Here is a 72,089-nt window from a genome sequence, read left to right on the forward strand (position 1 = left end):
CACTTAAAGACCTTTGTCTTAAAGACATCCAAAATGTTATCTGCTGTGTCACGTTTCTCCAAACCAAACATGGCTAGTGTTGCATGTTTCCGAGCAGCTTTAAAAACAATGTCTGCGTCAACACCTGTGTTTAGCTTTGCTTTAGCCCCTGAAAAAGAGACCCAGTGTGCAGTGATGCACATGTAATCAGTGCCTGCGCCACTGGTCCACATGTCTGTTGTCAGATGTATAGTGTGAACAGCACTCTTCTGCAAAGCTGCCCCAATCACCTTCAGAACATCTTCATGTAGTGCTGGAACCGCAACTCGGGCAAAATAGAACCGGCTAGGAACCTTCCATTTAGGGCAGAGCGCTGCCACTAATTCTAGAAAACCAACCCCTTCTACAAAAGAAAAAGGGAGAAGGTCCAGAGCTAGCATTTTAGCCAGCTTAGTGTTATACAGACGCGTCAGTGGGTGGTTGCGTTCATATTGCGCTTCTGTGAACAACATCTTTTTAATGTTGCCCTGGACCAAAGATTTACTGGATGATGATGATATCTTCGACCCAGTTACGCTCGCTGATGAACTTTTTCGCAATGGTGTATCACTCTCTCCCACACTCTTAGTGTGGCTCACATGGGGTGTGCTGCTGACAGGGGTACTGGGTGTAAGTGAAATGTTTGACACGTCTTCTCCCTCCTCGTCATCATCAGATGAAACATCATTACGTGCAATTCGGCCTTCATTGATCGCCTGTAGGTGCGCAAACCATTGGACAGCGTGCTTTCTTTCAAGATGACCTCTCTGGCCTCCGGTACCATAGTTGGAACCAAACTTACCACGACTAACTGCCAACTTACAAATGCTACAAATGGCGAGGTTTTCCTTTTTTGTGGAAACACTAAAGAAGTCCCAAACTGCGGACTTGAAATGTCTTTGGGGGCCGGAGGAGGCGGCGATACTGGTGGTGGTGGTCCTGCTGCTAATGCCAGATGAAGTGGAGGATGTGGATTGCCGAACTTCAGTACGTTTTGCACTTTCACCACCACGAATTGAGGTCGAGGTGGATAGAGGTCCCTTCTGGCGACTAAGAAATATGGAAGCGGTAGGTGTTGGTGTACTAGTTAACTCCAATGATTGTGGTGTTTCTTCCATTGCCTCCTCGTCGACATCATCATCACGCTCAGCAGCTTCTCGGGATAGGGTCAAAATTCTCTTTGCTGCATGCCCGGTGGGGCTGCAGTGACCTTTGTGATGACTGGCTCGTCGTCATCGTGAGAGGCTTCATCACCAGCAGTATCTGTCACTTCTTGTTGAGCCTCATCACAATCCATAGCTATGAGTTTTTCGACGACCTTCCTTTTACGCTTAGGTACCTTTGTCAGATCATGGTGTGCCTCACTGTCAGACCGCAGTTGTGGATGCCAAGACGGATCACTTGCATCAGAAGGAGGTGGGCTTGAAGAAGATGTAGACACCCCCCTTGATCTTTTCCTTGCTAGGGATGTGGAAGACAATGAATGATCATCAGTGGCTTCCAATACCTCGGCTTCATTGTCGATTTCCTGATGTGCCCCTACTTCGGGAGGAACAACTATTGTGGGCACTTGTGAACCTCCATGCACCTTTGCTTGCGCATCTCCTTTTGCTGCTTCTCCTTCCACATGTACTTGGGCTTGTACTTGCACATGTGGTTGTTGTTGCGGCTGTGGTTGTTCAACACTTGTCAGATGAGTTACAACAACCTGTGTTGATTCAGGGACATTGCTGCTACTTTCTTGCGATGAGCCAACATCACTGGTCGATGGTGATTGGAGAAGTACACTGACTGCCTCTGAAGCACTCAAGGGCTTTGACTTAAGTTGGCGTGGTGGTGGAGGCACTGAACCCAATGGAGCAGGGTTGCTGCTCCCAGCTTGGTCCCCAGCAGATCCTGCTGCTGCAGGCGTACTTTTTTTGCTCCCAAAAAACGTGGCGGGTGGCACACCAGCCTTCTTGGTAACTTGCTTCTTCTGCTCCTTACTACCAACTTTCTTGCTAGAGGAGCTACGGAGAAATTTTTTTGGGGCCATCTTCTTCAGAGCAGGTCAGGCAGCAGGCCGCAGTTGCACGAATTGTAGAGTTGTCTGAGGCCAGACGTGACGTCGCGTGACGTTATGCTGCACACACACACCGCTGCAGGACTTCTTCCTGGCACTGGTGGTTCTCTTGAGTCTTGTGCACCTAAAAACAATGGAAGACGGAGGAACATCAGTTCAGTTATACAGCACAAAAAAATCGAAAAACACTGCAAAATCAGCACAATCCCATTCCATCCATGCCCTCCATGATGTTTAAGTTCAAAACAGCCCACAGAAAGACTAGGCCCATGCTAGACTCAAATACCCCTGGTGAAAAGGCCACAGGTACAGGCCCAAAAAACGAAAATCACTGAAAAATCAGCACAATCCCAATCCATCCATGCCCTCCATGATGTTTAAGTTCAAGACAGCCCACAGAAAGACTAGGCCCATGCTAGACTCAAATACCCCTGGTGAAAAGGCCACAAGTACAGGCCCAAAAAACGAAAATCACTGAAAATCCAGCACAATCCCAATCCATCCATGCCCTCCATGATGTTTACATTCAAGACAACCCACAGAAAGACTAGGCCCATGCAAGACTCACTACCCCTGGGCATAAAATAAATAAAGGTTGAAAAGTAGGCAAAATGGTTGCAGGCCTAACAACAAAGCCTGCATTCAAAATGGCCACTTGCCTGCCAGCACATGGCCAGTGCCTGTAGCTGCACTCAAAATGGCCACCAGCCACATGGCCTGTCCCTCCCCATGAACACCCCCAAAAATCGAAAAACACTGCAAAATCAGCACAATCCCATTCCATCCATGCCCTCCATGATGTTTAAGTTCAAGACAGCCCACAGAAAGACTAGGCCCATGCTAGACTCAAATACCCCTGGTGAAAAGGTCACAAGTACAGGCCCAAAAAACGAAAATCACTGAAAAAACAGCACAATCCCAATCCATCCATGCCCTCCATGATGTTTACATTCAATGCCCTCCATGATGTTTAAGTTCAAGACAGCCCACAAAAAGACTAGGCCCATGTTAGACTCAAATACCCCCGGTGAAAAGGCCACAAGTACAGGCCCAAAAAACGAAAATCACTGAAAAATCAGCACAATCCATCCATGCCCTCCATGATGTTTACATTCAAGACAACCCACAGAAAGACTAGTCCCATGCAAGACTCACTACCCCTGGGCATAAAATAAATAAAGGTTGAAAAGTAGGCAAAATGGTTGCAGGCCTAACAACAAAGCCTGCATTCAAAATGGCCACTTGCCTGCCAGCACATGGCCAGTGCCTGTAGCTGCACTCAAAATGGCCACCAGCCACATGGCCTGTCCCTCTCCATGAACACCCCCAAAAATCGAAAAACACTGCAAAATCAGCACAATCCCATTCCATCCATGCCCTCCATGATGTTTAAGTTCAAGACAGCCCACAGAAAGACTAGGCCCATGCTAGACTCAAATACCCCTGGTGAAAAGGCCACAAGTACAGGCCCAAAAAACGAAAATCACTGAAAAATCAGCACAATCCCAATCCATCCATGCCCTCCATGATGTTTAAGTTCAAGACAGCCCACAGAAAGACTAGGCCCATGCTAGACTCAAATACCCCTGGTGAAAAGGCCACAATACAGGCCCAAAAAACGAAAATCACTGAAAAATCAGCACAATCCCAATCCATCCATGCCCTCCATGATGTTTACATTCAAGACAACCCACAGAAAGACTAGGCCCATGCAAGACTCACTACCCCTGGGCATAAAATAAATAAAGGTTGAAAAGTAGGCAAAATGGTTGCAGGCCTAATAACAAAGCCTGCATTCAAAATGGCCACTTGCCTGCCAGCACATGGCCAGTGCCTGTAGCTGCACTCAAAATGGCCACCAGCCACATGGCCTGTCCCTCCCCATGAACACCCCCAAAAATCGAAAAACACTGCAAAATCAGCACAATCCCATTCCATCCATGCCCTCCATGATGTTTAAGTTCAAACTAGCCCACAGAAAGACTAGGCCCATGCTAGACTCAAATACCCCTGGTGAAAAGGCCACAAGTACAGCCCCAAAAAACGAAAATCACTGAAAAATCAGCACAATCCCAATCCATCCATGGCCTCCATGATGTTTAATTTCAAGACAACCCACAGAAAGACTCAGTCCACCCACCACTGAGTACCCCTGGGCAAAAGGCCCCAAAACAGCCCAAAAATCGAAAATTCCAAAATTTTAGTTGCAGCAACTGTAATGCCCCAAACAAACTTACTTGTAAAATTTCTAATCCAACAGTGATCCAAAGAAAGTCAAAAAGGCCTCAAATCTAAATATCCAGCAGCATCCACAAAAAGTAATCCTTCCAGCTCCAGATCCAAATGAAAAGTGACCAGGAGATGGACAACGCACTGAGAGGAGCCTGCTGAACAGGAACAGGAAGTTGAAGACTGTGGGGCACTTCCTTCCTCCCACCCCCCTCCCCCCCTCCCCAAAATGGACTCCTCGCTAAAAAAGTGCAGGCAAATGTCAACCTAAGGAGTTATTCAGATAAAAATCATCATTTCAAGAAGGTTTATGCTGCTTGCTGGTGGATTTCTTGTGCAGAATTGCAAATTTTCTATTTTCGCTTGTGCGAGATTCTTGCTGCTCGCCGCATCTCAAATCTCGCAATTGCGAAGTACCGCGAGACGTGATCTCGCCGTACTCGCGTTGACAAACTATCGCTCGCAAGCCGCGATGACGTAATCGCGCTTGCCAATTCCCGCGGGATCACACAGCAAGATCCAAAATGGCGCAGCACTCGCAAACTATCGAGAAAAACAACCCGGCAAACGATGATAAACGCCGCGCGCCGCAAAAATTGTATCACCAACGCCGCGCGCCGCAAAAAAAATCCGCTGCGTGCGAATTTGCGGATTTTGCGGGAAATTCGCAAATCTCGCGGATTGCGGATTTCCCGAAAATCTGCAAAATCTGCGAGCGTAACGGATTTTCCGCCCATGCTTAACCATCATGCCCACAATTGTGCTTTGGTACCCTCTCATAGACTCTATAGCACTGTCAAATAGACTGTGCATCAGCCTCATTCGTTGCCATTTGAGGTAGATGCACAGCTCAAAATAACGTTTTCCCTCATAAGCCTTCCAACACCATCTACCTTAGAAATCCCAATACATAATGACTGTTAACCATTATCCTGCAATTAGTGAACAACTTTCTACATAATCCAGCGTACATTTCCCCACCTGGCCAGATAATGTCTCCATACTCTAGCACTATCATAATTTGTACTAATACAAAGAATTCACAAAAGGACATGCCATTCCTCCTCAACCTTTGGGCCCCTAGCCATCGTTCTGAACCCTATCAAACATTCCAGTACAGTCTGAAGCTCAATTTTGAGTAATTTGAAAAACTCTTAACTCCTGAGGTCATCAGGTTGTCCTGTTACCTGACCCATTCATACATCCATCCATCTACCCATCCATTACAGTCGTCAATGCATTTAAACCAAATCATCATATATCTACATACTCTACCTACCACTAGGATATCATGTATATGTTGCATTTTTGCAATTCACATTATTCTTGTTGAAAACACTTTCTTCAGCAGGTCCTTCAAAATACTGCACTTGTCAGTTGGCAGCGTGGACACCATCAGATGGAATCCAACTAAATTCCCAAGAAACTGCATAATAGACCAAACTACCACTGTACAACTAGGCACATTGGTCTCTCACAGTTGGTTGGTAGACAAGGGAGTCCCCCAGTGATCCATTCTAAGTCCCATGCTTTTCAACCTTCATGTGGCACCCCTGGCCAAGGTGATCAGATTCTATGGGTTCGATGTAGGGTCCTACGCTGATGACACCCAGCTATTAGTCACTCTTAGTCCCAATTCAACAGATACCAGACTCAGATTTAAAAATTACATGACTCACACGAACATCTGGATACAAACCAACCATCATCAGCTTAATGCCAGTAAGACCGAGGTCATCCTATTCGGAAATTGTGAATTAAATCTGGTCCAACGACTGGTGGCTTCAGAGCCTTGGCCCCTATCCATCTCCCAAACCCATGGTATGTAACTTTGGAGTTAAGATCAACAACAAGCTGTCCATGAAATACCATGTAAACCATATAATGAGCACTTGCTATGGACTAATGAGAAGCCTATGTAAGATGTTTCAATAGATTCAGGTAGATTCAAGAAAACCGCTTTTTCAGGGTCTAATTATAAGTCGGCTTGACTATGGAAATGCCTTGATGGCCTCCATCAATGAAGAGCTTTTCAACAGACTCAAAGTCTTGCAGAACACTGCTGCTAGACTGGTGGTAAATCTTCCACCATGGTCCCCGTCTGCACCCAGTCTGAAAGCTCTTCACGGGCTCCCCATCAGGAAACAAATTGGTTTCAAGATCATCTATTTGGTACATAAGACCATGTATAGAAATGGGCGAGCTACCTTATCAACAATCTCAACTGGTACTTACCTAATAGGACTCTCAGGTCAGGAACTAAACATCTTCTTACTCCTCTCAGGATTCGCACCACCAGGAATGGCGGTAGATCCTTTTCCCATCTAATTCTGTTTTTTTGGAATGAACTTCGATTGCAGCTTCGTATGGTCACTGATCACAAAAGGTTTTGAAGGAGGCTAAGAACTTGGCTCTTATTACCGCTCTCCTCCTCCTGTCAGTCGTTTATCTTTCCCTTCACCGTTTTTCCACTAGCGCTTTGAGACCCTTCCTGGTGATATGTCTACCTAATAAAATCTTATGACTAATGTTTAATCTGGCACAAAATGTCAACTATGAACATTACATATTCAACAAAGCGCAACAACAGGTAGGTGAAAACATGGATTTTTTTGGGGGAGAATGGAAGCCCTTAACAAACATTGCAAGTTTTGAGATTTCAATGACGATTAGGCCATGAGCCTTAGAATGATTGCTGGCTGTCTATCAGATTCATTTATGAGGCAAATACTGTGGAAAACTCTAGCCTAGGCAAGATGCTCCTGGCTGTGAGTGAAGGAAAGTGTGGAACACGGGCAGCAGCAAGGGAGGTAGGCGCCAGCCACATTGATACAGCTCTAGCCGGGAGGAGCTAGCATAACCCCAGCCAAAAGAGGCTCATGTAAAGATCAACCAAAGTGACAAAGTCATGCTATTGATGAGGATCGTCATTCCAGCACGAACGCAAGTGCCTTGCAATAGGAAAGAGGAAAGACATGCAATGGCTGTGGTAAGGAAAATAGTTTCAAAGTGGTGAGTAGAGTGTTGGAAAAGATGGTGGAGCATGATAAAAAAAAGACAAATGAACTAAGGACACCCAGAAAAAGTCACACCGGAGCCCCAATGCAAAAAGAGGCAAGATATCAAAAATGAGTGGAGGAAGAAGCATGGAAAATAAAAATCTCCAAAGCTGAGAGGAAATGTCCCAATGTTCAACTACAGTTATCAAACCCTTTTCAAACATTGAACATTTTGGGAATTCAATGATGAGAAGGCCATGTGCCTTAGGATGATTGATGGCTGTCTATCAGATTCATTTAGGAGGCGAATGCTGTTGAAAACTCTAGCCTAAACAAGATGCTCCTGGCTGTGAGTGAAGGAAAGAGTGAAACACCAGGCAGCAGCAAGGGAGGTAGAAGGATGGCAAATGAAATTTTCCAAAGCTGAGAGGAAATGTCCTAATGTTTAACTACAGTTAAATGGTCATCCAGTGCCTTTCCTCATTGCCAGTGGTGCCTCTATCAACATAATGCATTTGGACAATTTCAAAGAAGCCCACTCTCCTTCCATACTTACGTCATCGGCCGCAAGAGTGTACACATGGACGGCTTCCACGCCAATGCCCAGCCTGGGTTTTTTAGAGGCAACGGTGCAACACAAGGCAAAGTTATTACAAACAATAATTCATGTGCTGGCAGGAAGTGCATCCAGTGCATCTCTTCTCAGATTTGCAATGGCTGCTAAAATGGGACTGATATTAGTAAACTATCATATATACACAGAACCTGAGATAGCTTACATGTTTCCATACTTATTTCATGGTTTGAGTAAGTTAAGGGGTATTAAAGTGCAGCTCCACATCAATTAAAACATTCACCCAGTAGCTCAAAGATATAGGAAGGTTTTTTTTTCATCTGCAGAGCTCTGTTGACCACGAAATATCGAACTTACAGATTCTTGACATAAGTGAATATTCTATGGGGCCCACTCTTTGGGTCTCCCTGATAGTAGTAGTGCCAAATAATGACCCCAAAGGAGAAATCTGCATTTGTGTTGACGTGTTCCAACAAAATAAAGCAATAGAACAAGAAACTACAACTAAAACAAAAGTAAATGGTTCTAAAGTATTCTTGAAGCTTGACATTCTCAATGCATATAGGTCTCTCCATGTACAAATGGCTAAGTACTGGCATCTCTTTGGCTGCTGCAATTTTCCAAGATGTCGTTAGATGAGTCATTCAGTCCACACCCAATTTCATTAACTACAGTGATGACATAGTGCTATTTGGGAGCACCAAACGAGAACATGACAAAGCGCTCCTAAATGTACGCCAATTACCCACAGAGGACGTTCAACTTTGAATGGCAACAAATGTGAACTGCATAAGTCCAAGCTCAAGTTATTTGGCCAGATCTCCACGGAGGAGGGAATAGTACCAGATCCAGTCAAAGGGAAAGTGATGGCAGAAACCAGTCCTCCTCAATATGTGAGCATGCTGCGATCTTTTCTAGGCATGGCCAGCTACTCTGCTCAATATGTACGCAACTCCACCACTATTAGTGCCACCCTGCAAGACTTAAAAACGCAAAATAAAGACTTTATATGGTCAGCGGCCTGTGAAGAAAGTTTTTACAAGATTAAAACAGCCATTGAAATGCAACTCTTTTGGCGTACTTTAATCCTAAATTGGAGACAGATGTCACTGTAGATGCAAGCCTGGTATAGCTAGGGGCTATTCACACACACCATAGGGGTTTCCAAATGCTCAAAGACATTTTGAGCTGCATGCAAGTCATAGTTTAGCTGAAATGGAACTGCATATTTACAGCCTGAAAAGGAAAGTTTGGCAGTTGTGTGGGCCTGTGAGCACTTTCGTGTGTTTCAGTATGGAAAGCAACTTACAATCATAAAGGACCCTTAAGTACTTTTAACCAGCTTCGGCAACCCAAAGCCAAGATACTTCCCAGGATTGAATGATAGGTACTGAGATTGCTAGAGTATGACTATGAGATTATCCACAAGAGCACAATCCAGCTGACTACTTCAGTGGCGGCTACTATGAAATAAAAGTGGTGAAGCAGTGTGGTGGGCAGCACAGTGGGCAATTCGGGGGCAGTCTTTGGGAGAAAAATGAAAAAATATTTAAAAAACGTACCTGCTTTTTGCAGCATCAGAAATATTCTTCTCCACTGGGCTTCCGGCAGTCCATGCACAGGCTCCCAGACTCCCCTGGTAATACACAGCATGAGAGAAGCACCAGGATTGATCTGAGTGCCCTTTTGTGGTTTGAGTCTTTTTATTGAAGGTTTTTTTTTGTATATACAAAAAACACACATGCAGGTTTAGCCACTGTGTCCTTTAACACTGCTAAATCCATGACCCAAAAAGGACAAGCTAAGTCCGTCAGTGCTAGAATGGGTCTGTGCCAATGTACAGGAACCTTGGGGCATATTACCAAGCAATAGCGATAATTATCGCTATTGCTTGGTTAGCGTGAAAAAATTATCGCCGAGCTGCTGAGATTTTTATCGCAGATAAACCAGGTTTATCGCAAATGCGATAAAAATCGTCCGCAATGCATGAATATCGCTGAAAAGTCAGCGATATTCATGCATTAGCGAGCTAATGCTCTTAGCCATGTTATCCACCTCCCATTGGATGACATGGCTAAGAACTGCTCAGGGCAGGTGTTAGCTTTTCGAGATATTCACGTTTAGCGCGAATATCTCCAAAAGTTGGTAATAGGAGATAGCGATGTTAGCGACTGTTTCCAGTCGCTAACATCTTGGCATGCCCACTTTGCATGTCAATAGTGATAAATATCACTGACATGCAAAGTGGGGCCCAAGATGGTCGCTATCTCCTACTAGCTCTCGCTAACTGGTGTTAGCGACAGCTAGGTAATAGGGAGAAAATGTTATCTACGCTTTCGTGGCTTTTAAAGCCAAATAAGCGGAGATAAACCCCCTTGATAATATGCCCCCTTGTATATACTATGAATAGCAAGAAGAAACAGAACAGTACAAAAACCACCTAAACCCTTTTGACACTCAATCAGGCCCTTGGTGCCTGTGCTTCACCTGGCTGTGCAGCACAGCACGGGTGGAGAGATCTAAGTGTGCATGTCAGTTGGCAGTCCTAAGATTGCCGGCCAAACCAACATGTACATTTACTTCAGTGCCCACCACTTCTTCTCCCTGCTGCAGCTGCCATCCATTTGGATGGCCTGGCCCCACCCCGTTTTACACTGAGGAAGGAAAAATAAAACAATAAACTGTTTTGTTATAATTTTATACTTCATGTTTTCACTGCTGAAAAAGCAGTGGGTTGAGCTTCTCCACTTTAATGTAGGAACCACTGCTGGACTACTTATCACTAGCACCACTACAGCTGACGAGATGAAAATCATTAATGGTTGAAGAATACCTCATCTTCATCCTATGCTCCAGCGCTCCCCCTGCCCTGACGGGAGACTAAGCTGCCACGCCACCCGCCTGGATGAGGTCATGGCTAGAGTCAAATGGCTGCTTGACACTTACTAGGTGATCCACAAACCACACAAAGAAAAGGGAGAAGATAGCCTACAAAAGTTCTACAACATTTGTAATGATTTTGTAGTGACTCAAGAAGGAATCCTGTAGAGAGGGCACAGGATTCTGCTTTCCAGAAGCCTCAGACTAAAGGATATTGAGTTGGCTCATGAAGGACGTGATGAAGTGAACTTTTAAAATTTATTGAGTTTTTGTTCGCAGACTTGAACTCCCATATTCATTAAAAATATTAATGAGTGTTGCACGTTTTTGTATTAATTCAACCTAGAATAATGTGCACCTTCATAAACACGCGGGATTAATAATATGTGCTCTTGTTGCATTTGTCAGTACATTTTGATAATATATGAACTTTGTCTTTCCGTTTTGTCAACATTAACTGCGTCTGATCAAAATAATAGCATCTGCTTATTTTTAAATGTGCTCTCGTTTATGTGGTGTCTTTTATTTGACAGGGTTTTGTTCATTTCTTGTGCTTAAAGCTAGGGAGCATAGACTAGTGGGTTAATATTAGTAAAAGGGGTGGGTAACAGAATAATTATCATTACTCGAATTAATTGATGTCTTGTGTTTCCTTGCATACTAGAGTCTCGGTAAAAGAGACCTGTGGCCTATTCTAAAATGGATGTCCGAAGTCCTGTCAAAACGGGCCTTGCACAGCAAAGAATGAAAGAAAAGCGTTTGGTTCATAATCTTTAAAAAACATACACGTGGAAACGGAACTGTGCAGGATGTGCCTAGCATTGTATAACTTTATTTGCCAAGGAAAGGACATAGCGGCGGAAAAGCTTGAGCTGAGGAGGCAATGAACTGTTATTTAATAAAATGTTGCAAGCTCTTCGGAAGAGCTAGTGTCACACGTAGACAAAGGACAATGCCGCTTTTAAAGAATATGATTTTGAATGAGAAGGCGATGACTTCATGGACTGACACTTGACGACCAATCATTTTGCGAGATGGTCTGTTATTTGTATTCTTTTAGCTAGTCGTAGATAGAGAAAAGGTATAAAACTTGGTCCCTTGGGAGGAGCTTTGTTGGCTCGTTCCTGTTCTCGTGAGATGCTGTCTGACTTTTGACTCACGTAAGATAACTTTGAATTTAAAATTTTCCCCCTTAGGTTTATTTAGTTAAGTCAGGGAAATAGGGTTTAGGGAATGAGACTCAATTTGCTTAAACATTTCTCGTGCTGATTTGATTTGAACTGACAGTCTAATGCGCCTTACTAAATAAAATGATGCTTATTTAATGCAAATAAAATAATTAAATCTTTGAATAATGCTCTTTAATTAATAATAAAGTTAATAAAATAGATTTTGAAATGACAAGCTGGTCTTAGTTGTTTCATATTAGTTACCATCAGTTAATCCATTGCCTAGGTCTTGACTTGATTAAATGTTCATTTAAGTGGTTTGATTAATTTGGTCATATGATTCAGTTGGTCAATTCATGTCTCTGTCATTTATGGGCCTACTGATGAATTTGTGAAAAATGGTGAGTATCGTGGTGTAGAGTTGTGCATATGAGACAGAATTTCTTTTGGCCCGCTGGATCAATTCTCTGGTAGCAGAGTTCGGTTACTATGGTAACTGACATGTTACATGGTAATTACATAGGATACATGTTAAGGTTTGTCTAGTTGTTATATGTTGTTGAAAGGTTTTTTCCAGCAGTGAGAAAAATCCTGGTTATGTGCCGGCAGAGTAGTGTGACAGGTGAAGTTACACAGTTCATTTGTTCTGTTTTTAAAATTGGTGGTACTGAAATTTTACTAAGTGATGTTGACGTACAGCACAAGTTTAGGGTTTTTAGGTATGACAGGTTGTATGTATAGTGAGGTTTGCTTATGAAATTGTAGCTCTGAGTATATGGTTTAGGAGCCCGTTTTAAAACTCGTTGCGAAAAGAGTAGTAGGATTTTATCGAGCTTGTGTGAGGGGTAAGGTGGCGTTGTCTACTCTTACTGGCGATTGTGGATTTCTATTGGTTGGTTAGAGTCCTGCCAAAGATTTCTTGTATACATGGACAGGGTTTTCCGTATGAATGCGTAAAACTGATTTTGTGAAAATAGCGTCGTCTATTTCACGAGAGTGAAATCTTGAATGTCTTGTAAAACTATCACTTTGTTTAGCGAAACAGACAAAAGGTTTGTTTTTCCGTAGTTATTAACTGAAATTCATTGAAAAGAATTGTTTTAAAATGGCGCTGTGAAAATATTTTATGAAGGAGGGGTGAGTTTGTGGAGCGGAGACAGCAAAGCTGCAGCGGCAGTATACGTCACAGGGTTCGCGCTGCTATTGGTTAACATACGTCACAGCAAGCGCACTGATTGGTTCGCATGGCCAAAACGAGCTGTTAGCTTATTGGTCCTTTCTGAAAACAGTATTCTCATTGGTTGAGCAAGGTAGTGACGTGGCTTAACCTGATTGGCTTGTTTGTGAGTTTCGCGCAAGGATTGGTTAGAGTAGCGGAACAACAAGGAAATACTTACGATCTTTTCTGAATTAAACGGAATCGTTTTAAATCATGAGTTATTGGTATAAAGAGGAAAAGAAGCCTTCATGGTTTCAGAAATGTAAAAATGTATTCAATCCTGACAAGAAAATTGAATCGCGTGGTGGAAAATTACTTCATAAGTACAAAACACCCGCAGCATACATGGAAGGAGAATATGGTTATCATACTGTTCTCTGGTTTGAAAATTGGATGCAATATACCAAGAATGATGGTGTTTTAGCGTGGCCGGAAGACGGATCGTTTAATGTTAAAGTTTTGAGAAACTGAAGAGATAAAATGATGGCTCTCACGCCAAAGCCCAGACCCACTCAATTTGAAGCTTTAGTTGAATGGGAAATTGAAATGATGGAGCTCGAACGAGAAAGCTGGGGAATATCAAGAGGCCCAAAAGTAGATATAAATAGGGAAACTCATCAAGATAGAGTGTGTTGTTGGAGAAGAGCAGACATGCATGATGGTTTGTACCCAGTTAGAGAAATGGTTGTTGAAACATCAGGTCAAAAGAATTCCCGAAAGAAAGGTCATCTTGATGAAGAATTAGACGATGCAGTTTTAGAAGAAATTCTTACTAATCCACCACCTTATCAACCAAGCTGTTCACAGTCTACTCCGAGAGGTTCTTCAGGAATTTCTCCTAGTGCACCTCCTAGAGAGGTAGATGAAAATTCACCCAGATTTTTAAGACTACCTGAAAGGGCAAGGTCAAGAAGTAAATCAAATACCCGAAAAGAAAGCAGAAACTATCCAGAGATTCCAGATTTGAGAAATAATTTCCCGTAAAATGATAAAAGAGCAGAGGTACCTGGAAATATAACAAACATGTCAGAATATTTAAAAGCAAAGGGAGAATTAATTCAGCAATTAACAAAAGGGATGGAAGCAGTAACGGTACCAGTATCAATTGGTCCTGTTGTACCAGTTTTTGAACAAGGTGAAAACAGACATTCAGCTCTGACAAATCCATTAAATGCGGAAATTCAGAAGGTGGCTGAAAATTTTTATTATGAATTAACAGAAATCCATTGAGATAAAACAATGCCAAATTTAACTTTTAATCAAAACTTGTCAAATGGTGTCACACCATCAGCTGCAGGTTCTGATTCTGGGTCTTTAGAAAAGACCACGAATAAAACAGATTTAACACAGATTCCACTAATTCCACAAGTTCCTGAGTCTAAACAACTTGATGTTGCAAAGTTAAAAGCAGATTTAGAAGAATTATTTTTATTGGCACAATTGGAACTGACTGTTTGAAGCAATATCAGGATGATGAACTGTTGTTTATTTGCAAAAGTATTCAATGGAAAACGAAAAATAAATATGGTCAATTTGAAGAAGTGGCTGCTGAATTAGAAATAGATTTAAGTCGACAGAAACAATTGCAAAAACATTACAGAGTGGATTTTTCTGAGAAAAACATTGAGAACCTGAATACCACAGGCAGGATAACCCATGTAAAAGAGTTAATTGTGTTTCTAAAAAAATTAGGTGAATTAAGTAAATGGAGAGTTAAATGGACAAAGAAAAGAGAGGAAGAAAAGAGAGAAAGAGGAGATGTCATAAATTAATTTCCTATGAGGGAAATAGCTGGTGGAGGTTATGCTCATGTTCCATGGACAAGACAGGACATTCTGCTTTTTACAAATGATTTCCCTCGGCTGAGAGAAAAGCCAGTAGAATGGTATTGTCTGGTAGACAGATTTATAAAAGTTTCAAAAGTTCTGTGGATTGATCTTGATGGTTTCTTTGACATTGTTGTTCCATCAGATCTTTGGACAGAATGTAAAATTTCTGTTGGTTGGTCCCAGAGAAGAACCAGCTCGACATAAAATAACAGGTGCTCCTTCAGCCGATGTCATGGATTACTATGACAAAGTAATTGTGAGGCTGCAAAACAAGATTCCTCCAAAAGAAGTGGATTGGGTTAAAATAGACAGAACAAACCAAGAACCAAAAGAATCAGTTCATTCCTTTTATGAAAGATTACTCCTGGTATTTAAACAATACAGTGGCTATGAAAAATTAAGTGAAAAGGACACGAGCCACTTCATTTACAGATTTGTTTATGGTTTAAGACCTGAAAATTGAGAAATGATTAGAAACGGAATTGTCGGCTGGCAATCACTTTCAGTTGATGATATCCTGAGAAAAGCAAAATACTGCAGTGATGAGATAGATGCAAAGCAGAAGAAGCTTAAAGAAAAGGCAATGTGGGCACAAGTGAAGGTAGCTGAACAGCAAATAGCAACCTTAAAAAATAAAAATGTCCAGCAGAATCAAGGAAAGTTCAAGGGAAGCTTTGTAAATAAGCCCAAATTTAATGTAAAAATTGAAGAACTTAAACAAAAGCTCCCATGTTTTAATTGCGGTGAGATTGGACACTGGAAGCGAGAGTGTAAGAATCCGCCCAGAAATTTTAAAAATTCATCATTAAATCCACAGATGCAGAGTGAGATAAATCAGCAGTAACAGCTACAGCGACAGTTAAAAGAAATATGTCAGCAGCAACAGCTACAGTGACAGTTAGTGAATCAGCAGAGCCAATTGAATCAGCAGGGCCAAATTCCACAGCCACCTCTACCAAATTGTATGAATGCACAGAGATTCAGTCCTGAGACGGGATTCTGCGGAGCTGAACAGGTAAACAGATCACAAAAGGTGAATGTGTCGAATGTGTCGAATGTCTCTCAACAATTTTGGCTAAAAGAAAATGAGAGCAGTGATTCAGAAGATTACTCATGACGGTGCCTGAGAGAGGAGGAAGAGTGTGTACTTGGAGCCACTCTTGAGGTATATCAGTCAGGTCCATTTGTTAATGGTAAAGTGAATGATGTAGATGTCACTTTTCTTGTGGACACTGGTGCTACCCGTTCTACTGTTAGATCAGTGGAAATTGAAAATCTTCCTCTCTCGGGTGAGACGATCCAGGTGGTAGGTGTAGCTAATCAACAAATAAAGACCGATTTGACAAAATCAGTTAATGTAGAAATTGGAAATTACAAAGACAAACACAGATTTGTTGTCAGTAATAGCAGTCCCGTTAACCTATTAGGTCGGGATTTGTTGTGTAAAATGAATTGTAAAATATATTGCTCACCGGATGGTATTGAGCTTCAGACCTTAGAAGAAGATGGTCTGTATAAATTAACAATGTTAATGGTTGAAGAAGAAAACAAAATGTTTCCTGCTTTTGATAAAAACAATTTACCTGAAGAATTGAAAGAGGCAGTTAATCCGAAAATGTGGGATTTAACTGGTGATGAAATGGGTTTAATGAAACATGTGGACCCAGTAAAAATTACTGTCAAGCAAGGGATTGTCGCAGGGTTTCCGTTCTCTCACAGAACTGTGCTCAGAGACCTAGAACCTGGGTGAGTCAGGGTGACCCAAAACTCACCTATGTTTCAGAAATCCCCTTACCAGGCTAGCTACAGTATCTCATCGGCAGTGAATACTTCCCGATGTCTTAGACAATCCAGAACATGAACTTAGAATACCTCAGGTATCGTGGAACACATGAACACTCTTTCGTTATATTATCATTCCAAACCGAAACTGGGAGGCAATGAGAACACGTGCAAGTTTGAAATGTTTATTTTTTCAATGCAACATTCTCAAACGCAGTATCTTGTATAATACCAACATACATATTATAAAAATCAGAGTCAGCAGCATAGTCACTAATCCATAATAAGCAAACTGCGATAACATATTATGATGCAAAATCTATAGAATTCTGTATCACCTATATTTCGCGCACCCTAATTAGCATATTATATTATATCTAAGAAGGTCTCATTTGGGCTTTAGCTGGGCGAACCCATACCTCAAATTCTCAGTAGTAGGAGATCACATCAACAGCTACCAGCTCTCAGCATGTCCAGCATCAAGTGTGTTTAGAATTTCCTGTAACTGTATCTTGAACTCACGTAAAGCCCAAAGTTGGCACAAACATTATTTGTGTTATGACTAACGTAGTGCGAGGATCAGGCCTACAATAACCTTGTGTTAGAGTGTGCAGCTCTCAGTGTGCAGACAGTTGTTCCAAATGTTCCAGGCACGACTGATATCAGTGCAATAATATATTATTCTGAAGTAAATCAAATCTTTCTTCTAGGTTAAAAGCTGTAATAACAAGTAGGTGTCGTGTGCAAACCGAAGCAGAAAGAAAAGATGGCGTTTAAACTTTTAACAAGCACATGCTAACTTAACACAACCTATGGGAACGTAATAACCATATGACAGGATAGATTTTCCAAACATTCCCCAGTACAAAATGAAAGCTGAAACTATTGAGGGTGTCATTCCTGTGTTTGAAAAATTCATTAAGCAAGGTGTTTTAAAAGAGATTGTGAGCAGCCCATGTAATTCACCGATTATGGGAATCAAAAAGCCAAACGGAACTTACTGAATAGTTCAGGACCTGAGAACGGTTAACAAAATTGTTGTTCCTTTCTGTCCAGTTGTACCAAACCCAGCGGTAATTCTATATCAGATTCCGCATGTTGCAGAATGGTATACGGTCATTGACCTATGTAATGCTTTCTTTACAGTTCCACTGCATCCAGAAAGCCAACAAATTTTTGCGTTCAGATTCCAGGATCACATTTTAGCATGGTGTCGTATCCCTCAAAGGAATACTGAGAGTCCATCTATGTCTTTAATCAGTTGTTAAAGAAATCCCTGGAAGATTTAGAATTGCCTGGAAAGTCAACATTGGTCCAGTACATTGATGACCTCCTTGTGGCTGGAAAAACTTGAGAAAATTGTGTAACAGACACCATTACACTTTTGAATCGATTAGCAGATGAGGGACATAAAGTGTCACCTGCGAAACTACAGTTTTGCAAACAAGAGGTTAAATACCTTGGTCACAGAATTGCAAAGGGAATCAGACAAGTGACAATTGAAAGAATAAAAATGATTCGAGCAATACAACCTCCAACAACACAGAGACAGATCAGAATGTTTTTAGGAATGGTTGGTTATTGTCGCCAATGGATTTGTGGGTTTTCAGTAATTGTGAAACCACTACAAAGGCTAACAAAAGCAGACATTAAAGACCCAATTACTTTGACAAAAACAGAATTAGAAGCTTTTGAAAAGCTAAAGAGAAGTCTGTGTGAAGCTCCCGCTTTGGGGATGCCAGACTACGTCAAAGAGTTTGATCTATACAGCAGTGTGAGGGAAGGTTGTGCATTGTCAGTTCTAATTCAGAAACATGGTAAAATGAGAAAGCCAATAGCTTAATTTTCAGCTGTTCTTGAACCTGTTGTAAAAGCATTGCCAGGTTGCTTAAAAGCAGTGGCTGCAACAAGTGTAAGCCTTGAGCAAAGTGAAGGAATCATAATGGGGTTTCCTGTAAAAGTATATGTACCTCATTCAGTTGAAACACTTCTTACCAGAAGTAAAACACAGCACCTGTCGATTAAAAGATTGACCAAATATGAAAAAGTTATTCTGGGATCAGATAATGTATCTATTGCGAGGTGCGTTAATCTTAATCCCTCTACACTTTTGCCGGATGGTGTGGTTTCTGAAATTGGTAATGAAGCTGATGATGTTGATCATGAGTGTTTCGATGTTTTGGAATACTGTACTAAACCTAGAGGAGACATTAAAGATGTGCCTTTACCAGAGTCAGACATTGTTTACTTTGTTGATGGCTCCTGTCTAAGAACAGACAAAGGCATTCTGAGAGCAGCATATTCAGTTTGCACAGTTTCAGAAATAGTTGAAGGTTCAACTCTTGATGGAATTCGTTCAGCTCAAGTGGCAGAATTAATTGGTTTAATTTGTGCATGTGAAAGAGCAAAAGGGAAAAAGGTTACCATAGTGACTGATAGTCAGTATGGATATGGCGTAGTCCATGACTACGGCCAGCTCTGGTCTCAAAAAGGTTATTTGACCTCTACGGGAACACCCATCAGAAATGCAAAATTGATCAAAATACTGATCGATGGTATTCAATTACCTGAGCAAATAGCTGTTGTCAAATGTGGAGCGCACAAGAAGGGAGAGGACTATATAACTAAAGGCAATACCTTTGCAGATGAAACTGCACGTGACTGTGCGAAATACAATCTCTCAATTAATTGAGAAAAAGACAATGATCATATTATGAACTCTCTCATGCTAATATCTGTAGTTGAAACATGGCAGGGAGTAAAAGATTTACAAGATGAGGCAAATGATGAGGAGAAAAACACATGGCTAAAAGAAGGTTGCAGACAGAGGGAGGAAGATGAAATTTGGGTTTACAAAGATGGCAGACCTGTTATGCCCAATTGCATGATTGCTGACATGGCACAGATGTACCATGGTCCAGGTCATTTAGGAAGAGATTCAATGATTCGAATGTTCAGGGAGACTTGGTATTATCCAAAATTTAGGATTATTGTGGAGTCACTTTGCCAGAGATGTTTGATCTGCCAGCAAATCAATCCAAACAGAAAAACAGTTGTGAGCATGGGAACCATAGGACGGGAGGGTGGTCCTTTTACCAGGTTGCAAATGGATTTCATTGACATGCCGCCCCATAACAAGCTAAGGTATATCCTTGTTATTGTCTGTCTGTTTTCAAGATGGGTGGAAGCGTTCCCAACTCGTCACAATGACTCAGTTACTGTGGCAAAATTGCTCTTAAGGAAGATCATACCTAGGTACGGATTTCCAGTAACCATTGAAAGTGATCGTGGCACACACTTTGAAAACAGATTGCTAAAATTAATTTGTGAGGCTTTCAGTATAAAACAAAAATTACATTGCGCATACAGACCAGAAGCATCAAGAGTGGTTTAACAAATTAATGGCACAATTAAAAATAGAATTGGAAAAATGTGCCTAGCTAAAGGGATGAAGTGGACAGATGCACTTCCACTTGTTTTGATGTCTTTGAGGAGCACACCAGATAAAAAGACAGGTCTAGGCCCTCATGATATACTCATGGGAAGAGTAATGAGACAGGCTTTTATACCAGTTGGAAAATTGTTAACAATAAATGAAAGTGCAATTATAGAGTATTGCAAGCAGTTATCTGACGTGGTAACTTCTGTATTCCATCAGGTGGGAACAGATGTGATTTCAAAAGAAAACGAGCAGGCTCATGATCTATTGCCAGGAGACTGGGTCAGAACAAAGGTTCATCGGAGAAGAAACTGTTTAGTACCCAGGTGGCAAAAAGCAAGACAGGTGATACTAGTCACAACAAATACAGTTAAATGTAAGGGTCTGAAGAGGAGGGTGCATGCGAGTCATACCATTCGTGTACCACCTCCTGATAATCCTGATGAGGATAGTGATGACACAACAACTGATTCAGACTCTGAAGAAGAACCTGAAAATCCAGATTCTGAAGATTGACAAGAAAGTCGACATCTGGAAGATTCTGATGCGGATCAGGCATCGAATGAAAAAGATCTAGAGATTGTCATTCTCGATTCAGAGAATCATGAAAATGTTCTAGAAAAAAGAACTGAAAAGGAAACTGTGTCAGAAGAGAATCAAGATCAGGAGAGTATTGAAAAGCAGATTGAAAGCTCTGAAAGTAGGAACGGAAATTCTGAAACTCGGAAGTTAGAAGTAATTCCAGAAGAGGAGGAGGACGAATTACCAAGTACCAGCTACAGAGATTTTGTTCCTAACGGAGTGAAGCTGCAGAGTAAAGAAGTTCCTAGATATAGAATTGAAATCTCTGAAACTGACTCAGACGAGAGTGAATAAGAGTCTGAAATGAGAAAATTCCGAAAAAGGGCTTGGAAAGCTGAATGTAACGAACCTGAGCCTAAGAAGAAACTCTTGAGAAAAGGTGATATCTTGCCGAAAGAAAATTTAAAGTTCAAATTGGTGAACAAATCAAAGGAGCAGATTAATGAGATATCAAGTCAGAAAAGTGAATCAGACAGAAAAGATCAAGCAGGAAAGAAAATTGAAGTAATTAGCAGAAGGGGCAAAAGACCATTGAGGCCAAATCAGAAGTTCAAGTCTCCTGAGTGAGCCTACATTATAATCCCACCAGTAGTGGAGATTAGTAGTAGTAGTCAGGAAGATTTGGAAGAAAACAGTGACAATGATTAGAAATAATTTTCTTTAAGTTGAGGTTTATTTTTGGCATAAGGCTGAAGAAATTGTGTTAGGTGACACAAGGTCGAAGAAATTGTGTTAGCTGGAAACACTTCTATGTAAGACGCAAGGTCGAAGAAAAGCTGTTAGAGGGTTACTAAAAAAAAAATTAAAAAGGGGAGGTGTTTATAGTATTACTACTACTATTTTTTAATTGTTGTTTGAGTTAAAAAAAATGCCTAATACTGATAATTCAAGGTGTGCTATCCTCAGGAGATGTTGTAAAATGTCTTCCATTTGTGTGATTTTAATCATTTTAGTTTGGTTATTTTAACAGTTATTTTTCCTCTTGGTATAGACAAGGAGGATTATAAGGTAAACATGAGGAGCAAAGCTGAATCTACACAAGCTGCTCATGATGTTGCAGGCAAAACTAACAGGGTTATTGAGCACAAGCCAGAGTACCACCAAGATAGATCTGATGGTGATTTTTCTACTAATTCTTTTTCAAGACTCTTGTCAGAGTATGTAAGAGTCATGGATGTCAAGGATTGTTATGTTTGTGTTAAGCTTCCTACTTCAGTTTCAGAAGGGGTCAAATATAACATGCTTCCCCTTACTTATGGAATAACATGCAGTGTTTTAGCTAGCTTGTTCTGTCAAACAGGTCGTCTGGAGTACTATTACTCAGACTTTGATGACATTTTTGAAAATCTGAAAGTTGTACATAGTCCTAACAAAGTTAGACCTGCTAAACAGATGAGGGAATTCTTTCTGGTAACTAATGAACTCACCTACGAGTATGCTTACAAAAATAATTTAACCTGCAAAATGAGAGATGAAGAAAGGTCTTTTCTCAAGTTGGTTGAGGAGAGAAGGGCGATTTACAAAAGAAATGAGATGCTGAAACAGACTAATTTCAAGTTTTGGCAGCTCGAAGATGAGAAGCTTAATGGTGAAAATAGATATGCTGCTATTCACATAGATGATCCTGTTAGTGGGAAATTCTGTATTAGAAGAGACAACATGCTTTACAACAATTATTTTGTCGGTGCTAGCCAATGTGAGGACACTTATCGTATTGTAGGGGGTTGGGGATTTAAAGGTGGTAAGGATCACATTTTTCCTGGAATTAATTTTGTTTGTGGGAACAAAGCATGTTTTAGTCTCCCGGACCATTGGAATGGGACATGTTACCTTGGTCTAGTCTTTCCCAACATTTTTCATGTGGACAGAAATGGAAAAGGTTCATTTGAAATTGGCAAACACCTGAATAGGTGCAAGACAGAAAGCTTCTCTGAAATCATGGGAGATATATTTGGTGCAATAATTCCTATGGTGAGAATAACACTGAATGCAATTAAGATTAGAAAGGTTTCCACAATTGTTGACAGATTGTCCACTGATACTTCAAGTGGTTTCCAATTAGTTAATACTGAACTCATTGCCACCAGAAGCATGGTTATGCAGAACCGACTTGCTTTAGACATTCTCCTAGCAAAAGAGGGAGGAGTCTGTGGGATTTTGCATATTCAGCATTGCTGCACTTATATCCCAGACAAAAGCCAGAACATAGAGTTGCTTATAAAGAATATCACTGAATTTCATTCAGAAATAGAACCCATGGAAAGTGACAATTACTCTGAACGTTTGAGCAAAGGATTTGAGGCAATTAGGGAATGGTTTGCTGAAATTGGCAGTGCAATCATTGGCAAAGTACTTTATCCTGTAATAATCATTGTTATAGTAACACTTTTGTTGAAAATCAGTTGCATGATTCACAAGAGAAAGAAGCATGTGAGGGAAAAGAAGAGAATCTATAAACTTAGAAAGGCTCAGGAGAAGAAGATAGAAATGGAAGAATTTTGTAGGGCTCAATATGAGAGCTCCAGACAAACTGATGAAACAGGAGTTTAGATCTACTAATACAGAGAGTGATCATAATATGATATTTCTAAAGTTAAAATTTTTGATAACATTTTTGGGTTTTGTTTGGTGATTTAGAATTCACGAGATGAGAGAGTTGATGAAGCGAACTTTTAAAATTTATTGAGTTTTTGTTCCCAGACTTGAACTCCCAGAATCATTAAAAATATTAACGTGTTGCACGTTTTTGTATTAATTCAACGTAGATTAATGTGCACCTTCATAAACACGTGGGATTAATAATATGTGCTCTTGTTGCATTTGTCAGTACGTTTTAATAATATATTAACTTTGTCTTTTCGTTTTGTCAACATTAACTGCGGCTGATCAAAATAATAGCATCTGCTTATTTTTAAATGTGCTCTTGTTTATGTCGTGTCTTTTATGTGACAGGGTTTTGTTCATATCTTGTGCTTAAAGCTAGGTAACATAGACTAATGGGTTAATATTAGTGAAGGGGATGGGTAACAGGATAATTATCATTACTCGAATAAATTGATGTCTTGTGTTTCCTTGCATACTAGAGTCTCGGTAAAAGAGGCCTGTGGCCTATTCTAAAATGGATGTCCGAAGTCCTGTCGAGATGGGCCATGCACAGCAAAGAATGAAGAAAAGCGTTTTGTTCATAATCTTCGAAAAACAAATACGTGGAAACAGAACTGTGCAGGATGTGCCTAGCATTGTATAACTTTCATTGCCAAGGACAGGACATAGCGGCGGAAAAGCTCGAGCTCAGGAAGCAACAAACTGTTTTTTAATAAAATGTTGCAAGCTCTTCTGAAGAGCTAGTGTCACACGTAGACAAAGGACAATGCCGCTTTTAAAGAATATGATTTTTAATGAGAAGGAGATGACTTCATGGACTGACACTTGACGACCAATCATTTTGCGAGATGGTCTGTTATTTGTATTCTTTTAGCTTGTCTTAGACAGAGAAAAGGTATAAAACTTGGTCCCTTGGGAGGAGCTTTGTTGGCTAGTTCCTGTTCTCTGGAGATGCTGTCGGACTTTTGAGTCACGTAAGATAACTTTGAATTTAACATTTTTCGCCCTTAAGTTTCTTTAGTTAAGTCAGGGAAATAGGGTTTAGGGAATGAGACTCAATTTGCTTAAACATTTCTCGTGCTGATTTGATTTGAACTGACAGTCTAATGTGCCTTACTAAATACACTTATGCTTATTAAATGCAAATAAAAGAATTACATCTTTGAATAATGCTCTTTACTTGGTATTAAAGTTAATAAAATAGATTTTGAAATGACAAGCTGGTCTTAGTTATTTCATATTAGTTACCATCAGTTAATCCATTGCCTAGGTCTTGACTTAATTAAATGTTCATTTATGTGGTTTGATTAATTAGGTCATATGATTCAGTTGTTCAATTCATGTCTCTGTCATTTATGGGCCTAGTGATGAATTTGTGAAAAATGGATGGTGAGTATCGTGGTGTAGAGTTGTGCATATGCGACAGAATTTCTTTTGGCCCGCTGGATCAGACATCATAGGATAGCAGCGACCAAGCGAGCAGTATGTGAAAGGGTATGGTTCCCACAAATGGATCAGATGGTGGAGTATGAGCTGAAAGCATGTCATATGTGCAGTTGTTTGTCAACCAAGGCAGCTCACTATCTTCTATCGATGTCTGATCTCCCTGTGAAAGTGTGGGAAAGAGTAGCCATTGACTCTTTTGGGTCCCTAATGAGTGGTCAGTACCTGCTTGTGCTCATGGATGAATACTCACGGTTCCCACTTGTTACACATGTTTAATCCAATGGAGTTAGCATCGTAATGAGAGCCCTTGATTACATATTTGCAACGTTGGAATACTTAACATTCTCAAGTCTGATAGTAGCCCCCTATTCAACAACAAGGAGTTTGCACACTTCTTGACCCTACTGGGCGTTAAACATCAACGCATTACCCAGCGGCAACATCAGCAAATGTGGTAGAACTGTGTTAAGAGCCTCTGGGGAGGTAACGGAGCAGGAACAAGTTATGAGGCAGCAACTTGCGAAAGTCCGGCCACCATCATGTTTATCTGTGCAGTTCGAACAAAAATTCCCCATTTGACATCAACTCGACCTGCAGATGTCACCAAGATCAGAACAGCTGATGCCATCAGGGAAGAAAAAATGAAAACATAAGCTGACATCAGGAGGCAGTCTAAGTACTGTGCTAATAACAAAGGAGATTAGGTGTTAGTTAAACAGAGGCTAAGCTGAAAGTATAACACTCCTTTTACCTTCAGTCCCTTAAGAGTGGATGAGAAGAAGGGGACCATGACCACTGTGACTAAACAAGGGAAGTCTTTTACCAGGGATATCTCCCATTTCAAACACATAAACCCACCCAGAATGACGTCAGAACCCGTCCGGAGTCAGACGGTGGAGCTTTTACGAATCGCTGAGTGGAGCAGGACAGCAGTCAGTGGCCACTACAAGACATGTGAGACAGGTGCGTCAGCCTCGCATTTGAATTGGGGTAGATCATCTAAGCAAGGCGACTGCATGTAAGGGGTGGGGACAGGAGGGAAATGGTGTTCTTCGGTGATGGGAGTAGGGGGACCGGCGGTAGAGGAAAAATAATGTAGGGAAGATTCTGTAAAGTTGTTGACTAAACTGAACCCACCTTATTTATTGTCTCTCTAAGAGTCTCCTACGTCTCCACACACGACATAAAATACCCGTGGCAGTCCTCTCCTCCCTCAACCGCCCAGGGTCGAGAGGGATGCCCTTCTGCCCTGCACTAGGACACCTTTGAGCATGCAAAAGCGTTTACCGCCCAAAATAAGTCATTAAATATCATTCAGACAGTAGTCATGCTTTGCGCTACACCTATCATTTTATTTAGTATTTCCAACCACCTACTCCTTTGAAATGCAAATCCCTGGGCTCTGTTGAGATATAAAACAGGGCAGAGGGCTCAGGCCACCCTCGTTACTCGCTATGCGTGGCGCTTGTGAGATTTCAAGCCCCTGCGGTTTATTTTTTGGTACCACGAGACTTCAAGAGTTTCTCAAGAAAGATCCCGTCTGTTTAAAATGTCATCGAATCGCAGACATCACGCAGAGTCATGGCCTTTTCATAGTCAATGAAGGCTGCTGGAGGAGAAAGGTATCCGCGTGCCAGGCTGTTGTTGAGATTCTGAGCTGGTGCAGAGGGCTGCGAGATCCCCTCTGCACCTCCTGCTTCTTTTCCACTTTCTCATCACAAACTAATTGCATCCTATCGTTTTATTAGCTTCCTCGTGAGTACTAAAAAGTCTGAATTATTGTAAACAGACCTCCATCTTCTTTGTCCTTTGTCTTCAATCCAGGTTAACCCTTTCAATTTAAGGCAACCTGCTGCACAGAGCCCTCCCATGCACGCGGCCGGCTCTGCGCTCACTCGTGACCTCCTCCTCTGCTTATCACACAATTTCATTTCATAGAGCTTTCATTTAAAAATCAATGCTTTATTTATTTTCCTGTCCCTTCTGGATCGATGGAAGGCCTGCGGCAATAATACCTCGGGGCATTCATCACATTTTCATTGGAACTATGAATTTGGCGCCTGGTCTGGTACTTGGTTGATATACAGTAATTTACATTTTATTCCTTGTCGTGAAGGGGACAGGCAGAATTTTAGGTTCAGGCAGCTTCATAATATTACATTACAGTGGAACCTGCTGATTCGAAGCTGGTACTAATTGAATATCTTGGCCTGTCAAGAAATGACAAATTTGAGAAGAATAATTTGCTGGTACGGTGCAATTATTCTGTAATTGATTTTCACGATGCTGACTGTGTGATTACTACCAGAAAGGGTTTTCACTTAGATCACACGAAACAACACATTGGCTGCGTTCTGTCGGATGCATTTCACCTAGCCCTGTCTTATACAGTCAATGCATGGATGAAACCGAGCCTGCATTTGAAGAGGCTCAGAGACACTGGATAAATGCTGTAGATGCATTCAACGCACGTCAGGTGCCAAATCATTTAGTACAGCCAGGGTCGAGTTACATGCTCTACTGACCGCACAAACAATCATAAAATAGAAACAGCTTTATTACTACAGGTGCAACAACGCTAACACGTTGCTACCTTTTAAACGTGATCATGCCTAATAGAAATCATACTAAACAGGTAAGGGACACAAAAGGCACACATTATTCGAAGGACGTAGAGGAAAAGTGTATCGAAAATTAATTCAGAAATTCCTAGTGCAAACAATAAAAGAAAATGGTGAACTCCTGTGGTAAATGATGCGAATGATACTTAAACCCAGAAATTGTACGGAATGCTCCATCAGTTTTACTCCAAAAACCAGAATGATCCGCTCAACCGTCTTTCCTTGGTGCCAAGGAAGATACTTAATATTCATGATTAAAAATATGTTTTTTAAAGTGGAAGAAACCAATCAGATAATGTACTTCCTGTATTGGTTCATCTTGAACAAACATGCTGTAAAAAACATAACAAATAACAAGTTCAGAAGTGCCATTCACGTACTTTACATACAATGTGCAAAACACAACTTGAGCTTCTAGATTTTGAAAAACAAATAAGCATTTGAGCATGTCAAGTGGTACTCTTTAATGCTTAACTTGACAATGGACCTCAGAGGGTCTAAATTTACATTAGTAACTTGAATATAAGACTTTGCTTCTATTACTAATCAGTAATTACATTACTCTGCGTCCTACTCTCGCTTATGTCCATTATCCAATGAGGCTCCTGTGCCTCGTATACACACCCCCTAACAAAATAAAAACACCTGCCCTCCCTCCACACATCCTGTATGTACCAAGCCTCCGAAGACACAGTTGGCCTGACAACCTAGAGGGAGGGCGGGCCGTAATGGAGATAAGCCCGAGTAGGATACGGAGTAATGTGACTACCGGTAAGTAATAGTAGTATCACCTCTTTGTCCTGCTAATCCCCATTACACGATGAGTCATACCAAGCCAAAAGAGAACACGACAACTGTAGAAGGATCTGCTTAGAAAGGCCACACAAAGACGCACATACATGGGCAATCAAACAGTAAAGTAAGCCTAGCTCCATCAGAGCAGACAAAACGTCAGAGCCAAAACTGGATCCCAAACCCACAAAAGAAAGGAGATGGACGCCACACCAAATCGAGCCACCCCAGAAGGTGAACCGACATCACCACCACCAGAAAAATCACCTGCAAAGCCAGAAGAAATAATCTCATAGATCACAGAGACACAAATGGGGGCTACTGAAGATCCTGCAAAGCCAGACGTAAAACCCATTACCAGAGGTAATGGAAGTAGAATGGACAACCAACCCCTCAAAGAAACCTTAGACCAGACCCAGACTGACCGCCAGACCCCAACAAGAGGATCGGAAAACCTTAAAAGCCCATCCTGGAGGAATTCCCGCAGCAGAGGCAGAGAAACAGAAAACTGAACCTCAGGCAATTGAACACATCTGAACACACTAAACACCCAACAACATCCAATGCCGAGCAGAAGACTAGCAGCCACCTTCCGGACGACAGCAAAGAAGAGGACAGAGAAGCCAAGAGAACTGGCAACATGAAGCCACCCCACACCAATGCCAAGCTGGTAATCATCAGAGAAGATACCAGGAGACTCGGAAACCACAGGCCAGATGGAACCAACAGAAACTGCCACTCCAGACCCACCATCATCCCTATCGACAGAGGAAGCAAATAAAACAGGCCCTGCGGGAGCCACCAGGCCAACCTGACCCTGCCCCTGTGAACCAGAACCAGAAACCTCTGGAGTAAGGAAATGGAGGGAAGCAAAAACCAGGCCCACCAGTCAATGACCAGCCAGGGCATCCAAACTCGAAACAGACATTTCCCTTCCTCTGGAAACAAAATCTGACAACTGCAAAGCCAGGGCATGAAAACAGGCCCACCCAGGGCCGACCCCACAACTGACACCCCTTGGCAAACATCCAAAGAGAAAGACAAAAGCCCTGAGAGGACAAAACCTCCTGCAGAGGCAAATGACCCAACAATTCAGACTTCCCATAGCAAGAAGGCCCCGATGAACCTACGGGCGACTGAGCCTATATAAGCAACTGCCTGGCAAACAACAAAAAGCCATGCGATGACAGAAGAGCCATCAGGTAAGCCAACACCATGGCAAAAATCAGTAGATTGGCCAACAACCCGAATGGCAGTACCAGGAACCAGAAAAACCTGACGCAACAGCAAACACCAGAAACCGCAGAAGACAGAGACAAATGGAATGTGTAGAAATGCAACCGGCAAAATGATTGCAGTCACAAAGTATCTAGGAGACCCCAGGAGACGTGGCAGCTGTATGAATAGCAGTCAAATGCAATGGCTAATACCCTGGAGACAAGAAGCTACAGACCCAACACTGGCTGAAACACCCCAGAGACTGTCAGAACCAGGAAAAGGATAGACTACACCCCCCCATACCACCGACCCCAACCAGTGGAACCAGGAGGGCCTGCCTTGGGATTGGTGCAGGGAGAGACCCCATAACTGGAAGAAGGAAAAAGAAGGCAAGGAAATGGCAGCACCGAAAGATGCACCAAATCCACTAGATGGAATGTCAAGCCCCCATGCAGGAAGGAACATTGCAACATACAAATCACAGGTCACTTGCATACCACACGGCCTAAGCCAGGAGCGCTGCCCGAGGGACCTGCATCGGGCAAGACATTCTGCTGCCCCACCTGGGCAGAGACCGCCCCCACGGTGGAACAGAAATGGGGATAAGCACATGGTAAACTCCAGGACACCCCAGCAGCAGAGCGAGAAGAACCACTGAAAGGGGACTATTCGGACCAGGCGTGCAGCCAACCATGAAGGGCAGCTAGGCAGATCACACAACCAATCCCTGAATTGCCAGGTACTTCCAATGGCACCCTAAGAAATTAAGAAGGTATAGCCAGATCTGCCTTCCATTCTCGCAACCAGAAGAACCGGCATACCATGAAAGCAGAGGAGAATGCTACAAACCCCAATAACAAGAACTGCCAACACAAATGCCAGGAAGGAAATGTGATGATCCATATGACCCCCGACATTCCACACGCACGCTGGAATACCCAAGGATTTTGCTGCAATGTGCCACATGATGCCACCCACAGCACCAAACTAGAGATTGTGGAATACTCCATCAGGTCACAATCCACCCTGCCGACCCCAAATTTTGTAACCTGGTCCTTATGATGGTCTAACATGGCATTAAGTCTGAAACGCCGTCGACCCTCACAGCATAATTTACAGAGCCTTGACTGTGATTGTCCAGAAGAATTTGTACATAAATGTATTAAATTTACAGACATTACATTCTATCTCACTGTATATATAACCCTGTTTTCGCCTCCTTTCCCACTGGGCATAGCCCCCCACATGTCACTTTCACTGCTCACCTTTTAACGAGCACTTTTGCACATTATCACAGGTTACATGACATTTAATGTAACACAGTGCCTTTTGTATATGCATTCATTTGTTTTCGTGTTGAACATATCATTTACTTATATATATGTGGAAAGCATTTCTTTTCAAAACAGTCTAGCTCCACTTCTTTGCGTTTCCCAATGCCCCTCCACAGAAATTTATTTTGCTCTTCAACTACTCGTCTTTCAAACAATGCCCCTTGAGACATTGTTTATGTTATACTTAAGTACCGTTGTCTCCACTGAGTTTACTCCTTGTCCAGTGATTCTGAGCAAATTGATATTTCCCTGTGCTTATGGGACATAGATTTTACCTCTTGTTGCACTTGTGATCCCGCACTCATGGACAGTGCTCCAATGTATTTGGGAAAGGGACTTACAGGAGGAGCCACACAGGCAGATCAAAAAAGGGCAGAGAAGACACCGCATTGCAGCCCGCCAGCCAAACTAAACAGAATAAAGAAGCATTCATTTCTTCACTGCGGCGGCTATTCTGCCGCAGTGCTAAAGGGGCGTGGCGACCGCGCGGGCGGGCGCATGCTGGTGACGGAACCGCTCCGTCACCAGCTGCGGTTGCCCCGTGCTCATGACGGAGTGATTCCGTCACGGCCCCGCCCGCTCCATATGTTATGGTATGTTATGTTATGTTTGGGTCTCTTTTATAGCGCACGGCTACCCCAAGGGGTGTCCCGGCGCTTTGGCAAAGAGAAATGTACTAAAGAGAACACAACACAGCAGCTACACAGAAGGCCAACAATGGAATCATGCAGAATAGAGCCAAGTTTTAAGCTCCTTTCTGAAAGCAAGAAGACTGTTAGACTTTCTTAAGGAGACAGGTAGCTCATTCCAGCAACGCGAGGCCCAGTAACGGAATGAGCGTCCTCCGATCCGAACCAATTTAACCGGGGGAACAACAGCTTTGGCCAACAGGGCCGACCGAAGCGTCCTCCTCGGGACAATAGAAAGCCAAGCGCTTCTCCATATACTTTGGGCCGATTGAACGGAGGGCCTTAAAAGCAAGGGTCAGCACCTTAAAGGTGATTCTTTTCGCAATAGGCAGCCAGTGCAGTCTCTTTAGTAGTTCTGAGGCTTTAGCCCTGCATGGGAGACCAAAGACGGCTCTTGCAGCCGAATTCTGCACAATCTGCAAACGGGCCAGTAGGTATTTAGGCAACCCGATATACAGGGCATTCGCGTAATCCAAACGCGAGCCAATTAGAGACTGCACTATGATTTTTTTGTGCTGCAAAGACAGCAAGGGAAGGAACTTCCGAAGCATTTTCAAAATGCCAAAGCATTTTCCAGACAGGCCGATGATTTGGGGTCTGAAAGAAAGGCTGTCATCACATTGCACACCAAGGTTTTTGGCCTTTTTAGATACCACCTCAGGAGGAAACATATCCTGGGGCCACCAGGTCTTCCATCTGGGATCCGGCGGGCAGCCGAAAAAAAGGAGCTCCGACTTGTAGGAGTTGCACTTCAGACTGTGACGCTGAAACCAGTCGAAGACTGCACCCAGGCATTCCCTGATCCGACCACCGTCAAAAGCCTCTCCCTTTTTAAAAGTAAAAAGGAGCTGGGTGTCATCAGCATAGGATATGATCCGGGCACCAAAGGACTCCGCTACCGCCGCCAGAGGGGTCATGTAGATATTAAAAAGGGTAGGGCTCAAGATAGAACCCTGTGGAACCCCCACCTCTAGCGGCGGCATTTCCGCGGAGAACGGCGGAGCCCAGATCACCTGTCAACGGCCAGTCAGAAAGGATTTAAACCAGTTCAACACCGTCCCACGGAAACCGATCTCCCAGAGTCTAGAAAGGATACCGCCATGGGGGACGGGGTGGAACGCCGCCGACAAGTCCAGCATCACCAGAATGGCCTTCCCCCCCAGATCGAGCACCTCTCTGATGGCATCGGTGATCTCGAGCAAAGCTGTCTCCGTGCTATAGTTAGCACGGAAGCCCGATTGAGAATCATGCAAGATGTTGTTGCTCTCTATAAAGTTGGATATAGAGAGCTGTACATGTTTCTCGACCACCTTTGCCAGAGCAGGGAGAAGGGAGATCGGTCTGTAGTTAGCATGGACAAGGGGATCCAGAATAGGCTTTTTGAGTAGTGGCAGGATCAGGGCATGTTTCCAGGCTGAGGGAACTTCGCCCGTGGTCAAGGAAAGATTGAGCAGCGGATTAAGCAAGCTGTTGATAGCAGGCGCTATTTTTCCTAGACATTTCGCTGGGCAAGGATCCAACGGCGAGCCAAACTGCAGCCGAGAAAGAAGGTCAAGGGAGGAAGCTACGGATAAAGAAGGAAACTCCGAAAAGACAATGCTCCCCTCATCCGGGAGCAAAGGGGGGATGACCGGTTGGCTCACAGATGAACCAATCCCAGCACCTGGGAAAGTGTCCTGAATGGACTTGATTTTATTTATGAAAAAGTCCCCCATCTGACTAATCCAGAGATCAGAGTGCGAGTGGGTGGCCGAAATCGAGGGAGGAGAGATAAACTCCTTAACAATCCTAAAGAGTTCTTTACTCCTGTTTTCTGCCTCGTCAATTCTGTGCTCCAGGTAGACTTTTTTCCCTCCGAGATTTGTTTATGATAACTCCTAATTACTTCCCTGTAATTAGATTTATCAACCGGGTCATACTTGCATCGCCAAATTCTCTCTGCTTTCTTGCAGTCCTGACGCATCTTTCGCAGAGAGGGAGTAAACCACGGGGCCGAAAGATGTCTGGCCACCGATTTAGCTGGTTTCCCCGGGGCGAGCTCATCAAATCTACCACCAGCAGGGGAGAGGTTAAAGAAACAAGAAGAGTCAAACCCATTACCATCAGCACAAGAGGTCCAGACCAAAACTACTAGTCCAGAGCACCTCTGCCATCACATACTGCAAAATGTGCCAGCCCCCACTGCAAATATACCAACGAACGCTGAAAGCAACAGCCATATGACAGAACATTCAAGACAAAGGCCCCCACAGAAGAGCAGCTGGGTGCATGGCAAACCCGGAAATCATCTCCGACTTTAGAAAGGCACTGCAGACCTCCAGCCAGGTAAACTCAGTCCTTGGCCAGGAGGCCACGTCCACGTCTGACCCCCAGCTGGGATATAGAGAATAAGATTAGGGTCAAACGGCTAGCCTTGTAGCAGATTCAGCCCCCCAAATGGGTCCCGGGAGTCTCACTACAGAATCCTAAGGAAGTTCCCTTTCTGCACCCCTGCACACATACCACCCCCCAGCTCACCGGCTCTGTGCAGCAAGAAGGAAGTTGGATGCACTACATCATAATGTCCTCCAGAAATCCTCCATATGCTCACCGCCCGGGTCAGCCAAACAACAGGAGACCAAGTGGTCCAAGGCAATACAAGCAAAATAATAAACACCTCCATATGTTCTTCCCCACTGGGTCAGCCGTACAACCAGAGACCAACCAGGGCCGAGGCAATACAAAGTAAATAACAAACTTGTAGGAGCAAGCACATCGCACCCACCCTACAATGTCTACAGACACAAAAGAACAGGAGTTGTGGAGGGGGTGGTTGCTTCTATTTTGTTAGAGGAGTGTGTCTCAAAGAAACAGGGGTCTCATTGTGTAATGAAGATTAGCCGAAGAGACAAGGAGGTAATCAGGGTTTTATACATGCTTTGGGCACAAACCACTGTGAAGGTAAAAATTTTAAAATTTGTAAATAAGGATCAATCCCTAAAGATATGTTTATCAAAAGTAGCCAGGTGATGTTTCCCATTAGTACCTCTTATCTTTGCCCAAAAGATCAATCCATTGCCCCAAAACATCAGTTAAATGAGAACATCAAAGACAGGAGATCAGGAACATTTAGTACACATAGCATTATCAGAAGCTAATGAAATCTGTTTGTTGTGAGACATAAATTATCACTTACCTAGAGTGAAAGAGCAGTTGGTTCCAAAGTGGTCCTAAATATTTTTCAAATGTCATTTAAAAGATTTTTGTGCAAATGTACTATCATTTTGCATTGTGGTTGCCAAATTTTTGTAGTGCAGCCACGATGCAAAATGCTAGTAGATATTTACAAAGCCAAGCAAGAGGCAATTCCTGCTGCCTTATGTGGCTTTGTACTGAAATTAAATCTGGGCGGTGAACTCTGCTTGCGGAGTTTGCAGAGTTTTCCGCACTCCGCATTTTCGTGTAGATTGCGGAGTTTTTTTCCTCGCTCGTGTTTGTCAACTGCATGTTGGCGAGCGCGAATGAGGAAAATTGACCTCCTGGCGAGATTTTTCCTCATTCACGATCGTCAACATCAAGTTGGCTAGTGTGGGCATGGGAAATCAACCTGCTGGTGAGAGTTCTCAACATGACCGGTCCTATTTCTCATTGCGAGTGGTCGCAAATGCTCGCGACCGCTCGATTTGAGAAACCGTCCATTGTGTTGAGAAGGCTGCTGCTCGAGTAAAAATCTACTCGAGCTCCAGAAAGGAAGCAGCGCCCACTTGCACTGTGCATGGTGCCATTTGCGATGATTGCACAGTGCCGACAAGCACCTGGCACTGATAATCACTTTGAATGGCATGCATCTATCACACTCCGCTGCTTGCGGAGTTCCGCGTAGCGAGGCAGAGTTTTCTTTGCACTTCGAGGATTTCCGCAAACTTCACCCAGGCTTAAAAGAAATTTAATGCAACACCTAATCTTGTGCTGCCTTTTGTTACATTTTGTTCAGTAAGGCATTCCATGGGTTGAGCATGGGCATTGACCCATGGATTTCATGCAATCCCAGATTTACAAAGATTTATAAACCTGGGATTGCGTGAAATCCCCTAGGCCTACCGCAGGACGATGTAATGACGAAAATAAAAACCTTTAACCTCGCTATTTCCTGTATCAAAAAAATTACATTTTTAATTAATAAGTGTTATTTTTACTAGTGTCATTTTTTAAGTCTTAAGGCACTATCTCTTCAGACAAGTAATGTCTCTGCCCCCTTCCTTTTCCTTTACCTTTTTTTCTTTTTCTTTGTCTGAAAGAGCAGTCTCAGGGCGGGGACACACCAGTGGGTGTAACTAGGCACTTTATAAGTGGTATTATTATTTAATATTATTAATTGGTAACTTCTACATACAGACAGCACAGGAGTGGTGCCATTTTTCTTGGGATCTTTGAAACTTATGCATGTAGAATTAAGGATTGTGCTTGGATTGGAATTCAGTTTGAAGGAGCTTTGGATAAATTGTGTGGCACTCTTTTGACAGCTCAGCCAGTGGAAGACACTCAGAAGATTTTGGAGTTAATTGGGAGGATTACTTGGGTTTGTACAGCGCACAAGCTGGCTGCATCTTTTAAACGTTGCGGGTAAGGAAGTTTGCTCCTTTCCCAGCCTCTCTGCATGCTTTTGACACTCCACAACATGTGTCAGCTCTGTCTTCTGTGGAATCATGTAATCTTGGCAGCAAGTTCCTCTTTTGAGTCAGTGTCAGAATGCTTGTGTTGATGCTTACACTTATGTTGTCCACTTTTGATGCCATCTTCACGTCAGACTACGTTGTGAATTATGCAAACGCCACACCAACTTCGGTGATGCCATCTTGATTCTGGGTGTGGTATACTGGTACTGCCTCAGCGCAGATGTGCACCGATCAGGTTTTGTGGGTGTCTCAGCACCCATGCGCACAGCTGGTAATGAGTATTTCTGCTAATTAGTATTGGAATACATTCTTCAGATTTGTTGAATTGTGCTTCAACACACTGATGCACACATTACTCAGAAGATTTCCACAGTAAGTTAAAAGTTTATGTGCAAAGTACAGTACAGTTTTGATCAGCGCTGATGTGCACAGTAGTCTCTACATATGGCATAGTTGTATTTTGTGAGGGTGCTTAATAACTTGTGTTAAGTGTTTACATAGATTACATAACGTTCTGTCAAGTCTAATTGACACAATGTTTGCTAATTATTTACATGCAATATTTTCTTTAGAATTACAGTACATTTTGAAGTTTTAACATGCAATTTGAAACTCCTGCGAAATTCTTACAAAATAAAGGGGATCCTCCTTTTCCATGAGCTAGGTGGAAGGAAAAGTTCCTCCCCTCCATGAAAGATAATGATGGTGAGAAGATAGGCGCAGAGAGGAAGAAGAACATATTGCGTTATTGTTTAGGAACAGTCAGTTCCTCCACAAGGAGAGGTAGAGCGTAATGTATTTAAGGAAACTTTGCTATCCATGGAACTTAGGTTTAAGCTTTCTCTAGTGTGGCATTGAACAAATTTCACTTTTACACTAGGGCTCAATGGAAGGGAGAGTTATTTGATGATTTTCTTACTGCATTGCAGAGTCCCACTTTCCACAGTGGTTTTGGAACTATTACTTAGGAAATGATGAGAGACTAGATAATAGTGAATGTTAGAAATAAAAAAGTGCAAGGACAGTGGTGGGCAATCGGGAACCGAAAGTTACAGAATGCTATAATCACTGCTAAAGACATTGAACAGTTGTAAACATAAATGAAATCGGTGCAGGATAGTGCTGCCAAAAAAGTGAAGTCAACTGATGAGGTTTGTGTGGTGGTAGACATTTATATGCAGACCTCATACCTGCTCAGGTAGCTCCAGCATTTACTGCTCGCAGCCACCCCCCAGAAGAGCCCCAATTGCCTTCCACAGCCCTGATTCACTCAGGCTCTGAAAATCCCGCTCGCTGATCAGATACAATCAACGATCAGTTTCCGACTTTTGAGCGACCGCTTGGACTTCGGCTACCCACGCTTCCCGGCCTGGGTACCACTCACTGGTTCCATCGACAACCCTGTCCTGATGACGATCCCGACTAAAGGGGATCGAAACGCCGTTCACAGCTGGAATTATATGACGCATTTCACGTTTTGTGCTCCTGTTCAAACTTTGACAAATCTTAATTTAAAGTGATTACAACTTGTTTTTGTGGAGCTATTATTTGATGTAAATACTTTAGTTCATGCGTCAATCAAGCTGTTCACTTTAGCACTTGCACCTTCACCATCACTAATTGTATATAGCACCTTGCACCAAGTGCCACTGGGTTGTCACATGATCTGCTCTGTACAGTGCTGTTTTAACTGTATTGCCATGTGAAAGACCATTCCCTTCTGTCTCTTGGTGAATAATACTGCCTTTTTTCAAAAAAACTCAAATGACTCCTTGGTTTCTTCCTTTGTGTAATGCATATTGCATACATTATTGAAACTGTCTTTACATGATACCTGTTGAGAATTGTTTTTGCTTACTTGGTAGACAAATCGGCACACAAAGATGTACCAGCTGGAAGGAGTTATAACAAGTTATTTGCTATAGGTGTGGTAGTTTCCGCCAAATAGCGTCGTCACCTGGTTGTCCTGCTGTGGGTAAAACTGCAGTATGTGTGGACTAATGGGATATATTTCATGTGTGTGTGATAGTGAGAAGAGAAAAGGTGTTACACCGTCCAGTAGTAAAGCACTGGATGTGAAGGAAGCAACTTCTATCAAGTGTGTGTTGGGCAGACAGTGACATGGATAAAGGAATAGTTTTATCTTTAAATACTCAGTGTTGCAAAGTCATATTGTGCAGTGGGCACCCCCAACTTTATGCTGACTGATACTGCTGGTAGCTGACTCTGACTGACCCTGGGCTCTGACTAACCAATGCCAGTGCTATGCTGAAAGAGATACATTAGAATACAGTTAAAACACAGATAAACACTAGGGTACACAATGGTATGGTGGGGTACCCCTGGGATTGGCCCTATAGGCCCCTAGTATATAATAAGGCATAGGGGTTGAAACTACCTAGAAGTCCTTAGTACCCTAGGGCATGGCAGTTTAGAGGCCAGCAGCTCTTTTTGCACTTGCATGTGTGCACTGCTGAAGCCTGGGGTCAGTTTTAAAACAGCACTGGGTGCCAGCCAGGATGGCATTTAAAAAGTTAATTGTGCCCAAACTCGACTTTGGGGTTTGGGGCACTTAAAAATGTATAAACTACAAGTTTGATATATTAGAAACCCCAGGGTCTCCCCACGGGTGGGGGTCAAATATTTATAGGGTGCACCCTTGTAAAATGTGTTTTATATGCCCTGGGGTAAGTGAAATTTCACATTTCACTCCCCACATTGTGGTACAGTGCTGCTCAAATTTGACCTTGATGCTAGAAGCACTGTGGAGGGAGGATCTGCAATATTTCTACAGATTCAGAACCCCTAAAGTCTTAACTACTTTTCCCATGGGGTGGGGCCCCTGTAGATAGAAGACAAGTATTTATAAAATATGTTTTTGCAAGTCCTGGTGCAGGAAAATGGTCCAAGTAATTTATTCCATTGCAAATCCCCTGTTACATAGGTTAACATGGTAAGACATTATTAATGAATAACTCTTGATAGGAGAGGGCTAGAAATCCCATTGAAAGACTTCTCAGAATGGTATTAATACATCCAACAATATTATATTGTTGAACTTCTCCTAAAGTGTACATACCAGAAGTTCTAAGACTTTCTTGTTTTGAAAGTCTAACTTCAGCCTTCCAGCGGCCTGCCCTGATTGGTCAGAGTTAATTGGATTAGCTAGGCTGCTTTGAAGAGGTGATAAAGAGCCTCTGGGGTTGACCAGCTCTGCTGGCATGGCAGTGTGCTGTTCCATAGGAATGTCAGGCCAGAGGGAGGAGTGGTAAACTATGTTCTTCAACGAGGAGAGCAGAGAACCTCCCACCTTAGGTAGATGGCATAGATTAAGGAAGGTATGAGCAGATGCAGGGGGGAGAGTCTAAGTAAATTAGCAACCCTAGGGGTGTGTTTAGCCAGCTCTTACCTATTTGCTGGAAAATCACCCATTATGAATTTGGAAGACTTGATGCACTCTGGGACTAAATAATGCCACACACTACATTATGTGGTTATATCTTGGAGGATTTACCCTGCTCCCATTGGTCAGAAGTGACCTCCTGCTTGTCCCATAGAACTTGGAATAAGTGTCTGAGAGGGGCAGTGCCCTCCAGATCTGCTGCTTGAAACTTACTGAAGCAAGAAGTGCCCTGTCAACAAGTTTTCTAAGGCCTGACATCTGAAGACTGCACCATCTGAAACTACCGCCCTGTGGAATATCTTGCTAAAAAAGAACTAAACAGTGGACTCCCTGAAAGCTACAGGTTAAAAGAGCTCACCTGGTTAATCACCACCAAGGATCCTCAACCTGGAGAACACCAGTGGATTTAAAAGGGTTTTGAACCAGTGTATTGTGGGGACTGAAGTCCTCAACTATCATGGACCATCTTGGAGCTTCCAGACCCTTGGAGTGAGTTTGAGACACTTTGGGATCCCTTGAGGAGCTTCAGGAAGAAGTTCAAGAAGTTTTGAGAACTTTGAAGCAACTTTAAAAAAAAGCTCCAGAGAGGGACCGACTTAACCTGGCCAGTCAGGCCGCCTGCCTTTAGCCGGCCAAGCCAACCAGCTTCGTCCCGCTAAAAGCACCATCACTCCAACTTCCAGAGATTGACCGGGACTAGAAAAAATCTGAAGCTGGCGAACCCTCACTGGACCTGGCTACATGAGGAGCATCAAGAGACCCCACGAGAAAAATCTCCAGAAAAGTTTCTAAGTCTACTTGTAGAAAAGGTGACCGTGAGCAACCGTGAACGCCAAGCCGCCCGCCTTCCATTTCGTGCCGGCCTAGATTTCTAGGTTGCCCCGCTGAAGTGATCTTGAAAATATTTCTACGTCCGCTTCATGGAAGTTGACCGGGACCTCGTCACAAGTCAATCTGGCGAACCCTCACCAAATCCAGACTGTCTGGGAGCTTCGAGGGGACTTGAAGAGAAAAACTCCAGAAAAGTTTCTAAGTGTGAAGGTAGAAACGGAGACCAGGACCTACAGCAAGCTGTAGCGGTTCAGGGGTCCATCGCGCCTGGCCTGAAACCGTGGCTTTAGCCCGGCCTATCGTGATCAGGAATCACAATACGGTTCTGTAATCTTCTAAGTGCTATATTTTATCAAATCTTTGAAAATTCATATCTCCAGAAAAACATGTCAGTACCCTTGTAGAATAAGGTTGTTGGAACCTATGACATATGCTTATTCCAGGAGACCTGGAGTGTAACTGCTTTGTACAAATCTGGCTATAGCACATTCTATGTCCCGGCAGTGTTTATGGAAACGGGCAGGCCCTCAGAAGGACTGATTGCATGGATCAGATTAGATCTGGGCTGGACAGTCCTCCTACATGACACCGAATGATCTGATATTATGTGGCTAACAATAAAAGGTCCAAAGGGAGGAGACTCATTGGAGCTTTTCAATGTCTACATAAAAGGGACAGCAAACGGCAAGTCCTCGACTATCCTAATACAGCTAGAAGAACAATTAAATAAGTCCCCCCCTTCTGCTAAAATTATTGTGGCCGGCGATTTTAATAGCACATTCGAGCCACTAAGCAGTGAAGAAATTCTAGGGATAATGGAAGAGGATAGTAAATGGGCAGTGCCCCCTCTAGCCTTGCTACCAGTAAAAAGATGGTCCGAGATTATAATTCAAGTAAATGCATTAACATTAAAACATGGCCTTAGAGCTGCAAATGGCAGAACTCCATCAGACACTCGGTGACAAAATACTTTTAATAAACTTGCATGCCCGTCCTGTATTGATTATATCCTGGTGGACCTACGTCTTTGGGCTGATGTCATTGACATGGAAGTGGGTCAAACTATTGACAGCGATCAATATCCCTTAATGTTAAAAATAAAGAATCGATAGTCCCCACTCACAAAAAATAATATTGTGACCCCCCCTTCCCAATAAGGAGTTAACTCTCTCTAATTGTGGTAGGTGCTTAAGGAGGTCAAAGGTTGCAGGGGGGGATCTAAAACGTATGAATATTTCCTCAATATTAGTGTCAAAGACAGCTGAACTTGAGGTAGCCTCTGTCGAAGTGCAGAGGTGGGAGACGATCCCTATAATACATCAAGAAACAATCTGTCAGATCGGCGCCTATTTTCTCGGAGGACCATGCAATGGCTGCAACATGAGACAAATAAAAAGCTCCAATTCATGGTATACTGAGTCATGCTAGGAAAAAAGGCATGCACTAATCCCAGCGGTAAAGGGGAAAGACTCCACCATGGTCCAAATAGCGTGGAAGGAGTACAATATATCTTTAAAGCAAGCAAGACGTGATTGGGATGAGGCCCATTGGGAGGACCTAAAAGATGCATGTAATAAGAGGGACTCCGCTTCCTTCTGAGCTCTAATCAAAAAGAGAAAAAGGAGTGACAGCATCCCAATCCCGAATCATATCAGCAACCAGGTTTGGCAGGATCATTTTGCCCAATTGTACATGGAGGAAGATGAGGGGCCATCTATAATCCAATCACAGTGAATACATGCCCCACTCATACTCAAAGCCACCAATCTCTTCCAATTGAATGAGATTGTGAGCGCAATTAACTGCATTATTCCTGCAAAGGCGGCAGGACCAGATGGTATCCCGGGTGATCTGATTTTACTAGAACCACGGAAGTGGCCCAATATATCTTGCTTTTAATCAATACCATAATAAAAGGAGCGGAAGTTCCCAAATCATGGAAAGGAGCAGAGGTTATACCTATATATAAAAAGGGAGACCGTCAGGACCCTGCCAATTATAGGCCCATTAGCCTAATAGATACCATGCAGAAAGTGGTTGGTAGAGCCCTTTTAAATAGGATCCAGAATTGGATGGAGGAGGAGGGTGTTCTTTTCAACTACCAAGCAGGCTTTAGGAAAGCTACTAGTACAGTGGACCAAGTATTTAGATTACTCCTTCTCTACTGGAAGGTAGTCGCAATTGGCAAGGGAAGTCTCTACCTAGCGTTCATTGAACATAAGACCGCTTTTGATTTAGTGCCGCGTGAAAAGTTATGGTCAGTGCTCCAGGAAATGGGTATACCCTCATATATCTTAAATCTTTTAATATGTCTTCATGATGATACGGGTCAACAGGGGGGTACGCCAGGGTTGTGTGATGGCTCCTACCCTCTTTTAACTTTATGTGAATGGAGTGGTTAGTTTTCTGAGCCAACTTCCAGCAGATGCTCCAACGCTGGCGGGGGAAAAAATTCCAACCCTCCTGTTTGCTGACGATACGCTTTTAATTTCGAAAACCCGATAATCATTCAATCAATCAAGAAATTTGTATGGCGCGCTACTCACCCGGAGGGTCTCAAGGCGCTTAGGAGAGAGGGGTCCGCTACTGCTCGAATAGCCAGGTCTTGAGTTGCTTCCTGAAGGAGAGGTGGTCTTGGGTAAGACAGAGGTGGATGGGGAGGTAGTTCCAGGTCTTGGCTGCCAGGTAAGAGAAGGATCTCCCTCCCATGGTGGCTCTTCGAATGCGTGGAATGGCGGCGAGGGCTTGGCTGGTCGATCGTAGCTAGCGGGTGGGAGTGTAGAAGGTCAGGCGGTTGTTGAGGTACCTGGGGCCCAGGTCGTGGAGGGCCTTGTGTGCGTGGGTGAGGAGACAGAACATGATTCTCTTGCTGACGGGGAGCCAGTGCAGGTCTCTCAGGTGTCCGGAGATGTGGCTGTGTCGGGGGAAGTCCAGGATGAGTCGTGCGTAGGCGTTCTGGATGCGTTGGAGTCTTTTCTGCAGTTTGGCTGTGGTTCCGGTGTAGAGGGTGTTCCCGTAGTCCAGTCGGCTGGTGACGAGTGCCTGGGTGACCGTCTTTCTGGTCTCGGTGGGGATCCAGCGGAAGATCTTTTGGAGCCTTCGTAGGATGTTGAAACACGATGATGAGATGGCGTTGACTTGTCTGGTCATCGAGAGGGAGGAGTCCAGGATGAAGCCCAGGTTGCATGCGTGGTCCGTTGGTTTGGGTGCTCTGCCCAGGGCAGGGGGCCACCAGGAGTCATCCCAGGCAGAGGGTGATGATCCCAGGATGAGGACTTCCGTCTTGTCTGAGTTCAGTTTCAGGCGGCTGTTCTTCATCCACTCGGCTACGTCTTTCATCCCTTCGTGTAGGTTGGTTCTGGCGGTGGGGGGGTCGTTGGTGAGGGAGAGGATCAGCTGGGTGTCGTCGGCGAATGAGATGATGTTGAGGTTGCGTTGGCGTGCGATGGCTGCGAGGGGGCTCATGTAGACGTTGAAGAGGGTGGGGCTGAGTGATGATCCTTGTGGTATGCCGCAGATGACTTCGGTGGCCTTGCATCTGAACGGGGGGAGGCGGACTCTCTGGGTTCTTCCGGCAAGGAATGAGATGATCCACTCCAGTGCCTTCTCTTGGATTCCGAAGTTGCTGAGGCGTTGTAATAGGGTGTGGTGGCAGACAGTATCGAACGCTGCGGAGATGTCCAGGAGGATGAGGGACGCTGTTCCCCGTTGTCGAGCAGGGTTCGGATGTCGTCAGTGGCTGTGATGAGGGCGGTCTCGGTGCTGTGGTTGGCTCGGAAGCCAGATTGTGAGTAGTCGAGGGATCCGTTTGTCTCGAGGAAGGCGGCAAGCTGTCTGTTGACAATCTTCTCGATGACTTTGGCCGGAAACGGGAGGAGCGAGATGGGGCGGTAATTCTTGAGGTCGGTGGGGTCTGCTGATGGTTTCTTCAGGAGGGCGCTGAGTTTGGCATGCTTCCAGCTCTTCGGGAAGGTGGCGGTGTTGAAGGAGCAGTTGATGATGTCCCAGAGTTGGGCTGCGATGACGGAGTCGGCCTTGTTGAAGACGTGGTGGGGGCATGGGTCGGTTGGTGATCCGTAGTGGAAGGTGTTCATCGGGTGGATGGTGTCTTCGGTGCTGACCGGGGTCCAGGCGCGGAGGGTGGTGGTGGGGGGCGTTGGTTCTGTGGTTGGGTGTGTGGTCTGTTCGTCGAAGCTGTTGTGTATGTCTGCGATCTTGCTGTGGAAGAACGTTGGAGTGAGTCGCAGAGGTCTTGTGAGGGAGTGATGTCATTGTTTCCAGTGCTGGGGTTGGAGAGCTCTTTGACGATGCTGAAGAGTTCCTTGCTGTTGTGTGCGTTGTTGTCTAGTCGATCCTTGAATGCTGACTTCTTGGTGGTATGGATCAGCTGGTGGTGTTTGCGGGTGGCGTGTTTGAGGGTGGTCATGTTGTCTGTAGTTGGGTTTTCTCGCCAGGCTTTCTCGTGGGTATGGCAGTTCTTCTTGGAGTTCTTGAGGTCGTCATTGAACCAGGAGGCTTTCTTGCTGCCGGGCTTGCTGGGGTGGTTTTTCAGAGGTGCGAGGTCGTCAGCGCAGTTGGTGATCCACTGTGTGAGGTTGTTGGCTGCTTGGTTGGGGTCCGTTGAGCTGGCGGGAGAGTTCTGGCTCAGTGATGTGGTGAGCTGGTCGGTGGTGATCTTGTTCCAGCTCCTGCGGGGAACCTGTTGCGGGTGGTGGTGAGTCGTGGTCCTTCTGAAGCTGAAGTGGACGCAGCTGTGGTCTGTCCAGTGGAGTCCGGTGGAGTGGCTGAAGGAGATGTACTTGCTGGAGGAGAAGACTGGGTCAAGTGTGTGTCCGGAGTAGTGGGTGGGGGTGTTCACCAGTTGCTTGAGTCCGAGGTTGGCGAGGTTGTCCAGCAGGGTGGTGTTGTTGTTGTTGTTCTCCAGGTGGAAGTTGAGGTCCCCTAGGAGGATGTAGTCAGCGGAGGGGAGGGCGTGTGGGCTGATGAAGTGTGCGATGTCTTCGCTGAATTGTGTGCGGGGTCCTGGGGGTCTGTAGATGAGGGTGCCTCTGAGTGTGGTCTTGGGGTCGGTGTGTATCTGGAAGTGAAGATGTTCGGCGGCTGTGAGGGTGTCGTCGGAGTTGGTTGTGATGCGGATGGTGTTCTTGTGGACGATGGCGATGCCTCCTCCTGTCTGGTTGACGCGGTCCCTCCGGGTAATCTTGTATCCGTCCGGGATGGTGATAGCGATGTCGGGCGCTGAGGCGGCGTTCATCCATGTTTCCGTGAGGAAGGCGACGTCTGGAGATGTGGTATCGAGCAGGTTCCAGAGTTCCACGGCGTGCCTGTGGACGGAGCAGGTGTTGAGCAGAATGCACTTCAGGTGGTTGCTGTTGGTGCTCGGCTTGGCGGGTGCGGTGTAGGTCTCCAGAAACTTCTCATCCTTCTTTCAATCATTCTGTACACTAAGGGGCCTAACAATATACATCTCAAAGACAAAGTCTATGGCTTTTAATCCAGGGAAACCTTTCAGAAATAAACTTACTCTTAATGGTTCCCCCTTTGAGAGAGTCCATTCATTTGATTACCTGTGTATTAGGTTATCTGACAAAATGCAATGGGGGAATCATTTGAACAAAATGTTACTGAATCACAAGCGGGTGGTTGGTGCTATCAGCAGGGACTAACGTTCATCTTTCACTAGATTGGTAGCCCCAGCCTTAGCAGTGTATGAAGGAAAAGCTGTGAGTTCAGCAATGTATGGTGCTGAAATCTGGGGCTTCGAAAAAACATGGAAGATCAGAGAACAAATTTCTTAGAGATCTGGTATCTGTCCCCATTAATACACCACTAAAGCCTTTACTCTCTGACATGGGAAGACGCCCTTTTAGTGAGGTGGCCAGACTTTGTCCCCTTTTATACTGGGTTAGATTAAGACGCACTCCAGAACTTCATAATTATGCGACTGGTCTCTCAGAGCTCATTACCCTGGATACTAACAAAAGGGTTTAATGGCTTAGGGATGTAAGGGACATACTGACCAAACTGGGTTTAGCCGAATCCTGGGCTAACCAGGTCCCCCTGACCAAGACCAAGTTAAAAAAGATCTATTGGAACTGGGTTAACCACCAGGATTTACACAACCCGAAACTTGGGAGACTAACCGATGAGTTCTTGTAGCACAAACTGGTTGGATCCTTTGAACCATATTGAGATTTCATCAGGATACCTAGAGTCAGGCCATTATACATGCAGTTTAGATGTGGGTCCCTAGTGCTAAATACCACACTGGCCAAATGGGATCCATTAAACCGTACTCTAGCTAACTGCCCTTGCTGTGATGCTCAGCAAGAAACTATAGCCCATTTATTTTTTGTTTGCACAGCTTACAAACGGGCTAGGGCCAAATGGCTCAAGCCCATATGTATTCAACTGGGCACTAGAAACCAATCTAGTTGCTCTACGTATCCTGAGAACAGACTCATCCAGGTCCTTGTTTGCATGTGGTGTTGCCAAGTATCTGGGATGTGCTTGGATTATCCGTACAAAAGCACAAAACAAGAAAGAAAGTCCAAATAAACAAAACCTAATTGAGGGCTAGTAGAGTAAGCATAAATATAAGAATGATTTGTAAAGTATTGTTGATTAATTGATAAGTGCGAGATATATGTATTAGTAATTTTATAAATTTTAAATCCAATGGTGGAACACCGAATAGAACAAGATGCTTAATTTTAGAGTGGTTTTGTATAGCTAGGTTTTAAATGTTTTATCCATATGAAATGTAAATTTATACTCTTTTATACAATTGTGAAATGCTTTTATGATACTTGCTATTGAATAAAGCCAATTTGAATTGAATTGAATATCTCCAGTTCCCTACATTAGATTTTTGTCGTTTTGGTGTCATTTTAAAGATATAAATTGGTTTTGGATTCTTATTATGTGTGGTGTCCTAATTATTTACAGAATTGGTGTTTTTAAATGCTTTGCCTACCTGTCTTTGAAGTTAAGCCTGTCTGCTTGCAGCCACGTTACCAAGGGTTGAGCATAGGAATAATTATCTAGGCGCTATGCTGAGTCCTACGCTGAGTCCTACCATGTGTTAGTGGCCTTATTGCCCGTGGCAGACCTACATTTGCTCTTACCAATAACCAACTTTCCAACATGCAGGAAAGGGTAGGTGGAGTTACCAGACCTCCCAAATGCAACGTTCAAGTCCTTAACAGAGAGCTGGAGCTTAGGGTGGACTTAGGGTCTCCTCAAACCATAATTACTGAGCAACATTTTCTGGAGAAGTTTAGAGATGCCAGGACCCTGGATGAATTGAAGGAGTCAGATGTAGTAGCATAGAGTTTTGATGGGTCAACTATGGATATGAGAGGTTATATGGAGGTGGACATAATATTCATGCATAGAGAAGTATGTATAACGTTGTATGTGACCAGGAAAAGAGTAAATGTGTTGGAATGGAAAGATCAATGGGAGCTTGGCATCATTTTAAAAACACATAGCAAGGAGTCGGTGCTAGTGGTCAGTGACCTTGAGGATTGTGCCTAGCCACCTTCCCGGAGAGCTGGAAGCACGCAGAACTCAGCGCTCTACTAAAGAAGCCATCAGCCGACCCCACCAACCTCAAGAACTCCCGCCCCATCTCGCTGCTCCCGTTCCCTGCAAAAGTCATCGAGAAGACCGTCAACAAGCAGCTGGCTGCCTTCCTCAAGATGCACGGATCCCTCGACCTCTCGCAGTCTGGCTTTCGGGCCAACCACAGCACAGAGACCGCCCTGATCGCAGCCACCGATGACGTCCGAGCCCTGCTTGACAACGGAGAAACAGCAGTCCTCATCCTCCTAGACCTCTCCGCGGCCTTCGACACTGTCTGCCACCGTACACTAGTGCAGCGCCTCAGCAACATCGGAAACCAGGAGAAGGCACTGGAGTGGATCATCTCCTTCCTCGCCGGAAGGACACAGAGAGTCCGCCTCCCCCAATTCAGATCAGAAGCCACCGAAGTCATCTGCGGCGTTCCTCAAGGCTCCTCGCTCAGTCCAACCCTCTTCAACGTCTACATGAGCCCCCTCGCAGACATCGCATGCCAGCACAACCTCAACATCATCTCCTACGCCGACGACACCCAGCTGATCCTCTCCCTCACCAACGACCCCGCCACCGCCAGAGCCAACCTTCACGAAGGGATGAAAGAGGTAGCCGAATGGATGAAGAACAGCCGCCTGAAACTGAACTAGCACAAGACGGAAGTCCTCATCCTGGGAGCTTCACCCTCCGCCTGGGACGACTCCTGGTGGCCCCCCGCCCTAGGCAACGCACCCAAACCAACAGACCACGCACGCAACCTGGGCTTCATCCTGGACTCCTCCCTCTCCATGACCAGTCAGGTCAACGCCGTCTCCTTGTCGTGCTTCAACATCCTGCGCATGCTACGCAAGATCTTCCGGTGGATCCTCACCGACACCAGGAAGACGGTCACCCAGGCCCTCGTCACCAGCCGTCTGGACTACGGCAACTCCCTCTACGCCGGAACCACTGCCAAACTCCAGAAGAGACTCCAGCGGATCCAGAACAACTCAGCACGACTCATCCTGGACATCCCTCGTTGCAGCCACATCTCCAGACACCTGAGAGACCTGCACTGGCTCCCGGTCAACAAGAGAATCACCTTCCGTCTCCTCACCCACGCACACAAAGCCCTACACAACCAAGGCCCAGGATACCTCAACAGCCGCCTCAACTTCTACGCTCCCAAACGCCAGCTTCGATCGACCGGCCGGGCCCTCGCCGCCGTCCCCCGCATCCAAAGAGCCACCACAGGGGGACGGTCCTTCTCCTACCTCGCCGCGAAGACTTTGAACTCCCTCCCGACCCACCTCCACCTGACCCAGGACAACCTCACCTTCAGGAAGCAACTCAAGACCTGGCTGTTCGAGCAGTAGCAGACCCTCCTCCCCTAGCGCCTTGAGACCCTCTGGGTGAGTAGTGCGCTATATAAATGCTATGATTGATTGATTGATTGATTTTGCAAGTTTGTAATGTCTTTACAGGATGTTGGGCAAACTGCGGGGTATTCTCATCATATCAAGCTTAAATGTGGGGCCATTTCGGTGAGGCAAAAAGAGAGGCACCCATTGATGTGAGATAAGAGCTTAAGAATATTCTGAATGACATGTTGGGTGAAGGGATTATTGAGGAGGTAGAATATTCTGAATGGGTATCTCCCATAGTTTTGGTCCACAAATGTGGAAACAAATCTTGAGACTATGTGTTGACCTGGATGTCATGGATTGCCATTCTCTACCCAATATTATTGAGGTAGTTAGCAGGGTGGAGGGTGCAGCAGTGTTCTCTACTCTGGATCTTCACTCATCATATCATCATATTCAACTAAGTAAGGATTCCGGGGCCCTGACTGCTTTCAGTTTCAGTTTATAAACTTTATTTCGATTTATACAAAAATCACAAAATTTAGAACAACATAGACAAAAGGGCCAGATGATACAATACAACATGATTCTAAAACAAGAGACTTGATAATTAGGTTGGTTTAAAACTATCACCCTGGATATTCTTCATAAATCAATAAATACATTAAAAAGACTCTAAAACAATTCCATATAAGGGAACTTACATAAAGAAATTGGCATTTTGTTATATATTTGTAGGGGAGCACAATAACAGTATCATAAAGTGTGTAGTGCTATATTAAAAGTACAGAGGTGTGAGACAAAATACGGACAGTTACAGGTGTCTCCATTTAATCCATCGGATCACCCACATCCAGCCCAGGAACTTTGCTGTAGCAACCACAGTCGGGCCTTCCACTGATGTTTTTAGAATTCTGAAGGCCTCACTACTGGACCTAGTGCCCAGACTAGAACATTCGGGTTTCAGCCAAGTATTTCTGGGTTTAGTGTAGGCTTGACAGACAAAAGAAATATGTCCCAGTGTTTCAATCCTGACCGGACAGAAAGGGCAGTTGCTGGTATTTGTATTACACCATTTAAAGGTGAAAGTATTTATGGGCAAGGATCCCACCCTTAACTGCTGGAATAATTTCCTGTCTCGAGTTGAAGTAATTAAGTCCCAATACCCCTCAAATTTGGGCTTGTGCTTTATGTCAAGAAAAGCTTTAGACAGAGTCAGGCTGGAAGAAAATGCTAATCGTTTCGTGTTAATCATGTTCCAATAGACTGCCTTTAGCTCAGTTTTATTCGGAAACATACTTCCGACTGGGGTGGTCCACAGATGGCTCATCCCCAACTCACAGTGTATGTTTTTAACACAGCTGAACCACACATTTTTCCTGTTTACATCTAAATCCCTGACTTCTAAAAGGGCCAGAGCATAGTGTGTGAGTTCAGGAGTCACCCAAAGTTTCCTCCAGTATGCTACAAGCCTACAATGTGCCACATCCCTAATATAGTAACATCCCAAATCCAAAAAAAGAGGCCCTAATGGGATGGATGGGGGCAGGCCAATCAGGGACCTCAAAAACGTGTTCTGGCCCACCACTTGAGAGTCCAAACTGGCATGTCCCGACAACTCCGCCCCATAAAGGAATGAGGCTCCAATTTTGGCATTATAAATCTGTAGCACGGGAGCTATGGGTTTGGTGTATGAGCGTCTATGCTCCTTAAGCAAGGCGCCAGAAACTTGAGCGTGTTTAACAGTAAGGCAGTCTAATTGTGACTTTCAACTTAGTTTTCTGTCTATTAATACCCCCAGATAGGAATAGTTTGATCCAAGGACCCTTCCTTCATTCTAACTTCGCCGATGACTTTTTTAGAGTTATGCAGGACCATGTTTTGCATTTTCTCAACGTTTACAATGAGGACGTGGTCCGCACAAAACTTTTCAAATCTTGAGAGGGCACGTTGGAGTCCCTGTCTTGTCTTTGAAAGAATAAGAGTGTTGTCGGTGAACATTAGTAGCAGGATCTTAGACCTATCTAAATTCGGGGCATCTGTGGGCAAATATTTAAAGTATTTCACTACCCCATTAATGTACATAGAGAAGAGGGTGGAGGCTAAGACACACCCCGTCTCACCCCCATCTCAATTGGAAACTTTTCCGTAGTACTACCCGCCGCGTCCCATCTAACCTGAGCATAATTTTCCGAGTGTAGTTTGACAACAAAAGCCAGGATATCAAGCGGCACACCCAACTGTAACAGGGTATACCACAACTTGGGTCGCAAGACCAAGTAAAATGCTGACTTGAGGTCTATGAAGGCTGCGTAGATAGTGCCTCTCCCCAAGGTTCCAGTGCACCAGTAAATAAGAATAATCTTTAAAACCTGGTCCACTGTGCTAATGCATTGCCGGAATCCCGCTTGGAGATCAGAGAGGATATGACATTCCTCCATCCAAGCCTGAATTCTACATAGCACCACCCTGGCTGCCACCTTTTGAATGCAGTCAATCAGGCTTATGGGCCTATAATTACCCGGTGTCGAACGATCTCCTTTTTTGTCAATAGGAAGGATTACTGCTCCTGCCCAGGTACTGGGCAACGGTGCTCCCTTGGCGTTGGCATTCACTAGGAGCTGAATATACAATGCCCAGGTATCAAGATCTTGGAGGAACAGATACGTGGGGATACAGTCTGACCCGGGAGCCCTACCTTTGGGGACCAAGAGGAGGGCATTTTCCAATTCTTTCTTAGTTATGTATAAGGCGGGATAGGAGACAGCATTACAAAAATATCTTGGACATTTGAGCCACATGCAAACTGGCCTTTGTAATAAAGGACCCACTGGTCTGGCCCCACATGATTCGTAGGAACTTGACTTTGATCCCCGCTCCCCCACTTCACCAAATACCAGAATGCTGTCATATCTCTCCCGGAGCAAGCATTGAGTAAATCAGCCCAATGATCTTCATCCCAGTCCCTTTAGGCCTGGGATTGTGCTGCCTTGTATGCCGACCTTTTCTCTCTTATTAAGTCACCATCTTTAGACCTGATAGCTGCTGCTAGGGATCTATACGCAGTGCGGCAGGAGGAATTATACCAGACAGCAGCCTTCCGACATGAGGGTTTAACCAATTTTTTATGTTTGGCAGTAAAAAAACATTTAAGTTCGATAAAAAGATGCTCATGAACCTGAGCTGCTCTGAGGATGGATGTATCATGCGCAGCATCGGCCTGGAGAATAGCTATAGCATTGGCTACCAGTATACTCATTTGATTCAAGTGGTCTAATTTATTTACCAAATTAGCTCATTTAAGGCATTGTGGGTCGTTTGTCAAATGAGCTTCTACGGAGTCTACGTTTGATGGCAAACCTTCTCCATGGTTTGAGTGCAGATGCCGCAGAGAAAGAAGCAAAGGGTTATGGTCGCTTTCTGGACGAGAGTGGACCTTCATGTCTAACAAGTTGGTCCAAAACTCCTTGTTAATGATAAAATAGTCTATGCGGCTAGAGCATTGCCCACTAATGTATGTTGGCACCCCAGTTTTATCTGATCTGTTTCGCCCTTTAGCTGCTCCTACCCCATGTTCCAAACAAAATACTTTTAGTTGGAGTGCTGCGCTAGACCACCTTTTTATTGGAGTGAGGTCCAGAGAGGGGATCAACCATTTTTCATCCTCCCCAACGCTAAAATTAATGTCCTGAAAATCCATGGGTTCGAAAGTACAGTTAAAATCTCCGGCTAATAATGTATTGTTTTGTCCTCTATGATTTGTTAAAAAAACATCGAGAAGTGCTATGGTATTTGAGGCCTTCCCACCTTGCAAGCCCCTAGAGTAGACATTGATAAGTAGGAGATTTGGAGAATTTCCCTGATATAACCTGATGATAAGTATATCCCTATAATCAATGTAAATCCCCTCTAGCTTATATTGAAGACACTGCCTAACCCAGATTGTCAAGCCCCCTTTGGGTCTACCCCGCTCACCCTGTTCCGCAGTTTTAGAGAATTTAATATAACTTGGGCGGAGTACCTGGTCCACAGCCCATGACTCTTGGAAAAACAGAGGGTCATATTACCAAAGCAATACCGATAATTATCGCTATTGCTTGGTTAGCGTGAAAAAATTATCGCCGAGCTGCGGCGATTTTTATCGCAGATAAACCTTGGTATTACCAAGGTTTATCGCAAATGCAATAAAAATCGGCCGCAATGCATGAATATCGCTGAAAAGTCAGCGATATTCATGCATTAGCGAGCTAATGCTCTTAGCCATGTTATCCACCTCCCATTGGATAACATGGCTAAGAACTGCTCAGGGCAGGTGTTAGCTTTTGGAGATATTCGCGCTTAGCACGAATATCTCCAAAAGTTGGTAATAGGAGATATCAATGTTAGCGACTGTTTCCAGTCGCTAACATCTTAGCACGCCCACTTTGCATGTCATTAGTGATAAATATCACTGACATGCAAAGTGGGGCCCAAGATGGTCGCTATCTCCTACTAGCTGTCGCTAACTGGTGTTAGCGACAGCTAGGTAATAGGGAGATAATTTTATCTCCGCTTTCTTGTTTTTTAAAGCCAAAAAAGCGGAGATAAACCCCCTTGATAATATGCCCCAGAATGTCTTGTTCCTCAATAAATGTAGACCAATCAGTGGAGGCTGTTTTGCTTACAAGCCCCGCAATGTTCCAGGGAGCAAGTTTTAAGCCAGCACTGTTGTCGGTGGAGACTCTAATTCTTGGATGAAGACATGGGCCACACCTTGTCACGAGGGAATCAACAACTTTTGTAGTAGAGTTATCTGTGGATACCAAATCACAATCTAGTTACCTACTGCTTGCAAACAAGCCTAAATGTATGCGCTGTGTTAGCCCAAATAGCATGGGAAGGAAGAGGATCGCTTTGGGTGGGGCCCAAAACTAGCTCGCCCTCACTTGGGTCAGCCACTGGAGGTAGGGTCTTTTCACAAGAAGACAAACAGCCCAGTCAGTCTATGTCTTCCAAGTTGGAAAGGAAATCATATCTATTGTGGGTGGGTACATTGTATTCATAGTTTCCCTAAACATGAGTTGTAGCCCTATGATCGCCCTTCCCAATTGTTAGTGTGGGCAGATTTCGATTAAAAAAAACCAGTGGTAGGATACTAATGTCTTCACCCCTCAATTGACTTGTCCCAGCCCTATCGAAGATCGTTTTCACTATTAGGGGGACCCAAAGCTCAACACCACACAATCACCTCTACTAGTTTTTGGTGCTTTCCCTATCCACAGAATTCTGCAAATCATTTTAAATTCCTTAAATAGATGTCTAACCAGCCCGGTTTTGGTATTTAAAAAGTGAAGGGCCTTATTCCTGAGCGATGCCCAGTGTTCCCCAGTGCCAGATTGTAATGGGGGTACATTAGATAGTATAATAGTGTAGGGCGTGGCATCAGGGGGTAGGTTAAAATAATCGTTGTGGCTGGCCATGCAAACCCAGGTCATCCCTTTATTTTTAACCCCAGAAGAATCCCTCGTGGGGACGACCTTTGATTGGGTAAAAGGTGTACTACTAGGGTTTGCAAGGGAAGCTTGCACAACTGAATTAGTGTTAGCACCAACAACAGTAGTAGGCACATTTTATGCAGAGGCTAATGCTATGCTAAGATCAATAGGACCACTAAAAACTCCTTTAGATAAAGTGGGTTTTGGATGGAAAAGCTGTTGCTCGATTTTGATCAGTCTAGAGTCAGTAAGGTTTTAAGGGTTTAAGCACTGCCATACATTTTTCTTCAAATTTAACTAAAATGCGGTCTTCAACGTCACATGGCACCTCTCAAGGATTGGCCTGTGCACTGGTCTCTAATATGCAACCCCATGGGAACTGCCTTTATTACCGCAAGCCACCCCTCTGGTTTTTGCCACTTTACTGGCCTGATGTGCAGTAAGTGGCAGACCACCTACTTTCCTTTTCTTAGCTATGGCTCTGGGTGCACCCTCCCTTTCCTTTACCTGTATTGAACGTTGTTTGCAAGTAAGAATATTAGCTGGTGATTTGGGAGTGGAAGTGGGGACACTAACTAGAATGGAAGGATCATCTAGTAATACTGCTGGAGACAAGGGAGCCTGTTGCGGCGTATGTTCGGCTGATGGATCCGGGATTAACAGAGGACCAACTGGGAGAACTTCAGAGGAGGCTCGTCGAGGCTCTAAAGAAAGTCTACTTTGCGTAAGCTAGATTTTATGGATAAGAACAGATTCAGCCCTCATAAGGAATGCATCAAGTGTTCCCACAACACCTTGACCCCCAGCCCCCTTGTAACTGCCCTTACTCATAGTTAGTAACTAAAAGTACGATACAAAAACTGGAAATAGATAGCAAGTGGGCAACAATTACAATTAAAGTTCAGAGTCACTAACCAGATCATTGGGAGCACTCAATGTCCAGTGAAAGAGGGGTGGCCCTGCCCTGCCTCTTCCTAGCTTCGAAGGGCGCGGACGGGCCCGCCCTTGGCCAGGGCTTCACCCGGGCACACCCGCACACGTCCCGCAAGGCGGGAACCCTTGAGCTTTTTTAAAGCGTGCCTGGAGCTTTGCTCTGACGCCGTTAGTCGGCGCCGCTGTAGGACGCTGGGAGATGTAGTCCACGTCTCAGTGCTCTCGTGGCAGCAAGTGTGGCGGCAAGTGGAACATTGCAGTCGTCCCTGGACTGATCTGGGAATGCAGGCAAGGTGGAAGGGTAACCAGCACTGGCGGCAGAAAGATTTAGAGGGACCCCTTTCATTATTTCCCAAGGGTTGTTCCAGCTCAAGAGGATGCCGTTTTGCTTAGCATCATCAGCTTCTGTTTTCCAGAGAGCAATGTTCCATATTTGCAAGGTAATTGATTCATTGTCGAGTGTTTTCTTGATGACATTTAGATTTTTTCTAAAAATAATCAAAACCACTTAGAACCCTTGAAGGAGGTATGTGCAGGGGAAACATCCGTTACAACGCGGATGTTACAACGCGGTGCTGTTACGACGCGTCAGTCACAACGCAAGTCGTTACCACAACTTGCGCTGGAGGGCGCTAGAAGATTAAAAATAGTAAATTTACTATTCCAACACCTTCCCTAGTGTCCACGGGGACTGGTGTTAGAATAGTAAATTATACTATTCGATATCCGCGCCCCCAACGCAAGTCGTGGTAACGACTTGCGTTGTAAGGGACTCGTTGTAACAGCACGCGTTGTGAAGGTACACGTTGTACCGTCACCAATCCATGTGCAGTGCTAGGAAAGCAAGAGTTGGCATTAAAGGAGAGCAAATGCAAGTTATTTAAAGAATAAGTGGAATATTTGGAAATATTTTTCTAAAGAAGGAGAAGTTCCTATACAGTTGTTGCTGGATGTCATTGTAAATGCCCCTTCACCGGACAATAAAGAAATATTGCTCTCATTTGCAGGTCTCTGTGAGTAGTAGCGTAACTTTATCAAGGACTTTGCAACCAAGATAGTGCCTCTAAGAAAACTTACTTAGAGAAATGTGGAATTCAAGTGGTCTGAGAGACAACAGAAAGTGTTTGATTTGAGGAAGCTTGAAATTGTGGGAGCACCTACACTAAAACCTTTTTGTGTGAACACAAAATTCAGAATTACTGTTGTTGGCAATCCTTATAGTGTGCTGTCCCAGAGGTGTGCAGGTTAGGAATGTAATGTTGCATTTGCAATGTGCATGCTTAATAATGCAGAGAGAAGGTATGCTGTGATAGAGAAGTAGTTGCTGATGTGTGTGCAGGCTCTGGAACATTTCCGAAATTATGTTTGGGGCTCTCACTTTACTCTGTAGACTGATCACAAGTCATTGGTTGGTGTTTTGCCTCATGTGGGGGGAGTAGTGCAAGGTTAATGTAAAGACTTCAAGAGTAAAATGTCAAGGTAAAAAATATGCCAGGAAAAAAGAATGTTCCTGCAGATTTTTTTTCAAGGCTCCCATTTAACAGTAGGGAGGAGACTGAGGAAGCAGGAGATTTAGAGGTAATAGCCAATATAGCTGATATTGTGTCCAATGATTTTGAGAGTGTAGATGAGGAGATGTGGAAGGTTGCATTTGAAGAGGATCAGTTGTTAAAATGTGTGTTGTAATATGTGAGATAAGGGTGTCCAAGAAGGTGGAAGGTGCTGGCTGAGTTTTACCCTTATTGGAAAGTATCTGGGGAATTGGATGTGAACAGAGATATGTTGCTCAAGGATGGAAATGCACACCACCTGCAGGGTTACATGATCACATTTTGATTTTGGCCCATGAAGGACATCTGGAAATGTCGTCCATGAAAGTTTGATCAAAGCAACCATTTGGTGGCCAGGATTAGACAGACTATGGATATAGTTCTGTGTGCATGTGAAGTGTGTGCTAACAGTGAGAAATGCTCAAAGTGATGTCTTCCCTTTGTGTCCTGTTGAGTGGCTGGAATTCCCATGGCTGAAAGTATGTATTGACATTTCTGGTTCTTTGAACTTTTCACCCCATGAGTATAGATATGCCATGGTTTTGGTGAAGGAGCTCTATGCTCGGGTGGGCTATTCTGAAGTTCTTATCACTGACAACGGTGTGCAATTAAAGTCACAAGAGATAGAAGGCTTCCTTAGGTACTGCAATGTTCATCATGTTACCACTGATTTGTGTGCACCTTGGGGTAGTGGACAAGTGGAACAGTTCAACTGTGTGTTGAAAGAGAGTATTTTGTGGGCACATGAGTTCAGAGGAGAGTGAAAGGGCAATTTGAGGGAGAAGTTGTGGTCATACCCCATCACTCCACATGCCACCACAGACCTTAGCCCGTTCAAGCTACTTAAAGGTAGAGATCCTGTGTCTAAGCTGAGGCCCTGGTGGTTCAAGAGAAAGCAGTTCCAGAAGGATCAGGACAAGGTGAAGGAAGAGGTGGCCTTGAGGATAGAAGAGAAACAAGGAAAGGTTAAATGTGTTTGTGATGCTAAATGGAACACTAATGTACCTGATTTTGTGGTAGGAGGCTGGGTCAGGATACGCAAACCATGAGCTTTGTCCAAAAGTGAGTCCAGGTTTGCCAAAGCATTGAGAGTGGTCAAGGTCAAGAGGAACAGTGTGGTCTCCCAAGACGTTAAAGTATGGAATGTGAGGAGGGTGGATAGATGTAAAACTGGAGAGAGGATTAGACAGTTTGAGAGTGTGTGTGTAAAGGAACCATTAAAGTGTGTGGCTTCAAGGATCAAACACAATATTCTTGTCAGGAAGCTTCCATGTAGATATGTCGATTATGTGTAGTGTGTTGTGTGTCTGGGGTTTTTCTTGTGGTGTGTTGTGGTTCTTGTCTGGTGGTGTATCTGTTTGTAGTAGGATAGGTGTGTTGGATATTCATGTGCATTATTGGAAGTTGTAGGTAAGATGTCTTTAAGGGGTTTCTCATCTTCCTTTTTTTTTTTTTTAATTTTAAACTTTTTTATTTGACAGACAAGTCACAAGCAAAGAGACATTGCAGTTCAGAAGGAAAAAGAAAAAAAATAAAATACGAATATAGCAATCTTTAAAGTGACATCAGGGAAAAAATCCATAAATTAGTAAGATCAACAATCTTTAAATGTTACAACTTGGCCGAACAAAAAGACATTTATAAGAAAATAAAAAGCAAGGAAAAAAAAAACACTAAATATTTATACAAAGTTAGCCCAAATCTTTTCAAATCTATCTGCCGTTTTCCGGGTCCTATTTTTAGCAAGGGCCTTCTCCATTGTGTATATTTCATGAAGTAATATTAGCCATTCCGTCCTCTGAGGTGGATTTGGTGAGATCCAGGCTCTAGCTACTACCAGTCTAGCACAAGAAATCGCTATGTCTAGCCAGCTTCTATTATCGTGGCCCCGCTCGTGTATATAGAGTAAAACCATAGATGAGGTAAGTGGGGAGCTGATCAGTTGTTTTTCACATAATGTGGTTTCTATTTCTCGCCAGAACAAGTTCAGTGCTGGACAAGAAAAGATCAGCTGCTTGCAGATCACATTTAGGGCATTTGGTACGTTCATTATTTTGTGACCATTTAGAAATTTTCTGTGGGGTGTGATAAAGTTGGCTGACCGTTCTATATAATTGAAGTTTCAAACTAGAGGAGTATGTTATTTTATTAAGAGTTGTGAAAGCCTTTGAGATATTCTGAGGAGTCACATTAGTTCCCAATTCAAGCGTCCATTTTTGAGAGAGTCTGGGACAATCATCTGAGTTATGCTGGATTAATTGTTTATATCCTCTGCTTATTATAGATTTCTCCTTAGAGCTATACAGAACTTCCCAAATATCCGAGCTAGTAATTTTTATTAAGTTCATTTTCCGTATAAGATAGTCCCTTATTTGCAAGTATTTAAGTGCCATTTCACTTGGTAGCGAGTAAATTAATTGTAAAGTGGAAAACTGTAGAAACCCCTCATGGCCATATAGGTCTCCCAGTCTCTTGATCCCATAATCGGCCCATTCTCTCCCAAAATTATCGTTAAAAATACCTGGTAGCCCTGGATTATCCCATAATGGCAAATCAGAGTGAAAAAAAGAAGTGTCGCAAAACTTCATGACTAAATTAAACAACCCTACCACGTCCCTTGCTGTCTTGAATTTAACTCGTTTGAAGAAGTTCGGGTCTTGTATTCTTGTTAGAAATTGAGATGAGTTTCTACCTAACATAAATTGATGAAAAAAAAAGGTTTTATTTTTATTTAATAGACTCCTAAAACGCACTATAAAAGATGCAAAATAATAAGACTTAAAGTCCGGAAAATCTAATCCACCCTTCTCTAAAGGTAGTTTTAGTATCGCTATTGACCTCCTAGGTTTTTTATAGCTCCAGATAAAGCTGCTGCAAATTCCTTCCAACTTCTTAAAAAAAATATTGTTAACTCGAAGGGGAATAGAACGAAAGAGATATAAAAACTTGGGCAAAAGATTCATTTTAATCAAATTAATTCTTCCCAAAATATTCATTGGAATTTTGTGCCATTTTTTAAGCATCAACGTAACTTGTTTAAGTAAAGGTTCGTAATTCAGTTTAATTATTTCATTTATTTTAGAAGATATTGTCACCCCTAAGTAAACAGCCGAGTTGCAAAGCCCGGTAACAGATTGATTAGCTTGGTAGTTCATAATGGTTTGAGTTTTATTAAAGTTTAGTGGCTCACTTCTGGGTGTGACTCTATTGCCCCACTCAAGCGGGTCACATCTAAGCGGGAGAAGGATGCCAACCTGTGGTTCAATGAGGATCTTAAGACCGCCAAATTAGCGGTACGCAGATCTGAGCGTGCCTGGAGGAGAAATTACTGTCCCCTACTAAGACTGGAGTTTATCAACACCTTAGCCCAGTATAAGCAGGCCATCTTAGGGGCAAAAACAGCTTATTTCTCCTCCAAAATCCTCGCCGCAGAGAATCAATCGAAAGTAATTTTTTCGATTGTTAACAACTTGGCATTCTCTGACCGAGCTACATTGAAACCCACTCCTTCACCTGAACTCTGTCACTCCCTTAATAATTTTTTTATTCAGAAAATTTCTATTATCAAGGCCAACATTCCCCCTCCTTCTCCTACATTCGTGGACCCTCGATGTCCTCCCCCTAAGGGTCATCTTGACACTTTTCCTCCGCTGACTAAGGAATGTTTCATTTCAACAATTCCCTTGGTCAAATCTGGCTCCCCTCTTGATCCCTGTCCCTCCCACATCCTCCGCCACATTTTTTCCTCATGCTCAGATCCCCCTCTTCACCTCCTCAACAGTTCACTCTCCCAGGGTGTGGTGCCCCCCCCTCTGAAAACTGCAGTCATCGTTCCTATTCTCAAGAAACCTGGTGCGGACCCCTCGGTCCCAGCAAACTACCGCCCCATCTCCCTTCTGCCATTCTTAGCTAAGGTGCTCGAGCGCCACGTTACTCGCACCCTGAGCACTTTTGTGGAGATGCATGGGGTCTTAGCCCCCCGCCAGGCTGGTTTCCGCCCCGCACACTCTACGGAGTCTGTGGTACTCTCGGTCCTTGACAACCTCAGGGAGGGAATGGATACCAATAAGACCCAGGCCTTGGTACTGCTCGATCTTTCAGCCGCCTTTGACACGGTTGACCATACCATCTTACTCTCCCGTGTCAGGGCGGCGGGGATCGGAGGTACTGCACTGGTCTGGTTATCCTCCTTCCTGAGGGACCGCACCCAGGCTGTTCGCCTGGGTGATTTTACCGCAGATTTCCGGAAAGTTCCGTGCGGGGTTCCCCAGGGCTCTTCTCTTTCTCCCCTCTTATTCAATCTTTACATTGCCCCGCTCATCTTCTCTCTTCAGCAGATGGAGGTCTCAGTATATAACTATGCTGACGACCTCCAACTTGTTTTTGATCTCTCTTCCTCTCTGTCTTCTATTTCTAATTTCCAAACTACTATGACCCATATTCGTGACTGGATGAACCACAACCATCTAAAACTTAACCCAGATAAGACCGAACTGGTGTTAACAGGTGGTTCATCCAGCCCCTGGTCTTCTTTGTTCTGGCCCCCTTCTCTCGGTTCCCCACCTGTCCCTTCTTCCTCTGTAAAAACTTTAGGTATCAAGCTCAATCCACAACTCACTCTTCACTCCCAGGTTAGTTCCGTGGTGTCCTCTGCCTTTCTCTCACTGCGTACTATACGCAAGGTGTCCCGTTTCTTTTCCTTTCAAGCTCTTAAACTGATCACCTTGGCGATGGTCATCTCCCGCCTGGATTACGGCAACGCCCTGTATGCTAGTATACCTGCATACAGTCTTAGGCGGTTGCAACAGGTCCAAAACCAGGCGGCCCGCCTGGTGTTCAAATTACCTAAATTCCACCATGTCACTCCCCTCCTTAAATCTTTACACTGGCTCCCCGTTCGCGAGCGTGTCCAGTTCAAGCTAGCTTCCATTACTTTTCAAGCGAGACTGGGCACGGCTCCAGCGTTCATCTCTTCTGAGATTACCTCCTACGTCCCCACTAGAGACCTCCGTTCATCCACCCAGTCCCTACTTACGGTCCCACGTTTTCGGAGGAAGAAATGGGGCGGTTCGAAATTTGCGACCCTTGCCCCTCTCCTCTGGAATTCCCTTCCCCTTGAGCTTAGGACCCTGATTCTCTATCCCCAGTTCAGAAAGCAACTCAAGACCCTTTTGTTTTCAAAAGCCTTTAATTAAACTGCTCCCCCTATAATTTGAATTATCTATCATGTACGGGCTTGCCCACCCTATTTTTGTTTGTTGTAGCGCCATGAAGCCGCTGGCGAACGTGCGCTTTAAAAGTAATTTTAAATTCAAATTCAAATTAGTTTGTAACCGGAAATAGCTCCAAACTTTTCCGCTTCTTCTGTAATTCCTGCTAGAGCATCTATAACATTAGTAGTAAATATGGCTAGATCATCGGCGTATGCAGTGATTTTAAGAATTTTATGTTCATGCTCTACCGGAGTTATCTTCTCTTGATTCTGCAGGGCATTTATAAAAGGCTCCATAGAGAGGGCGAACAGCAGGGGTGAAAGTGGACATCCCTGTCGAGTCCCCCTAAATATAGCGAAAGTTGAGGAAAGTGCTCCCGCGTAGCTGATTTTAGCGTTAGGATCTCTGTATATCGCCTGTATGCCTCTAAGGAAGCGTTCCTTAAACCCGTATTGCATTAGCACTTTCCACAAGTAATCCCACCCCACTCGGTCAAATGCTTTTTCTGCATCCAATAATAATGAGGTTAGTTGCAGCAATATCAAATGCCGTAATCGCCATATTGATATGGGCTGTAGTATCCCTTCCCTCTATGAAGCCATGTTGTTGATCATTAACTAATTGCGGCATAATAGACGCCAATCGCCTTGATATCAGTTTAGAATAGGCCTTAGCATCGGCGTTTATTAAAGAAATAGGCCGATATGACCCGCATTCCAATGGAGGTTTATTTTTTTTAAAAAAAAACATAATCTTCGCCGTTTTCCAAGATTCCGGAGCTTTACCAGATGTGCCTATAGAGTTCACCACTAAGCAGAGCAGAGGGAGTAGCTCTTCGGCGCAGATCTTATATAATTCAATCGGAATCGTGAAACCGCTTTATTAGAAGGGAGCGAGAACACCGCTAAGCGTAGTTCTTCTAATGTGTAATTAAATTCTAAGTTGTCCAAAATCTCCTGATCTAAAAAGTGTCCCAGAGAGAGATTATCATTTAAGTAAGATTGGATCTGCTCTGGCCTTGCCCTACTCTCAGGAGTATATAGTGCTTTGTAGTATGAAGCAAATTGCTCCATTATATCTCCAGGCTGTGTGTAGATAATACCATTAGGGCCTTTTATAGCTTTAATTAATGTAGAAGCTCGGTCTTCAGCTACTTTGTATGCCAAGAGCTTTCCTATTCGATCTCCAGATTCATACTGGGATAATCTATATTTAAGTAACTTGCCACTATTTTTTTCTTTAAAAGCGCTTTTCATGCCTGTGCGTATATTTATAAGTCTACTTTCCAGGAGTGATATGTCTCTGCTATTCCGATCCCCATCTCTGAGCTTATCTGCCAGTAGTTTTTTTATATGTAAAATATTGTCCATCATTAACTTTGTTTCTCTTTTCCTTGTTGCATTTTGTTTAAGTATATATTGTTGGGTTGTTCCTCTAATAAAGGCCTTACAGGCATCCCAAACTGACAGCACATTAGCAGAATCTTTATTAAATGTAATGAACTCCTCTATCTGTTTTTTAAGCATGGTTACAAGGACCTCATCTGAGAGTAAGTACCTTGGAAAAGAAAAAGTGCGTCCTTTTTTTAAGCCTGAGGCCGAATCAAATATAAATATTATAGGATTGTGGTCCGATGAAATTTTTGGCATGACCTTCATATCTCCTCTCCTCATTAGTTCGTCTGAGGCCCAAGCTAGATCAATCCTAGAGCAGAGTTTATGAGGAGCAGAGTAGTACGTAAATCCAGGCAGACCTGGATATAAGCTACGCCAAATGTCTTTTATATTGTGTATTTTAGCTAGTTCCAGTATTGCTGCTCTTGTTTGTCGCATGCGTAGCCCTATTCCTTTTTTAGTTGTATCCTGTTGGTAATTCATAACACAGTTAAAATCTCCCATTAGGATAAGTTCTCCTGACCAAGATAGTAATTCAATATTCAACCAATCAAATAACCATGGCTCATCTTTGTTGGGGCCATACACTGAACAAAAAACATATAAAGTGCCCTCCAATCTTATTTGCATTATTGCCCAACGCCCTCCCTTGTCTGCTGCCGTTTTAACAACTTCCCCTTGCCAATATCTTTTCTTTAGGATAGCCACACCTCTTATTGGTGCATTTAAAGTAGTGCAAATCACCAAATCGTATCCTAATTGACTCAACAATTTTTTATCTTTGTAGCATATATGGGTTTCTGTAAGCATTACTATCTGTGCATCATACATTTTAAGTTCTTGATAAATTAAATTTCTTTTAGTCTTATTGTTCAGACCAGAAACGTTCCAGGCCAGACACCTGCAGTTCGTCATTTTATATACAATAAATCAATAGCCGCTTCCCTTATATTATTTCTCCATAAAGCTCTCTTTCTTGTTAAGTACATTGTAGCTTCGCCATGGCTTGTCTTGTCATTTTTGTTTCCCCCCCCTCCTTCCCCCCCCCCCTGTACCAAAGAAAAACACCCCCCCTTTATACCAGCTGCCTTTTGGTAGGGCAGCCTCTCAGCGGTGCAACCACCCGCCACTTTCCACCACCCTCATTAAGTATGTCATTTTTACTAAATTTAGCATATCTTAAATCCCTTATTGGGATTTACGGGAAAAACCAAGATGGCGGATTGAAGGTGCCGTCGGGTGCAGCCTGAGAACGCCGCTCCCACCACCACACAGATAACCAACTTATGTAGCACCAGGACAACGAAAGGAGCAGGAAACTCCGAGGAAAATGCTGCCTCAGCTGCTGTCAATGGGGTAGCAGAGAAGAAGGCGGCGGCGGCAGCTAAAACTAAAACTCCAGCTAAGTCTCACGGAACAGAAATGGTGATCACAGCTGTCAATGCTGTTAAGAATTTGCTCAACACCGGGAGCCAGGAGAAAGCAGCATACGTGGCTGGTAAGCAACAATCATTGCGATCATTAATGCTAATTACTAGCAATAAAGATAACGCTACCAAAGATAAAGGAGCTAAGATAGCTGTAAATCCAGCGCCTGCAGGGGGCAGTATTGAGACTGAGCAGATAATAACTGAAAATGGGGACACTGATACAGATTTGAGGAGGGATCTCCAGAGGGCTTCAGGAAAGGAGGGCTGTGTAACTGAGACTGTTACCGAGTCGGTGACTGAGACTGTGACTGTGATGGTGATACAAGACAATACAGCTGCTCTAAAGGATATTGATATGGATAAAGAGAAAGATACGGATATTGATAAGGGGGCAGCCGAGCTGATGTCACAGGCACAACCCACAGTCTCGGACATTAGAAGGGACTCCACTGGTGTCGGCCTGACCCAGATGAGCTGCGCAGTTACACCAGTCGAGGCAACTGATACCCCAAACTTAGCCCCGGCTACTAGAACCCCCATAGACAAGGTAGAAGAGAGCAACGGAACACCAGAAGAGTCGAATGATGAATATGAAGAATTAATTGATGGGGCGGAGGATAATATGGAGAGCTCCCCACAGGACAACTGGAAAATAGTGACACGGAAAAAAGGAAGAGGGAAAGCTAAAAATAAAATAAGGTGCAAGAAAAATACTAATCAATCTACTCTTTCCTCTACAATAAATCAGGCTAATAACCGTGGAAAACCTATTATTGATGATAGTCCATTACGTAAGTGGATGAAAGCTAAGGGAGGTGTAAAAACAATGGCTTTACGCTTATCAGGCAACAGTTCCATGGTGCCCTCAACTTCGCCGTTAACTAATCAAGATTTTCAGGATATCCAAGATATAGAGGCTGATGATCCGTCCACCTCTACAAACCAATTGATAGTAGCCGGTCCTAAAGGAGTACTAGATGTACAACTAGACTCTACTTTAAGGGAGGATGGTAGTGAGACGGCCCTAAACGTGAACGAAATTATTGCCACAACAGAGGAAGAAACTGATCAGGCCGGGCATTTCACGAAGGAATTACACCAGGAAGTCTCCTCCTTGGTGACCCCTTCTATGGCTCTAATTTTGCATATGCTGACCGAACAGAGACAAGAGGCACAACAGCATTTCTCACAACTAAAGGAGGATAACTCTAAAATTCAGTCGTACTTGCTGGAGGTCAATGGGAAAATGAATAAAGTAACCCAAGAAGTGGAGGTACTTCAGCAACGGGTGGCACAAGTTGAGGAGACTTCGACCAAGCACAATCAAAAAAGTACTAGACACGAGGAAGAAATCCGGGCCTTACAATCCAAGATGGAGGATTTGGAAAATAGGCAAAGAAGGCAGAACCTCAGACTTTTTGGGATCCCGGAGGGGGCTGAAGGGGCGGACCCCAGGGCCTATATAGTCAGACTATGCCAACGTGCCTTCCCAGATCTTGCGGACTGGGATTGGGATTCTCAGATTCAAAGAGCCCACAGGTTGCCTTTAGCTAATAGAAACAGAGACAATAAGTATCCTCGTCCTTTTTTGATTTATTTCGGAAATTTTCTGTTGAGACAGGCTGTTTCTTTAAAAGCTAAAGCTAACTCTCCGATTACTACGGAAGACGTGACCTTCTTTGTTCGCTCAGATCTGTGTAAATTTACTATGGAGAGACGATGGAATCTGCGCCAACTAATTGACTCTTTCAAGACTGCAGGGGCTCAGGTCTTCCTCCAAGAGCCTGCATGCTTAAAGGTTATAAAAGCCGGGCATACCTACTATCTTAATCAAGTGAAGGAGGCAGAAACTGTGCTGGATAAGCTTACTAAAGCGTAAGCGACATAACACTACACCTCAGGGTATGGTTAGTGGAAAGGGTTTGATTAATCTGACAAGCTCAAAGGATAAAATAGGGGTTTCTCATCTTCCTGTTGGCAGTGTTCTGTCAGTTGGACTGATAATGTTCTGGATCTAGAATTGTGAGGACTTGTGAGTTGATTGCCTTGACTGAAGGCAGGTGCTGTGCTGTCTTCCCAATAAATCTTTTGAAACTCTTCCTGGAATTACAGGATTTACGACAATACTTATTTCACTTTCAAAAGATACTGGCAAGTTTTATTTACCAACTTTACAAACAAGAGATGGAAAAGCAAAATAAACTTAGTAAGAGTGATAAACATTTGCTTCTCATTGCTGGCTTGGCCTGTTATTCACTTGTTGCTGACATGTGAGCTGCAACTAACTTATGCAAGTTATGATGTTATTTTAAGGTCTAACAAATGGTAGTATGAGTATTATGAGGCACAACTATTGTGTATGTCAGAAAGTATTGTTCCTTTTTGCAATGTATTGTGGGTGCTGCACAACTCCATTCTAGTAGCTATTGTTATTTTCACATTATTTTTATAGAGCACACAGCACCCCCACACAGAGGCTTCCCAGTGCTAAAAAGGACTTGTGAAGAATGTGCTGCTTTAACAGAAGAGGTGTGTTTTCGATTGCTTCTTAATGCTCAGCAGATTATTGTTTGATCTGAGATGAATTGGAAGAGAGTTTCAGAGTTTGGAAACCAGGTAGACAAATGCACAACCCCCTTCTCTTGCTCTATAATTCGGGGGACTGCAAGAAGAAAGAGATTATTCGAACTAATCTCTCTACAGGCATTGTATTGGGTAATAAGATGCCAAAGTAGACGAGGGTCTGCTAAATGTATGATTATGTGTAATATTGATTACGCAAGCTGCAGAATGTGACTATGAAAATCTTTGCCGGAGTTTAATGGGGGAGTTTGTTAGGGTTAAATAATGGCATTTGAGCCATTCATGGCTATAATTATGTAATCTACACAGAGAAATTGGGTAATGGTAAGGGGAAATGTCTGACACTCTGCCTATGGGGCAGAGCTGTAGTCATACATAGACATTTAACAGAATTGTTTTGTGCAGTGCATGCATTTGAACCTTAACTGAGAGTTCCGCCTGGAACTCCCATGCCTAATCAACCTTTTTTATTTTCAGAGTGCCGTGTCAACTCAGCCGCTATTGCTATCTGGTCACGCATTAGTTATACAAAGTGCAATGCAGCCCACACACCAATGGTAATTTGTTGTTTATTTGTACTTCTAAGCACCCAGCAGCCTTAGTGCCATTGTTCTTTGGTATCTCATTTTTTATTAAGACCACAAGGTGCGCCCCTACACTTGCTCTCATGTCAGCCACACTATGCTGTATGAACTTAAGCTTAAATGCTTTACTTACAGTACAAAAGCATTCTGTTTACATTTACTGAACTTCTCAGATGGCTGCAATGTAACTGTTACGATAAAGTAGGCTTCTGTCAATCCCAAAGTGGATGGCAAGTTTACCAACATGATGTACCTGTGGCATTCTTGTTTATGATTTGTTCGAGCATTCAAACATGAGAACCAATCAGATGTTTTATTATTAATCTCACTATTCAAATCAAGGCAATAATTCAACTAGAAATGAGTGTGATGTCACTGTCCAGGATTCCTGAAAAGAGAACGGCGAATACATCAGGATATCAGCCAAATATTTTCAGACGTTCTGAGAAAGAGAGAGCAATGTAGATCAGAGGACATCTCTGTGCTGGCCTCAGCTGGAGGTACAAGGGTCCAACAGAAGCCATGCCGCATCATACAATGCAAGGCACCCTTCAAATATATTTTCTTTAACTAGAACTCTCCTCAGATTTACTGACCATTTCAAACTAACCAATAAACACTAACCTGATTAGTCACCCAATGGTGTCTGATCAGTGAGGGACGATAGAATGTTTTGGAATATAGGATACAGTCTCCCTATTTAATATACTATCACCAAGAGTCTCTGGTTACTCTGGATGTACTGTATCAATGGTTACAATTTGACCCATCTGATGAACCACCAGGATTGTTAAAAGACCTTCACCCACTCCATTAACAGCATGGTTGATCATCGACCCAATGCATAAAAACACTTTGGGCAAACCAGGTAACCCTTTTTTAAAAAGGGTGTCTGTGGTATGATTAAATGGAAGGTTGGGGTGTTTATGTGATATAATGACCCTCCACCCTATTTTCTTATTGACATGTTTCAGCCCTAGTTGATGGTCATATGGATCCCAGGTGTTCTTCAGGACAGTAATACTAAGTGTCCCAGAACTTACAAGAAGTACATCAGTTACTTGTCCTACTCTATTCAAAATGTATATACAACACACAACATATAGCACACAGGGGTACTTGCCCTGCTAATTCTGGTAGAGTATTGTCGTTCCTGTAATAATATCAGGACAATTGTCACAACACCGGTCAAGGGACAGATATGCTTTCCTCAAACAATGACATGAAACATACAGCATGCAACCACATTGACAAACATAATTGTGTGTCACAGAAAATATACACTGCATTTGTGTAAAGAATGCGTTCTGACAGTTATATAAGTCTAGTCCATTTTCTTACCCTATTTAAGAATCACATCACATTCTGCAACATAAAAGGAGGTGGGAATATGCACCTTTAGTCACACACTGGATCAGTAATCAGGTATAAGCTACATCGTTTGTAGTGTATATTTAGAGGAAACCAAAGGGAGAGCTAAAACCAAAATAAGGCTACACAAACTAATAGTGAAAAGTCCAACGTTTTCCAGTCACATTATAGCGAAGTTAGGATTATACTCACATTGCCATGGGCACCATATTGATTTCAACACCTATCTCTCTAGAATCCTCATGTCTGATCCTCAGGAATCACCATTACGTGCCCATATATATGTGTCTGGAGGTCTACATTGCTACATCACTATTTCACTACATCAGTATGTGATGCATGGCTCCCAGTCTGCCTTGATTAGTCAACTTCTCATCTCTGCATCATAATGTGGTAAGCCCATGGCAGTGTACTAATGCCGTAATGCACCCTGGACATGCTCCCTTTGTCGTGTTAGAAGCTGGGACCCATGAGAATTCTAGTCTTGTTGAGGCTGTGCCAGACAAACTGGTAATAATCATCAGGATCTCTTACAAGGGAATGATCTGCAAGATAGCCCATGAAGGACAACTCACAGAAGCATTTGAAGTGAGGGACCAGAGTCTGCCTGGTTTGTTTGGTCCTGTCTTTTATCTTCTTGCTGGTGATAGACTGGATAATGAAGACATCCACAGCAAGGGAAAGAAATGGAATCTTGTGGACACCTTGGATGCAGCTCGATGACCTGGACTTTGCAGTTGAGCTGAACCTATTCTCCCATACCTATCCGAAATTGCAAGAGAAGACCGACAAAATAACAGCCACACCAACACAACTAGGCCTCAGCATCCACAGGGGAAAATCAAGATCCTGAATGTTTACACAGCCAACACAACTGATCACTCTTCCCCTGATGCACTGGAAGAGGTTGAGGCCTTCGCCTACCTAGGTAGTGTCATAGACAAGCAGAGCATCACAGACGCCAATGGCAAGGCAAGAATCATCAAAGCAAGGGCTGCCTTTATTCAACTAAAAAAGATCTGGAGCTCCAATGACCTAAGGATGCAAACCAAGATGAGGCTTTTTAACACCAATGTAAATTCGGTTCTTCTGTATGGAGCAGCAACTTGGAGGACAACAGTGACCACCACCTACAAATTCGATATCTTCATCAACACTATTGCAATCTACAGGAGTGCAATACGCCCCCGACACAAACCCTCCACAATCCTGGTCCATCCATACAGAGAAAGGTGCTCCATCATACAACACTCCTGATGCAAAAAAGTATATAAGTGTGGATTATCAAAGATAATAACATTAAAAAAACGTGTATTTGTAAAGCACACGTTCACCCAGAAGGGCATCTCTGTGCTAAGTAACAGATGTTTATTTTAACCCAGCTCAATGGTACTCATTTTATCCATATGAGAAGGGCAAAGGGGTGAGTGGATCTTACAGGATTTGAACCTGTGACCATGAGGTCAAACACTGGCACCTAACTTGGATGCATTATTCCACTAAGCCAGCAGATAATGCCCAACCTGACACTGCATTACATCCTGGAGCACTCTAATACACATGACTACCATCAGTATAGAAACTATTTTTGATTTCAGTTATTTTAAAATTATAGCAAAGATATAAGTATCAAAAAGTACATTGATATAATAATGCCATCATACAATATACATCCCTTGATCAGTCTGATGCAATACTCTATGATGTCCACACAGATGTAAAAAGATAAGACATGTATAATGCACAGAGAAATCCAATGTATGTCTTTGCATATCCCGCTCGATCAAACAGCACAGCCAACACATGTTTTGCCTTGCTAAGATTCCTTGGGGTATTAAGAACATAATAAAACATGATGCCAAAGGACACTAAATCGCGATGTATAGATTAAGTAACAACAAAGAAGAAAAATATAATTTATAAAGGACCATACCACTAAAAGCCATATCCAATACCATGAAAACCACGCACAGAAAGAAAATAAAAAAGGGGATGGAATCTAAAAAGGGCCCATATAAGAGATGAGTCCAAATGAATATCACCAGCTCACATTAAGCCATAAGACGTGCAAAAAGAATTAGTGGTAATATAGACAGACCCATATACTAAGAATAAAATCATGGACAAAAAATTCTATCCAAAAAGGCAGAAGATATTACATTACCTCAGGCTATACTACATGAGTATACCATAAATACATTAGAAATGCCAATACCAAATCAAAAAGAAGGGAAAAAATGGTATTTCATAAGCAATAGGCC

Source organism: Lissotriton vulgaris, chromosome 3_1, assembly GCF_964263255.1.
Source record: "Lissotriton vulgaris chromosome 3_1, aLisVul1.2, whole genome shotgun sequence".
Taxonomy (NCBI): domain Eukaryota; kingdom Metazoa; phylum Chordata; class Amphibia; order Caudata; family Salamandridae; genus Lissotriton; species Lissotriton vulgaris.